This window comes from Hemitrygon akajei, chromosome 17 (genome assembly GCF_048418815.1).
Source record: "Hemitrygon akajei chromosome 17, sHemAka1.3, whole genome shotgun sequence".
In the NCBI taxonomy this organism is placed as follows: domain Eukaryota; kingdom Metazoa; phylum Chordata; class Chondrichthyes; order Myliobatiformes; family Dasyatidae; genus Hemitrygon; species Hemitrygon akajei.
Window position 1 is genome coordinate 41,419,226 of NC_133140.1, and position 72,089 is coordinate 41,491,314.

The following is a 72,089-nucleotide window of genomic DNA, read 5'->3' on the forward strand; positions in this document are numbered from 1 at the left end:
TAGAAGTGCTGGTTTAATTACTCATTGGTGTGATGAGCCCTCAGATCCTGCCAGGCTCAGGGAGAAGTCTGTATCTCGCTGGCTGTGTGCTACTATCCAGCATCACTGTGCACTGTTTGCTCCTCTTAATGAAACCAGGGTTGTTAAGGCTGTTGGCAGCATCCTGCTGCTCATGGCACTGTGGTTGATCGTGACAAACACATGCAGGAAAAAAAATTAGTTTCCCCCCCCCCCCCCCCCTCGGAAGCTTCCAGAGGCTCGGACGCTCTCCTGCAGGCTTTTCGCTTTTTTCTCACCCTTACTAAAGCCTCCATTTGTGACTTGATGAAAACATTTGTGATAGATAATCAGATGCTTGTGTCTTGCGGGGAACAACGTCCTGTTTGTTAAATATAAATTACCATTAACGCTGATAGCATTGCAGAAGGCAAAGGGTTTTGACACATTTTCAATGAAGCAGGCTGGGTTTCAATGAAGGGAGCCAAGTGCCTGTAAAGAAACTTGTCTGGGACCGTGATGTTCGGACAGTTTTTGTGTGACAAGATACATAGTTTCTATTCAGCTACATGGAGATTATTGGTTACTATAGTTTCACTAATGCTCAATTGAAGCTGATGGCTAAGCTGAACAGAATAGGTTAAAAGGTGCCGATGTTCAGACCCAAGAAACCACATGTTGAGAGTCAGGGACCAAACAAAACAAAGAGCACATCTCCGTGTTCTTTGATGTCTTCTCTGAGGGTTGTAGAATGAGAAAAAAAGAATATTTTGCCCTCAGATAGGATTGCTCGATGGGACCTATGACAATGCTTCAGTGTGAAGGCACAATCTAATGGCTCAAACATAATAGGGCAATAAAAAAACATTCACTGCATGCATATTTATTTTGAATTTATTTGTCATATCTTTTGAAGCTAATATATTTTTCTCCCTTTAACCTGTTTTACCAAAATGAAAAACATTACACCCACTAATGCAACTTGGCCTGTTAGGGTGTGTTTGCATTTATTGGACAAATTGTCTCCACCATAACACTGATCAGTTTAAAAAGTGGGAGAAATTTGTATTTATTTCTTTAACACTTACTGAGGTTCTTGTATCAAATACATGATATGCTATCTTGCCCATTGTTGACACCCAATGTCCAATAGGGATATTGTGTCATCGTGAGGCAGAATACACATCTGATGCCCTGCAACGTCATTTTATTTTTGGTACTGTTGTAAGGTGGAGGAGTGCCTATAGCATCTAATGTTTTTATACGTTGCTTCTGACATAAATCAACACTAGAGGTGACTTTGCATGCTCACTGCTGGAGAGAAGAAAAGCCAAAGCTATCACAGGTAAATACAGGAGCTGCTTAATAATTATAAACCATCCAATATTTTTAAAGTCAAATAGAAAACGTATAATACTCATGCACTTCATCCTAAATCGACTTTTTAAAAATATGCTGCGAGTAAGCGGTGAAGCCTCTGTCTGTTTCTTCAAATGTTTAATCGTTGGTCAGTATTAGGCCCTTCTATAGCAGAACCGAAATTTGTTTTTTTTTAATGACACTGGTATGTTACACTTCACAACAGGGATGAACCACAGGCTCCGAGATTCAGCATGAAATGAAAATGTTACATATACTCAAGATATTTTGGAAGGCAAACATTCATTTGGGTTGGAGCCTCAGGCAATGAGCAGCAACCACCAGTGCTAACATATATTAAATCATGCTCATTGTCTCTTAGTTCATGTTTAATTTATATCCAGCAAGCTCTAGCTCCTGGTTTTCATATAAGAATGTAATTTGTACTAACTGTGCTCACCAAGTAAACACTTTAAGAAAATTCAATCCTTATAGAAAAAAGTAATCAAACAATAGCTTTAGGATCACTGTCCTTGAATTTGAGTCTTTAGTGATGCATCAGTGGGTTTACAATATGCAGAATTACCAAGCATATTAATGACCAGATGCAGTACCAACCGATTCTCCTCACTGAAATCTTCTTATGCAAATACCCCATGAATCCAGTTCAAAGGGATGGTTTCAAAATGAGCTACTACGCACATTCAGATGAGTCCTTTCACTGCCTGGGAGAGGCCCTGTAAAGAAAGTGACGTGAGAGAAGTTTGGACACTTGTTTTTATACTGAACATGATCCTGTTGTTCTAATCTTATACTAGTTTCTTTTGCTCAGTTTGGTTTTTGATTTCTAAGTATTTAATAGAGGGGGATAATCCCACCCTTTGTACCACTATGTACTAAATTTGGCACTCAATGAGAAATTGTTGTGTTTGGTTGCATGTTTAAGCCATCTTTTCAGTTAAGAAGGGTTATGGTATTGAATAGTCTTTTGGATTTGATAATTGCCTGCATTTTGCATAAGAATGTAAAGATTTTATTAGCAAATTAATTAAATATGCTTTGAAGTTTTAATTTGTAAAAAATCATTAATATTTTCTGAACTAAGGATATAAAATGAGTAAATATTTTAGCATGATGTAATTTTGCATTTGGAACTGATAAAAGTATTTGCAAATGATAAAGAAAAAACCAAGTTAAGTTTGGTTCTTCAGCTAAGCTGTGTTATAATGTCAGATGTTCAGCATATAACGTATTGAACTGGTTGATAAAGATGCAGATATGAATTCTAGTTGATGATGCCAAGCCTATTTCTGATCAATTTTTAAGTGTTGGTTATCTAAGAATTAAGGTTAGTTCAAAATTAATATTAGGCTCCCTAAAGAAGAGGCTAAAATACATGTGGAGCTGTGTTGAAATATATATTGGTTAAAAGATAATTAATAGGGTATTGTTTATATGAATCTTTCTTTTGAGTGCTAGTTTTAGTACATAATTATGTCGATCTATTTTCTGCCTTAAACATTTTCGCACAGTTGTCTAAATGTATGAAGAAAAAATTAATCATCATTGATCATTTTTTTTTCTTTTGAAAATTCTGAAGTGAATGATCTAATTTTGGAAGTGCAGCAAAGAGCTTAAATGAAATTTATATTACATTGTATGTAATTACTGTTTTAAATCTCTTGCTCAAGTGAAAGTTAATGACTCAGTGGCCACCGGCGGCAGCACTTCACAAAGCATTTGAAGCCCATCTTTCATTAGATGCTTCATAGGCAAATGGTACTGTAATTATGCAGAGGTATGTAACATTACTTGACAGCCTAAATAAAAAGAAACATTTGACTGTTGCAAAATTGAATTTTTATACAATTAAAAGATCATTTGTGCCATAAGTGTCCAAGAAACTATAAACCCATAGACAGAGTTGAAAGCTTATGCATTGAAAACAGGAGTGAAGTATTCATCCTATTCTGAATATAAGGAAAGGATGCATAATGGAAAACTGCACAACAAAAGTTTGGACAACAAAAGTATAAAACTCATTTTCATTTGAATGCTAGAGATGTCACATCTTAGAGCGAGTGATTCTATGTAAAGAATAAACACACAATAAAACATTTATTAAAAATGAGACAATTAGATTGAATACATATCAAAATGCATGAAGGCTGAAGTATTAAGTATTTTTTTTAAAGCTAGGTGAAGTCTGAACTTAGCTTGTTTGCTAAAAGCATGCTTTTTGTAAATTGAGGTAGATATACAGACAGAACAATTCATAGAACTCCAAATAAATGACTTAAGGAGTTCATGGAAATGTCGTTAATCTGTCTCATTTAATCCTTCTCAATTGATTCCAGTGTGTGCGTAGATTTTGAGAATTGATTCTCAAGCAAGAATGTTAGTCCACTGCACTGCTTCTGGCTGATGGGTATAACACTGATCAAACTTTGTCTGCAGAGGAACATGCAACTTGATTTCACCATCTGTGCCCCATCACCCCTTTCTCCGATCTGGTCTGTCTTCTTCAATTAGTTTGCCACACTTGTTCTTAAAATGTCTATTAAAAAAAACAATCTGCCTACTTATATTTAAATTTTAAACTTTATATTTTTGCATTGTAGCAAGGAGCACTGTATAAAAGTAAAACTATAGACATATAGCTAATTATTCACAGAATGACTGAGCCAGAACTTGTAGTGAAAATCTAAAAGTGTAATGTCAGATTACTGGCACTTCATCACGTAAGTGTCACAAAATTCCGGATGCCCTCACAAGTGTAGAATTCCCAAGCTTGTTAACCATTCTTTGGGATTCTGACAGGTGCTTGCTGATGTTGGACTGCTCACAGAATCTGCCTTAAATGAACCTGTGCCAGGTTAAACTGAGGGATCTGGCTCTGCATAAGATAATATAATTTGATTAATTCAGCTTACTTAAATACTTTTTGTTATTCTCATACAATGGTAACCGCATTGTGTTGTATTTGTTGGAACAGTTCAACTTTCTTGCAGGTCAGGATGGCAAATAATTGCCTCCAGTAGCACTGGACAAGCAATGGTCCAATAGCTGGCAGATAATGATGGCCATTCTGGAAGAGGTAGTCACATAGTCTCACCTGTTTCTGCTTCTCCAGACATGGTAGATGATCCCTTCTGACTCACAGAGTGCAGCTAGTAAAAGCATGGATTATCCAGTTGCAAACCCTTCCCTCTTTGTAGTTGTAGAGGAGCTGGATGAAGACTTCAAGAGAGCAGCTTTCACCAAACACTAGTGGATAGGTTCTGTGAAATGCTTGATCAGCTGGCAGGTCTACTGAAAAGCCTACACGCAAAGGCAATGAACATGAGGAGACTTCATCAAGCTTTGGATCTGGCCTGGCATGAGTGTTGATTCCTTCCTTTCTGGTATGGAAGTGGAGTCATATACTTCACTTCTCTATGTCTTTTACGTTTGTCTTTCATCTTGAACATGTTCCTGGAACTTTGGAACCTGTGATTTGCAATTTGGAGATCATTTGGGTGTTTCAGCACACTGCAGTCTCTGAGAGGATTCGAGGAGATGGAGGCAGTGTGCACGAACCTTGTGGTGAGGAGACTGCGGGACGGGGCACAAACCGATGTTCAACTTCATATCGCCAATTAAAACTTCCATTGTTCACCGATTAAAGTGATGAGGGAGATTGAAGCATCGAGGCGAATGTGGAATGTGAGCACCAGTTATCTGCCTTTTGATCTCTGGTGGGATCTCTCTGCTAATGGAGAGGGGAGACTGCCTTTTGATTACTGGTGGGATCTCTCTGCTAATGGAGAGGGGAGACTGCCTTTTGATCACTGGTGGGATCTCTCTGCTAATGGAGAGAGGAGACTGCCTTTTGACCTCTGGTGGGATCGGTTGCTACTGGAGAGGGGGGAAGGCCAGCCACTGTGCCCAGAAAATGTTACCCAGGTTTTCTGCATTTTGGATATGGACTTGGACTATAGATTTTTTTCAGTCTTATAGTTCTTTATATTCTCTGTTTTTTTGCCTGACCTTTCTTGTTTTTTTTTGTGTACAGTTGAGGGGATTTAGGGGTTGATATGCCCGTTCTATTTTTGTTCATTTTTGTGCGGGGCAGAGATTTGGGGATTGATGATCTTGCTGTCGTTCATTTCTTTCTTGGTTTCGTGGCTATCTGGAGAAGAATTTCAGAGTTTTATACTTTGATAACAAATGAACCTTTGAGTATAGCTCAATTTTAACAGCTGCAGGCCGTTCTTCACAGAGTATGCCCCAGCTTAAGCAGAAGCCACCAAAGAAGAACAGTGAGACCTCCGTCTTTTGCCATCAGAACTGCGCATACCAGTGTTCCAAAGGACTTTGAGGATGTTCGAGCTGTTTAGCAATCTGACCTTTAATAGATTACGAGGACTGCTGAGTCAAAAACCTGAGGAATTAACAATGGAAAGCAAATTATCTGTTTTAGGGATGACAAAATTCATGCTCCCAGCACTGCCATTCCTCCAGTCCTATTGCTATTGTCTGACAGTCAGTCAGCCCAGATCTGGATTGACTGACTGTCAGACAATGGCCATGGTATTTCATTGTGGGCCCAAAAGTCTTGGGTTTGTCCTCCTGCACTATACTGCAGCTTCCCACAGCCAAGCTGCATCCATTGAGATCGGTAAGTGGGAACAGCAGAACAGGGAAAGGCACGGAGAAGACAGGTAGTAATGGGAAAAGTGATGAGCTGATGATTTTCTGGTTTTGGTAATGGTTGGAGGTGTAAAGATGAAATGCAGTGTTGAGTATTGCTCCATAATTTCAGTCAGGAAATAATGGGATGATTAGAAAGAGAGGCAAGGTAACACGGGCAGTGGTGGAGTGGAGAAACTGAGATTAAATGAAATTGCAGCCTGAGAATTCTGAGTTAACCCAATCAGAAAGGAGTTGTCACGGTTGTGCTCCTCCTTTCTCTTCATCCCATTCTACCACAGAACCAGGACAGAGCCCATATTACTTCCAATTTATGGAAAACACAAAAGGTGAACTCAGATGTATAGTTTTACTCTGCAGTGTACTACAGATTGTTTCCAGAATATTCCAAGCATTGGAATCACTTCAGAACATTGGTCCGTTCTTGGGCTTTGCGTGGCAGCAAGGCTATCACTGCGCCTTCACTTCCTGTGCATTGCCTTTGTAGTAGTTTAAGGAAGAGGGAATCAGAAGGGGGCTCATATCTTCTTATCTTTTTTTATGCTTCAGAAAGGATGCCATAATGAGCTGTTGTAATATGGAATGATTGTCACTGCACAATGGATACCAGACATTGTTCAGCATTGTCTTTCTGTATGTGGTTGCAGTTCAGCTAGGTCTTCAGGCAATGAAATTCCTTATGGTTATAAATCATCTCAGTATCCATCTCAAGACAGTAATTTGCTTCCAGCACGTTTAGGAAGCCTGCAGTCTAGGCACTTCCATGTTGCCATATTCTCCTTCAGGTAGAAGGGGGATCAAAATTGAACTCACTGGAGTAGAGAGCACCTTGTGAAGTCTCTATATTATGCTGCAAATTGGAAATGCAGTGGATTCCGGTTTATTGAGCCATTGATTAATTGGAGCAGCTGCTTATTTGGGGCAACTCTTAAAGAACAAAAATGAATTGAGAAAATAGCTGGGATTTTCTTTATTTATTTGGGACACTACACCATTTAATTGTGACTGAAGATTGTTGCCAACTAGCGTCAGTCACATTCACATTGTGTGGCCGTTAGACTCTGCACCGGTGCTTATAGTGAACATTTTAAAATATGTCACTTGCGTGTTTCTGTTCAAACAGTAGTGATTTTTGTCACGGGTAGTTGGTGAGTAATAAACAATATGATAATTCAGATCTGGTTTGCTCACTGCAGTTTCAAGCATTCAAGCTAGGCAAAGCCAGAAATGACTGGGAGTGAAATGAACCAATTTCACTACTTCATCAAGTTAGGAATGATGAAGAATTTGAAAGTATCAAGAATCGTCTTGAATGTTACAATTAAAATGAAGATTTAGAGGATGTAATTGTCAAAAGCACTGTCTGAAAGCAGTCTACTATTGGCACGAGGTGTCCGCACTGACTTTCTTCACTTACAGTCAATCTAAGGAACATGTGAACATATACTGAATGAATTCCTCCATTGATAACTATTAGGAGCTAATACACAGTTTATCATACTGTAGTACTTTTGGTAGTGTTCTAATTTGCTCTGTATTTTAGTTAAATACATAATTTGTTACTCAGTTAAATGGCAGTTTGTCTTTTTTTATACCTTTTAAACTATTTCCATGAAACTTCGGGTAATTGAGGTAGCCACTTAATTGGGCCAAACTGTACTGGTCCCACCGTGTCTCAATCAACCAGAATGCGCTGCATTCCCAGTAACTCTACAGTATGATGATAAAACCAAAGGTCTAGATGCTAGCATTATGTCAGTACCTCCAGTTGAATTCTATCTTTTTGTGTGTTTTCCCCCAGCTGTCAGTCTGTGGTTTTGTATTGCCATGTGCTCCTGTCCCCACTCCTGCTCTACTCCGGCCCCTGTATTACTGAGTACTCCATCTCTCACCTGTTTCTCATTATTACCTGTATTGCTGCCACCTGTGTCTCATTGTGCTCCACCTATCATCTGCCTCTCTGTTTATTGCTCAGTGAATTTCAGTCCTGTGTTTTCACCTGTCTGTTGTCAGATTGTGCCGATGAATTTTCTTGAGTCTTTGCAGTATTCGTATCTGTACTCTGTCGTTCTGAATATCAACTCTGCCTGTTTCCTGATTGTGGATTTTGGATTTCTCTGGATGCTTTGATCTCTGCATGAACTTTGATGCTGACTTTGTTTCCACATTGGGATTTGTTACTCAATTAATATCACTGTGTGCACAGTACTGGGCCTGCGATTGGATCCCTGCTCCAGCGTCCTGACTCCTTAACGTTCTGGTTCCATTGCTGCAGTGAGGAGTGGCAGATGCTGCAAAACATGATGGATTTATGATCTGATTATATATAACTAGTCTGAAAGTGGCCAGTGTTTGCCAACTAAGCAGGACCTCAGAGAGAAACTTTTGAGAGATGATAGGCTTGGACGGTTCTGTTGGAATAAATCTGAGAACGTGGTTGATTTGTACCTGAAATTGGCTCACCAAATTTTGATCTCTATACTCCCTTCCCCCCCAACTTCTTTCTGTTCCAGCCCTACACACTAACAATCTATTCATAAGATTATTAACAAAAACACCAGCTTTTACCCTTGCAAATAGGCTCTAGCCACAGATTATCATATTAATGACCGTCCTCAAATGTTTTAATCTGATAAATCAAACATGATCTGCCATTCACAATTCCCTTTGTTCAGCCATATTTATTTCTATACTCTGTTTGCCTCTTAGACTATAAAATATGGGATCATTATTTGGCCATTTATCCCATTGAATTTGCATTCAATTGCAACTGATTACTTTTCTAGCTACATATGTAGACCTGCCTTCTCCCTATGACTCTTGAGACTCCCCACCCCTTATCAATCAAGAACCCATCAATTGCTGCCTTAAATACCCCCAACAATTCTGCTTCCACTGACCTTTGTGGTAATAGATTCACTATCTTCTGGCTGAAGAAGTTTTTTCTCATCCCATTATCAAGGAGTCTGATGCTGGGCTGTGGATTCTTAGACTGTCCTACTTATGGAAACATCCTCTTCAATCTGTCTAGGCCTTTCAGCATCTGGCAGGTTTTGATGGGATACTCACTCCCTCTAATCTTTGTAGTATTCAATTAATTTTCATGCAACTAATGCCAAACTGACCATGTCCTGGTCTCTTCTTCCCAGCTTAATCAAAGTTCTCATTGTGGAAAACCTGAAGTGGGAATATTTTGAGGCAGAGATGGCCTTTCCGGTTTAGGGTCATGGAAGTCTTGGGATTATCTAGGTTTGTTGCGTTTGGGCACTGCAGATCTCGGACTGTGAAGTAATATATTGGAAATTGCAACAATGAAGCAAAGAAGAGGGTAGCGGCAAATATGACCAAAGTGGGTTTGAACTCTGGACTATAATGCAGAAGTATGGATATTGTGAATTGATTTAAACAACTGGCATCATAAGTCAAAATGAAGAAATTGGTTTCAATTTCCTGTTCTCTACAAGAACAGCAGCTGTGACCAATCATCAGGCTTGCACCTGGTTTCCCATGTTGCTCAGAGGCATGTCAGACTAAATCATCTAAACCTTTTATCTGTACGGAAAGATAAGCCCAGAAATTGCTGTTTCTCGAATAACCATGGCCTGCTGGAAGTCTTTATATGTTGGCTTGCTATTTTAATTCTCTAAAGATCCTCTTCCCCCCTCCCCTCCCCTCCCCACACCTTCTTGGCATTAGGGTGTGAAGTGAATAGGTGGATGCTGGCAGGCCCCCAACACAGCGCCACTGATTCAAACTGGCAATTTTACTGGCATGTCAACCAATAGGAAGAGAGGAGCAACAAATAAGCTGTGAGCCTCAATGAACAAGTAATTAAGCTCTAGCAAAAGTACAGAGATGACAAACCAGTCTGGAGGATGTCGATTGTGATTGAATTGAGAGAAATGCCAAGGGGACGCAAACTTGCTGGAAGGATGCAGAGGAAAGGCATGCACTGAAAAAGACTAACGGGTCTTCCTGCACTGTCACCACTGCCAGTAGCACCTGGTGCACCAGGCCTGGGAGATACATGCACTCATGAAAAAGGACAGAAGAAAGAATGGAATTTATATAGTCCCTATCATATCCCTTTCAGAATATCCTGAAGAATTTTATGGTTCATGAAGTATTTTTGAAGTGTAGTCTATATTATTGATTATAAATTGGGAAACAGAGCAACCAACCTGTCAAAAGTAGAAACAATGCAATAATGATAAGATAATCTCTATTAGAGGTATTAGTTATGGGATAAACATTGTTCAAATTACAGGGCTTAATTCACCAACTGACCTGTAACTGTAAAGGAATTCACCATTCCTTTTACATCAATGTAGGAAAACAGATGGACCTATGGTTAAGGATTCATCATAAAGATGCCACATCTGACACGGAAGCACTCCCTCTGTACTGAAGCTTGAGCCTAGGGTTTTATGTTTAAACCTCTAGGACCATTATAATCACCCAACTCAGACAGAAGAATTTTACTGAGTGAGCTACAGCTGATATCAACAAGATTAAATGCATCAACAATCACAACTTTTATAGAAATGGGAATAAAATTTACAGTATATCCTTGATTGATACTGTGGTGATAAAATGCACAGGAACCCAATATCTGGACACCTTTGGCAGCCAAGTGACTGATGTTACTTATGTTCCTTGAAATAACCTGGATAGTGTTCCTGGCACAAAATTTAAGTTATGGTTGCCTTGACAGTCTCTGTTTATGTTGTCCCGATGTGTGAGGTTGTCTTTGGTCTTTGTGAATAAGATGCTGGAGATGTGTAACTGACTCAGCCTCCAGCAACAGAAAGCTGTGTCTGGGGACGTGAAGTGAATAGGTGGATGCTGGCAGGCCCCAAACACAGTGCCACTTGGTTCAAACTGGCAATCTTTCCCCAATTCCCCTTGCCCTTATGGTACAATTGCCACCGGCATAATGCTGTATGCCAGCAGCAGTTTGCAAACTTTAATGATGACAAAGTCAGATAGGTTATCAATTGTTTGAAAGCAAAGTTGCCCCCAATCTGTTACAAGCCTTATCCTAAATTTATAATATGAATACATTTGAAAAAATTGTTTTAGTATTCAAAAATCAACAAATATTCTTAATGAGCTACCAGTACTTTGATAACCTTTGGACACTGGTTCTATTATATTGAAGGCTCTGCTGTCTTTTCTGCTCACCTGCAGTTTGGAATAATTTTCAGCTGTTATATAGTTTTTTTGTGCCAAAGCCATAAGTATCCGAGCCATAATTTTTCACCAATTCAACAGAGAGAGGCTGCATGGACTTCTGGCACATGATAGTACCTGATACCCATTCCACATAGGTAGCATGTGAACACTTCGAAGAATTTTCCCAAGCTGGCAAATTATTCTCCTTCTTGCCTTGATGATTAATGCCAGTTAGTGCCAATGATGATTAGATTTGCATTGCAGATATCTTAAGGACACAATATATACTTCAAGTCATAATGAGTGCTCCAAAGTTCTGTAACAGTTTGTAACCAGTGCTCAGTGTGCAAGAAGCTCACGGAAACTGTTGAATCCTCTCACTGACCTTATTTAAAATTCAATATAGTCACACCAGTTTTGCTCATTGTTAATACAATGATAGATGGTGATACAGACTTTTTGAGGCAAATGAGTGTGAGGAAGCAAATCAACATTACCTAAGTTGCTATGATGCTTTTGAACTGATTGGGCAATGACATTTCAAATGTTTGCGCTAACTTAACTTCCTTGCATTGTTGGCTTCTTAACTTCTGCAATCCTAGTAGTAAGTTGATTGTCTTGCATACCATCCATACAGGGCAGTTCATTTCAGTAGTGCTTTGAGGTCATACAAAATAAAACAATGATAGAGGGCAGAATAAAGTGTTCCAGTACAGGTAGACAGTAAGGTGTAAATTCATAATGAGGTAGATTGTGAGATCAGGAGTCTCATCTAGTTCTACTAATGAACCATTCAATGGTGTTATAATTGTAGGATAGAAGCTATCTTTGAGCCTGGTGGTACACGCTTTCAGGCTTTTGTATTTTCTGCCAGATGGGGATGGGTGGGAGAGAATGTCCTGGGTGGTGGGATCTTTGATCATGCTAACAGTGAGAAGGGCAGACAAAAGCCCATGGAAGAGAGGCTGGTTTCCATGAGGTGCTGAGCTGTGTCTAGAACACTCAAAACTTTCTTGCAGCTACAGGCAAAGCAGTTGCATTAACAAGCTACGATGCATCCAGATAGTATGCTTTCTATGATACATCAAAAAAAAAGTTGGTGGGGGGTCAAAGGAGACATACCAAATTTCTTTAGCCTTCTGAGAAAGTGGAGGTGGCTGTGAGCTTTCTTAGCTGTGGCATCCGAGTGGTTAGATCAGGACAGGCTGTTGGTGATGTTCCCTCTGAGGAACTTGAAACTCTCAACCTCCTCGACCTCAGCACCATCAAAGTGAACATGAACAAGTGCTCTGCCCCCCTTCTTGAAGTCAATGACCAGCCCTTTTGCTTTGCTGACCTTGAGGGAAAAGTCATGACATCATGTCCATAGGCTCTCCACCTTCCTGCACTCTGACTCATCCTTATTTGAGATAATGTATCAATCATCAAGTTGCCTCAAGATATCTTTGGAAAGGATTCATACAACTTACAGAAAAGGAGAAACTTCTGATTTATTTTATTCGATCTAAATTGTTATTGAAGTTTACATTTAAATGTAACCCACAAATGTAATAATAATACTTCTTGTGATTTGAACCAGATAGCCTTGTCTTAAGCACATCAAACACGCTAAAGTTGTTTATATTAACATTTGGCAGACCAAAGCTTCACATTATTAAGCTGCTTTATTTCATTGTGTGTGAATGGAAAGTGAGCAAAAACCACAGTTAGATTCACTTATTTGCAAACATCTTTCAAATTATCTTTGCTTAATAATAGAAAATAACTAGCAGGTGATGCTTCCCCACATCAGTGGGTTATCTTCCATAATAACTGTCCTGAGTTCTGGCCTTCAGTGAAGTGGATACACATTCTCTCACTGCCGTCTGAAACTACTGCTTCCTCTTCATCCCAAACAAATACACAGGGGCAGAACTAAGTAGCCTAACTTGGCAATGACTCCTGCTGTGTTCAAATAAATAGAGTTGTCGCAGCAGCAAAGACTGTGAGTGATTACTCGAATGCTAAGCTATCTTTCATTGTTTACACCACAGTGGTTCAGACATCCCATTGGAATTCAAATTTACATTTTCCAGTCCTGCTCTCCTGTGACATTGATAACCAATGATAAATATATACTCAGTCAAGTGATGGGGATTTATTTCTTTTATTATGTAGTGTGTAAACTTTGACTGCTTGAATTGGCATGGCGCTGGCCTTGGTGTTTGTGCTTTTTTTAACATTGTGGATTCCAACCTAAAACACCTGTAAGGTCTTCACAAATGCACTTACTTACAGTATATAGTATCAATGTCAATACAGTAGATGTGAAGAGGATGTTTCCTTTGGCGGGGGAGTCTAGGGCCAGAGGGAACAGCCTCAAAATAGAGGGACGTTCATTTGGAATTTCTTTAACCAGACGGTGGTGAACCTGTGGAATTCAGCTGAATGTGGAGGCCAGGCCACTGGGTGCATGTGAGGCAGAGGTTGATAAGTTCTTGATTTGTCAGGGCATGAAAGGTTACGTGGAGAAGGCAGGAGAATGGGGTTGAGAGGGAAATGGGTCAGCCATGATGAAATCTCAGAGCAGACTTAATAGGCCGAATGGCCTAATTCTGCTCCTGTGCCTTATAGTCTGATGATCTTATATGATCATGTGCAAAGTAGACCATTTCAACTGCATGCACATTGAACCTTAGCTCCCTTTCCATAGATTGTGTGTTTCATTCATTTTCTTTGTTGCATTGTAATGAAAAGGTATACAGCTTGTCCAATGGGATCACACTATGTCAACACAGAATCATAATCATGGGATAGTATTTTACAGATTATTGAAACTAGTTTGCTCCTAAAGAAAGTAATTTTGCCTGCACTCCAATTCCAAAGTCTAGAGTGTGGTACTAGTGGCTTATTAATATATACATTTCACTAAATATAAGTGGCATTTAAAAAAAATTAACAACTAAAAAATTTTGTCCACTCGCTGGTTTTAAGAGTCTTTCTGATCACCTACGGTTATTGATAAAGAAATGGACTGTTTATTATCTTTTAGTTATATTTGGGCTGTTTGGTTCTGCAGATGAACTCAGAGGAAGTTCCACTTCTTTGCTGAACTTGCCTGGGTTTAGAACTCCACTTCCTGGCATCATCACTGGATTCAGCTTGGACTCGGTTCATGATCAAGTGCCTCACCATCTGGACTTGGTTCATTCACAGCAGAGCGGTGGAATTTGTCACCAAATTCAACTAAATATCTCTTGGCTTTGTAAACCTCTACTGTGGGCCTCGCATCCCTCTTGAGTGCGCCCAATGGGAAGTGAGGGCTAAGACAACAAACACATTTTACTTGACTCTGCATGCTTCCCTATATCAAGAACTTCTGCAGCTGCACATACAGCAGTAATGAGTGGAGTGGTTGTGTACTTCAAAAACAAAATCAGCCAGCTTTATTTCACGCTGAGTTTTAAATCTTCCTGCAAAACTTGAAGAGTCTTTAACGTAGACCTCAACTCATCTACACTACACTCTGTACTAGTACACGAACCCATATTCTAACACTAGTGCAAGAATCTTGAACAAATGGATATAGCTACAAGGTAAGGGAGTGATTATTTAAAGCTGAGGTGCATAGGAACATTTCTTCACAGAGGGTGGTGAATCTCTACCTGGAGGTGGGGGGTTGTGAAAGTGGGATTTAAAGAGGAAGTGGAAACATTTTTGAAGGATCAGGGAATTACGGGCAATGGGGAACTGGCTCGGAAGAGGAGACAAGGTCTGTGGCTGACCAGCCATGATCATTTTGAATGGCAGAGAAGGCTTTAAGGATCCAATAGACCACTTCCACTCCTATTTTCTTTAGTTCACTTGAGGGACTCTCTGCCCAAAGCAACAACTTCTCATTTCATTATGCATGGAAACATTTGGTTACTCATGGCATGGCTTTGGATAGTTTGTTCCTACCATTTCGATGAATACTCCATTTGTTTATCAATATTTTGGCATAACACTATCCACATATTTCTTGTACTTGCTTTTATGTCAACTGTCCTTTAGTGTGAAGTTCAAAGCTATCAACCATAGTCATTTCTATCAAGTAGGGTCCACCACTCCAAGAACGTTATGTGATGCACCATTCTCACATGACAGCTCAGTGTGACAATTATGGAATGGCTTCAGTTCCCATTCAAACATTGGTTATCTTCTGTCTATGGATCATTTTCAATAGTGGATCTTGTCTGCAATTTCAGATGTAGCCGCTAGGATGTTCCTCAGGATGCACTTAATGTGTAAGTTGCCTTTCACGACCAGCTTCAGAGGTCTCCTGTTGTAACTGCAACACAACATTCATAATGGTGCTCTGCTTGGAAGTCTTGTACACACTTGCAAGGTTTCATTGCAATATAACAGATCCATTTTGGGTAAGTTGATGCCACAACAGTAGTATCATTGAAGGAGATCTTCACTTGCTGAGCTTTGCTTGCATTCATCATGTGCACTTTGTTGCTCTTTTATTCACCTCTGTTTCACATGTCTTTACACAATGATGCAATGATATGAGCAGCATCACATGGCCTTGAACAAATGGCATGATATAAGACATAAAAGCAAAATTATCCCATTCCGCCCATTGAGTCTGCTCTGGCATTCCATCATTGCTGATTTATTATCTCTCTCAACCCCATTGGCCTACCTTCTCATAACCTTTGAGTCCTTACAATCAAGAACATATCAACCTCTATTTTAAATATATCCAATGATTTGGCTTCCACAGTCATCTGTGGCAATGAATTGCACAGATGCACCAATCTGGCTAAAGAAATTCCTCTTCATCTCTTTCCTAAAGCACATCCTTCTATTCTGAGGATGTGCCCCCTGGTCTAGACCCATCCACTATAGGAAACATCTTCTCCACATCCAATCTATCCAGTTCTTTCAATATTCAATAGGTTTCAATAAGATTCCCCCTTCATTTTTCTATAATCCGGTGAGTACAGGTTCAGTTCCTGCACCGTCCCTAGGACCAACTAGATTAATATATCATATCGATCCAAGATTAAGATTGTACATTATTAGCCTATCAACTCTGTACCTCTGCTTAATGCATCAACTCTAGGCCTCTGCTTTCTTCTTTACCGATTGTGGGCCATTGACATCAACCTTCAAGGTACATTACTCATTTGAAAAGTCACATTTTCTTTACTTTAACTTCATGTTGTGTTTGTATCATCTCTTCAACTATCTCCAAAGTCAGAAGATTTTCTCCTTGTACTTATGGTAATTATCGGGTTATTTTGGTTACAAATGCAATGATTTATTCTTGTTAAGATTGTATTTATTATTGCCGGAGCAAAGGATTTGATCTCAAATAGTATCTTTTGAATATGTTGATAGCCAAGTATAGCTGATGATTCTTATTAACACTAATTTATGCATTAGAAGTTATGGGAAAGAAGTCCAAATTTTGTGAAGTTTTTATCTTTATCAATTGTGTACAATCCTTTTAAAGTGATAGCAGATATTATCAGCTACAGCATAATTTTGTTCGACATTGTATTTCCATTTGGCAGCGAATTTTGTTTACCTTGCTGTTATTGGTTTGGTCCTCTCTGGTAACACAAACACATAATTTTGTTCTGATTTACCCAATACATTCTCAACTTGACTCCTAAGAGCACATGGAATTGGTCTGGGCTTACAGTAGACCAACCTTACATCCTGTACCAGTGTGATTTTTTTTCCGGTATTGTCTTTGAACATATTAACAGTGCTTTATGTCAATATGTGACTTCAAAAAATCATCGTCAAAGTTCTTGGAACAGATCATGCCTGAACCTTGAATCTGCACTGGCCTTTTGTGACTGCTAGTTCCCAGCATCCTGCAGGTTCTGCTGTGGCGACCATTTTGCAAGGCAGAGCATGGATCTTGAGTTCTGCCTGGACCATCCTTCTGACAGGAAGCACAATCCTTTTTAATTGTTTCTAAATGTCTAAATAACAGAAATTAATTTAATAAATTAGAATCATGCATTTATTGAAAACACTTCCATCTTAAGTAAGTTGATTAAGAGCAATAGTATTAAAGTACGGAAATTAATGAAAATGAGGAAATTAAGATACTTAGCATAACTTACCCCTTTAACAAAGATGCTGATCTTGTTCTAATAATGGGATTGTGCAGGATGGCAGGCTTGTATCTGAGGAGCTAGACATAATTAAGAACAGCAGAACATAAGAAAGTAGGAAGAGGTGTACTGTATGTGGGTCACTCAGTCCCTCAAGCCTGCTTCGACATTTAATATGACAACAGCCGATCTATACTGGCTTCATCTCCTTTTCAGTTCCAATTCCCCATAGTCCTTAATTCCATGATCTTTCAAACATGCATATTTCTTCATCTTAAACATAAATAACAATCTGGCCTCCACCTCCCTGAGAGAACTCTAGAGATTCGCTAACTTCTGAGAGGGAATTTTTACGCACGTCAGTTTAAAATGACTGTCCCTTATTTTGTAACATTGTCCTCCCTTATATATTATTTTTATTTAGAGATACAGCATTGTAACAGGTGCTTGCAGACCAACCAGCCACACTGCCCAATTACCCCCATGTGACCAACTAACCTACTAACTCGTACTTCTAAGAAATGTAGGAGGAGACCGGAGTACCTGGAGGAAACTCACACAGTCACAGGGAGAACGTACAAGTGTCTTACAGAGAGCATCGGAATTGAACCCAGGTCACTGGCACCGTTGTAGAGCTATGCTAACTGCTACACTACCATGTGACTCTCTCACAAACATCTCAGCGTCCTCTACAGTGCAGAGAACATAATGAGCGTGCACTATGGTCATCAGTTCCCTACTGATCCGCCAACTGAAGATCAGTGTATTCTGGCCCTATCTCCCAGTCTATATCAGGCCAGCTCTATTTTCGACATCCACTAGATCTATGGGCAATTGTACTTACTTTTATGTTAATAGTGCACTCCGTTCACCCTCGCCAGATTACAGCAGTGGTTTGTATAATGGTAAATGACAGAGCTTGCTTTACAAGTATCTTGACTGATCATTGAACAACCCACACCAGTATCAATTCACGAATTGCCAATCGTGACATTTAATCATAAATCTCTAAGCACTGTCAATACAATTTGTCACATGAATAACAAATAATTCCAGTTTCCCTCTGTCTCAGCAAACTTTCAAAATATGAAGTTCTCATTTATTTTAATTTACAATGCTACCTGAATTGTTCCTCTTTGTTTTGGGTTTTGAAATGATACCATTGTTTTGCTAAGTGATACTCTTGGCTGTTCTAAACTCACCAGAGTGTGGTAAATGGTGATCACTGCTACTGACAGCATTGGTCTCTCCAATACATTTGTTAGTCAGTTCCACAGCTTTGGATTTTGCAACTGGTCTCTGATTTTGGAAAACAGCTAAACTGCTTGCCTATGATGGAGGCAATTCATGTACAGTCTTGGATGACTTTCTAATGACAAATCAATTTTACATGCAAGCTTGAATGTCAGATTTTGCTTTCTTAACTCATAAACACAAGATGATGGAAAGCCAGAGTAACACACACAAAATGTCGGAGGAACTCAGAAGGTCAGGTGGCATTTATGGAAAGGAATAAACAATCAACATTTCGAGCCGAGACCCTTCGCCAGTCCTGATGAAGTACAAACATTTGTATCTTGGCCTGAAATTTTGACTCTATTCCTTTCCGTAGATGCTACCTGACTTGCTGAGTTCTTCAAGCATATTGTGTGTGTTACTCTGGCTTTCCATCATTTGGATTAAACTAACTTTCAGTTTCTGCATATTAACTTTAATTAAGGTAACTTTTCTCTTTTATACCACAAGGAGTGTTGACAGCATTCCATCTGCTTCTGACCCATTCTCCATCAAGAATTTGCTTTTTCATGTATGCCTCTCACATTATTTTGCCCTTTCACTTATATCAGCTTCTCCTTTAGCCTCCACACTTTAAAGGACCTAACTGTTTGCTCTCAAGCATGGTCATATTTGGCAAGGCACCTGACTCCGTTGATACCTAGATAACAATGTGTCCATATGCATGGTAATATCACAACACTAAAGTACCGTAGTCATCTTGTGGCTGCATAGATATTTTCAACAACAGACATTGGGCTTTTGGTAACACTGGATTTCCTTGTGTTATATATTGGAAGGAAAACACATTCGAATCAACCACTTCTGAGACTGTGCTTACTGACTGAAAATGTTGCATCAAGCTACCTTCTCTTCTGCTGGTTCTGCAGATATTTCTATGGAGTAACCATCTGCTCTCACATGGATCTTTCTCTGCATCCAAGAAGAGTGTCTTAGAGTCCCTGACTTTAAATAGTAGTACAGACAATTTCAGCAGTGGTTTTGGAGCTTTGTATCCTTTATGTTGTCCCAAGCAGCAAAGTGATTCTGAATTCTGATTCAGGGTAGACTTGTTGTTTCCTTCCTTAACTAAGAAAATCTAAAGTTTTGCATATCAGTTGGAAACAGCAATTCCCTATGTAAACCAGCAGGAGGAAACTACTACAGAAAGCAGATGTAATGCACAACATTCTCTTAAACTGAGCATCAACCAAAATGTTTAGGTGTTTATGAAAAGTGTGTTTTATTCTGTTAGCTAATTAAAAATTGTTATAATCTTCTGTGGGAAGTTACATATATATTTACACATAAAATATTATATGTTTGCAGCACTCATTTGAATTGAAACTACAATTCAATCTACTTAGTATAAACAACTTTTTACTACTAGGTGCCATGCTGAAATAGTGGTTATCTTGAAACTATTACAGCTCAGAGCATTGAAGTTTGGAGTTCAATTCCAGTGTAAGGAGCTTGTATGTTCTCCCTGTGACCATGTGGATATCCTCAGGGTGCTCCAGTTTCTTCCCACTAGGTTACTTGGTCATTGCAAATTGTCCTGTCTTTAGGCTAGGGTTAAATAGCTGGACGTATCTCTAAATAAGATTTTTTAAACCATTTTAAGTCATAAGAGCTGGCACTTTAGAATGGAACTATTCCACCGATCAAGTATTTTACTAATATTTCAGTTCAAATTTTGTCTTTCAATTGTGAGAACCTGCTGACTTGATACCAACAACGAAAGAAGAGAAACCAAAAATATAACTGAACTGCTTCAGTATAATCTCAGTACATATCTATAATAAAGGGTAACACAACTTTGGGTGTATTTCAAGGCAGTAATGCTTCTGTAAATACCAAAGATTTTTGATTTCATCTAAATCCATCAATATGTTAGTGGCTTGTAACGTGATATGTATCGTCATGGTCCTTTAAAGACAGATTGTATATTCTAATGTTGACACTGACAGCTTCTCAATAATATGCTTTTATACATGTTGATCCACAGATTAGTTCTACATGTTATATTGAATGGTATCCAATGATTAAGGTTGTTTCTCTGAAATTGGATATTTTTGTTGTGGTCGTCATGGTGATGGATGCAGAGTGCCATAATATTCAAACATATATACTTGCACATGTCTGCAAGTTTTCTTTCCCCCTTTTTGTTCTGGGTGGTATGAAACTGGAGAAGAGGAATGGAGTGGAATGATCTTCCAGAAAGTAACCCATGTGTTTTAATGTTTTTCTTTTGCTGCAGAAGCAGCTAAGCTTCATGTCTTTGTGTTGACAATCCCCCTCAGGTGCTTCTCTGACACTTACAGTGAGACAGCTAGGTTATGAGCATGGTTAGGGAGATGCAATTTGCTGCACATAGTTTGGATTGAATATTGTTACTTCATTTCCTGTTCTCCAGGCTACGAGTGATGTTTGCAGAGAGGTTGCAGGATTAGACATACTTATTGTTGATTCCAGGGTCTTTGCTCAGAAGATCAAAGTTATGACCACAATAGGCTGTTTTGAGTGCTACTGGATATGTCTTTCTGAACATAATACATCCTGCAGACTAGCTCTAATTCGTGAACAGAACTTGGGTGAGTCAATGGAGAAAAAGATTGTGGTGGGTATGTAAAGCGTAACTTAGCCAACGGTGGGAACTTCATGCTCCTGTTGTGTGCATAGTATTTTGTTCTGAGAAAAGATCATCTTTATTTTATTTTTTTCTTCAATTTTCTCCTTTTAAAAATGGTCTAAGTCTAGTTCTCATAAGATACGTTGTACCTGGAGCTGTAAATGAAGCATGGGAAGAGCATATGTCTGATGGCTTTCTCTTCTTTCATGCACATAGAAACAGTATGGAGGAAAGTCAGAGGAAATATTTGATTAGGAGGAAGCTTATAAAGGGTCTACTTTACTTACTGTCACTGAATTGATGCAGTAAGCTTTATTGGTAAGATTGTTCCCTCAAGGTGAAGATAATGCATGATGTTCCACAATTGCTCTCCACTTGAAGCTCAGTTTGTATGCAGGGTCATTTGTTGGGGATGCTAGAGCTCTATGTCAAGCATTTTGTATTCAACCAGAAGATAGAAATAGTAGTAATACAGAATTGGAAGAAGCAGTGAAGGTCAGTTTCCTGGAAAATGGTGTTAACTGGGGAAAGTTTGAGGGAGCTTTTCTGGTTTAGGTAAGTGAGAAGGAGGACTGTGGCAGTAACTTTATGGTTTGGCATTTCCTTAAATTTTCACCTTTCTTGATCACAATTGTTCACAAATCTGTCAATTCATCGATATTTTCTTTCCCCCCACAGATACTGCTTGACCTGTTATGTTGCTCCAGTAGATTGTGCTTTACTTTGGATTCCAGCATCTGCAGTTTCTTATGTCTCCTGTTCACAAATTTTCCCCAATTCTGATTAAGACATAATGGTCATGTGATCTATTTGAGCAAGTTTCCAAGCAACAAAGAGGTGGTCATAGGAGGCAGAGGGGTGGCTACGGGATTGCTTCAACTTGGTGGACCGTGTTGCGTTCACGGATTCATTGGAGGATCTGTGCTGATCAGCTGGCTGGATTGTTCACCGGTATCTTTAACTTCACACATTGACAATCCAAGATACCCACCTGCTTCAGTTATACTGGTGCCTAAGAAGAACATGGTAACCTGTCTCAATGACTATCATCCAGTAGTACTTCATCCAATGTGATGAAGTGCTTTGAATAGTTGGTAATGAAACACATCAAGTCAAGTCAAGTCACTTTTTATTGTCATTTTGACCATAACTGCTGGTATTATACACAGTAAAAACGAGACAACGTTTTTCAGGACCATGGTGCTACATGAAACAATACAAAAACTACACTGAACTACATAAAACAACACAAAAACTACACTGGACTACAGACCCACCCAGGACTGCATAAAGTGCACAAAACAGTGCAGGCATTACAATAAATAATAAACAAGACAATAGGCACAGTAGAGAGCAGTAAGGTCTCAGTCCAAACTCTGGGTATTGAGGAGTCTGATGGCTTAGGGGAAGAAACTGTTACATAGTCTGGTCGTGAGAGCCCAAATGCTTCAGTACCTTTTCCCAGATGGCAGGAGGGAGAAGAGTTTGTATGAGGGGTGCGTGGGGTCCTTCACAATGCTGTTAGATGATCTTCTCAGCTGACCTCACTATCCGCTGCTGGGCTTTCTTTACAATGGAGCTGGTATTGAGGGACCAGGTGAGATTCTCCACCAGGTGAACACCAAGAAATTTAGTGCTCTTAACAATCTCTTGCCTGAGGAGTAACTTGGATTTGTTCTGGTTTGCCCACTGTCTTTCAACTCTGGAACACCTGGACAATGAAGATATCACTCAAGATACTCTTCATTGACTACAGTTCGACATTCAACACTATCATCCCCTCAAAACTAATCAATCAGCTTCAAAACCTAGGCCTCCATACCTCCTTTTGCAACTGGATCCTTGTTTTGCAACTGGGGACTTGCAGACCCCAGTCAGTTTGGATTGGCAACAACATCTCCACCACAATCTCCATCAGCACAGGTGCACCATAAAGATGTGTGCCTAAACCCTCTGCTCTACTCGCTTTATACTTATGACTGTAAAGTTAAGCACAGCTCCAATGCTACATTTAAGTTTGCTGATGACACCACTGTCATTGGCCAAATCAAAAGTGGTGATTAATCAGCATATAGAGGGAGACTGAAAATCTGGCTGAGTGGTGCCACAACAATAACCTCTCACTTAATGTCGGTAAGATTAAGACCGTGATTATTGATTTCAGGAGGAGGAAACTTGATGCACCATCAATAACTCACGCCGAGACTTAGGAAGTGAGATATCGGCTTTTATTGACTGAAGAACAACACTACATCCTGGGGAAAATGAGGGAGAGCAGCAGGCCACAGTCGCCTTTATACAGGGGTCTGTGGGAGGAGCCACAGGGGTAGTCAGCAGGGTCTTGGGAGGAGCCACAGGAGCAGTCAGACAGGTATATCTAGTTCACCACAAAACTGGAGGTCCATGGGCCAGTTCTCATTGGTGGATGAGAGGTGGAGAGAGTCAGCAAATTTAACTTCCTCAGTGTTATCATTTCAGAGCATCTATCCTGAGTCCAGCATGTAAGTGCCATTACGAAGAAAACACAGCAGCACCTCTTCTTTCTTAGAAGTTTACAAAGATTTGGAATATCATCTAAAACTTTGACAAACTTCTATGGATGTGGAGAGCACATTGACTGGTTTCATCATGGTCTGATATGGAAACACCAATGCACTTGTATGGAAAAGTTGACCAAATGTAGTGGATATGGCCCAATTCATCATGGGTAAAGCCCTCCCCAGCAGGTCTACATGGAGCACTGTTGCAGGTAAGCGGCATCAAGAAATCACACCATCCAGGCCATGCTGTCTTCTCACTGCTGCCTTCAGGAAGCAGGTACAGGAGCCTCATGACTCACACAACCAGATTCGGGGACAGTTATTGACCCTCATCCATCAGGCTGTTGAACCAGAGGGTATAATTTCATTCAACTTCACTCGCCCCATTACTGAATTGTTCCCGCAACTTATAGACTCACTTTCAGGGACTCTTCATTTCTCCACATTTATTGTTTATTTACTTATTTCTTTGTTCTCTTTTTGTATTTGAGCAGTTTTTTTTTGCACATTGGTTGGTTTGTCCATCCTTTTTGGGAGGGGGCGGTCTTTCATTGATTCTATTGTGTTTCTTGCATTAACTGTGAATGCCCACAAGAAAATAAATCTCAGGGTTATATATGGTGACATATATGTACTTTGATAATAAATTTACTTTGACTTTGAATATTCTAGATTTCTGGCTTCTTAAATAACATGACATTGTAGTAAATATTTTACTATTCCCAGCAATAATATATTAATATCTTTAAGTTAGAAGCTAACTGCAAAATATAATGAGCTCTAAAACTACTTTGGAACCAGTAAAACAAATTTTAACTTTATTAACTTCCTATTTAATTAATTAAGAGTAATACACTAAAACTGTGCAAAAACCCATCCACCAAAAAAGAACCTCTAGCCTCTCTTTGCTAGAAATAAAGGGGATGCACATTTACTTAAAGTTTTAATGTTATAGGTCTAAAAGTGAGCGAAAGATATTCTGAGGTTGTTATATCTCCCAATCCATTACTAGACATGTCTATGTCCCTTCTACACACCACAGAGTGAACTGCGTAGAATATTGCAGTGATTCTCTTATTCACTATCATATTTCTAGCCAGTTGTTAATGGTTATAAAAGGTTTGTCTCATAAAACGTATTTAGAAGAAAATCCAATTTCAGCAAAAAGAATGAAGAAGACAGATTTTCTTTAGCAAACACGAGGAAATCTGCAGATGCTGGAAATTCAAACAACACACACAAAATGCTGGTGGAACACAGCAGGCCAGGCAGCACCTATAAGGAGAAGCACTGTCAACGTTTTGGGCCCAGACCTTTCGTCAGGACTAACTGACGGGAAAGGTAGTAAGAGATTTGAAAGTAGTGGGGGAAGGGGGAAATGCAAAATGATAGGAGAAGACCGGAGGGGGTGGGATGAAGCTAAGAGCTGGAAAGGTGATTGGCGAAAGTGATACAGAGCTGGAGAAGGGAAAGGATCATGGGACGAGAGGCCTCAGGGGAAAGAAAGGTATTTAGTTGTTAAATTAGTTGTTTGCCTGTTCTCCATCTCCCTCTGGTGCTTCCAACCCCTCCCCCTTTCTTTCTCCCGAGGCCTCCCGTCCCATGATCCTTTCCCTTCTCCAGCTCTGTATCACTTTCGCCAATCACCTTTCCAGCTCTTAGCTTCATCCCACCCCTTCCGGTCTTCTCCTATCATTTTGCATTTCCCCCTCCCCCCACTACTTTCAAATCTCTTACTATCTTTCCTTTCAGTTAGTCCTGACGAGGGGTCTGGGCCCAAAACGTCGACAGTGCTTCTTCCTATAGATGCTGCCTGGCCTGCTGTGTTCCACCAGCATTTTGTGTGTGTTGTACAGATTTTCTTCATTTTTTTTCCTTCTTGGTCCTACTGAATTGCTAGTCAATGTGGTAACATATCGATGTTACAGCATCCTATGGTAAGCCTATGTCATCATTAATTTCTGCAAGTGGCACTAACGTCGGTCAAATATGAAACTCTATTGGTGTGTATTTTTACTTCAACCCTGCAACAATTATTTTATATTTTATTGTATGGTTATATTGAACATTTCCTTAAACCTCTAAATCTTTTATTCAGGAAATGCTGATAGGATTATTGGAAAATCATAATACTATTAGTAGGAGTTAACAGATGGGTTAAAAAGGGAAATTATGTTTCAATGTTCTTGTAAGAAATGAGGGGAATCAGTGTCTGCCGTATATCTTGACTTTTAAAAGATGTTTGATCAAGAGTTGCATAAAAAATTGTTGTTCATAACAAAGGCTCACACATTTAAGGAAATATATCAGCATGGACGGGGGATTAGTTAAATGGTCAAAAAAGCAGAGTTGAAACATGGGTTATTTTGCTTTTAGCAAGACGTTTCTAGGAAGGTGTCAGAAGAATCACTGTTGTGAGTTCAGCTGTTCATAGTTTATACTAATGATGAAGATAAAGGAATCATGTCTAAATTTGCTGATGAAACAAAGCTATATGAGAGACTGGGGGAGATGTGAAAAGTTGGAAAAGGCCAATAAATGAAAACATAAGTGGCAGTTGGAATGTCACGGTGGTAGTGGGGTGTGGATGCTGGTGAAGGTAAGATTATTCATTCTGATGGGCATGAGGTACAAAAGAACAGCATCTTTTAAAATATTGCTGTTTCAAGGGCCTTAATGTCCTTGTGTGTAAACAATCCAATGATTAATTTGTTAGCTCATACTACAAGGGAATTGGAGTGAAAGAATTTGGAATTATTTACTGCAGTTGTACAGTTTTGGTGTGTAACTCTAAAATCAGTACAGCTGGTGTTCCTTGGAATGATTACGCGGTCCAGAGAGTTGTCCTATGTGAAGAGAACAGTGCGCAAGAGGAGTCATAAGTATTGGGGGTGTTTAAAAAAACCCTTCACTACACGGGAGACTGGCAGCCTTGGCTAGCATTCTTATTTGTCTGCTCTTTGTGTGTGCTTAACTAGAAAACAAGTGATGAAATTAATCTTTAACTTTATTTTAGTGAACATTCCTGAAAAAACAAACCCAGGGGAAACTGCTTCCAGAATGATTATTTTCTTTAATAACAACGAGACTATTTTTTCCCCACATTTACAATTATAATGTTGTCAGTTCTCCTTAAATGTTGATGCATGTTTTCCAGTAATGCAAATAGAGCTGTAAATTTTTCCCATCAAAGGTCACAAGCTGTTCTTATTGGAACGGAATTGAGATGCAATTCCCTCATGGCAATGGAAGGAAATTGATAGCTGAACTGGCTTTGGTCTGTTCTGCACTTCCATGCAATATTGTATATGGACGTGGAATAGTTTTCTCTCAGTCCATGGGAACTGCATGATAATTCAACTGAAAGGTCATTTGATGTCTCAGCACATGGATGCTGCACCCTTCAATTCCACTTTAAACAAAAAAAATTGTAGTGTGCAATTGACCCAAATGTCAACCATCATGTTAGAGATACATTGGGGTAAACAAGTACATGGTTGGATGGGTGAAATGTTTATATATCTATAGACTTGAAACATGTTGATATTAATATTTTAATTTCAGCATTTATCCTTGTATATTTCATAGTTGTCTGGAAAGAAAGAGGGAGAAATGGAAGCTAAAAGGGAATCAGTAATAACATGAGCCAAAATGGATAACAATTGATAATTAATCCAGAGCATTTTCCCCTGAAAAACTTGAGTCATCATCTAAACTTAAATTATTTCACAAATTCTTCCCTAAAGAGTACTCTGTTTGAATTTCAGAATCAGAGTCATGCTTCGTATCACTGGCATATATGGTGAAATTTGCTAACTTAGTGGCAGATGTACAATGCAATAGATACATTTAACATCAGAGAAATGTATACAATATACATCCTGAAGTTCTTTTTCTTCACAAACATCCACGAGAACAGAGGAGTGCCCCAAAGAATGAATGACAGGTAAACGTTAGAACCCCAAAGCACCCCCAAGTTCCCCCTTCCACGCACAATTCATGATAATATAAAAAACTAAATCAATTTAGTGAGTACATGTATTTATATTAAATAGTTAAAATTAAAATAGTGCAAAAACAGAAATAATGTTTGTAAAAAGTGAGATGGTGTTCATGGGTTCAATGTCCATTTAGGAATTGGATGGCAGAGGGGAAGAAGCTGTTCCTGGATTGCTTAGTGTGTGCCTTCAGACTCCTGATGGTAATAATGAGAAGAAGGCATGTCTTGGGTGATGGGTGTCCTTATAATGGACGCGGACGTTCAGAGGCACTGCCTCTTGAAGATGTCGTGGGTACTGTAGGGGCTAGTACCCAAGATGGAGCTGACTAATTTTACAACTTTCCGTAGCTTTTTTTGATCCTATGCAGTAGACCCCCTCCCAATACCAGACAGTGATACAGCCTGCCAGAATACTCTCCACAGAATATATGATCTAAGGTGTGAAGAACCATGGAGATTACATCTGCCTTAGACCTATGGTGACATTGGGCAAATTGCAGTGGGTCTAGGTCCTTGCTGAAGCAGGAGTTGATTCTAGACATGACTAAACTCTCAAAGCATTTCATCACTGTAGATGTGAGTGCTACTGGATGATGCTCATTAAGGCAGCTCCCACTACTCTTCTTGGGCACTGGTATTATTGTTACCCTTTTGAAGCAGGTGGGAACTTCCAACCGTAGCAGTGAGAGGTTGAAAGTGTCCTTGAATACACCTGCTGGTTGGTTGGCACGTTTTCAGAGCCTTACCAGCTACTCCATTGGGACCTGCCACCTTGCAAGGGTTCGCCTTCCTGAAAGACAACCGGACATTAGCCTCCGAGGCAGAGATCACAGGGTCACCGGGTGCAGCAGGAATCTTCACAGCTGTAGTTATATTCTTCCTTTCAAAGTAGGCATAGAGGCATTGAGCTCATCTGGTACTGAGGCATCACTGCATTCATGCTATTGGGTTTCACTTTGTAAGATGTAATGTCCTACAAACCCTGCCAGAGTTGATGTGCATCCAATGTTGCCTCCAGCCTCACTCGGAATTGTTTCTTCACTCTTGAAATAGCCCTCCACAGGACATATCTGCTTTTCTTGTACTGGCTTGGGTCACCAGACTTAAATGCCATAGATCTAACTCTCAGCAGACAATGAACCTCCTAGTTCATCCATGGGTTTTGGTTTTGGGAATGTACAGTGAGTTTTTGTAGGCACACATTCATTTCTGAAGGTGGCAGCTAATATCTGTACTGAGCTTTCCTGTCAGTTTATAGCTGTGATAGATCATTGAACATGGGAGCTCGTTTCCTTTCACTATGCATAAATGCTATCTGTCATGTTGAGTATTTCTGGCATACTCTATTTTTATTTCTGGTTTCCAGCATCTACAGTATTTTACTTTTGGAAATCTCCCACAAACTTTTCAATCTGTATGTAACAAATGGTATAACATTACCAGAGTAACTAATTTTTGGCACGAAAATGTGGATACATTGAAAACAAAATGGTTGATGATCAAAATCAAAGCATGCCATTGCATGTAATAAACAGTACCAGTAGTCTGACAGATAAATTACTTCAAATCAGTATCTTACTATATTGCTGAAGGCGCTTTGCTTCCTTTTTTAATATAAAAGAAAATTATCAGTCTAGTGTTAAAGAATGAAACATACTTTTGTCTCTTTGATCAATATACTTTACTCCCTTTAATCATATTAAGTAGAATATACTCTTGTTTCATGTTAAATAATGAATTGTATAGAACACTTACAATAAGAATATCAAACCAACATTTTCCAGTATCATTTAATATCACTTGAACCACAAGACAAGAATAATCTTGAATTCATCCTCTTGCATCTGTTAATGTTCATAATTTATACTGTTTACTTTTCATGAAATTTGCATATGTTAGAGGTGTTTTAAGTGTTTTTCATCAAGTTTTCCAGAGGCAGTTGTTATAAGATCACTTCTCAGTGGTTTCTGCATGATGGTTGATTCATTTAAAAAGATAGTCTACTGTCCAGTGGCAGAAATCCTTTGCATTGTATTTTAAAAACAGAGTGATACTAATTGTGGATTGTCAGGGTGGAGTACAGTGAAACACTTCAAATGACAGTTAAACACTCAAAACAATTCAAGGTATTAGTGAATATTAAGTGAACTTTGGTGGTATTACTTCATGTCGAGACACAAATTATACTGTTAAGAGCAAAGGATATTAAAATATGGAAATGATTAAAATTTGCTGATTGAATTTGGAAAACTGGTTTACAAGAGTGCTGCTTTTCTCCTATATTTTGATCACTTTAGAGAAATCAATCAACATTGCTTTCCTAATTCTCAGCTTGGTACACTATAGTTACATAATCAAATTACTGAATATTTGACAAAAATAAATTTCTGAATTTCAATCAATTTCCAGAGTAGTTGCCTGAGTTTTGGTTCTGTAAGTTAAGTTATTTCAGCTGGTTTCACTAACCAATGATGTCTGATGCTGGAGTACCTGGTGGCACAGCATAAAAAGAATGATAAATATGTCCTTTTAATAACCATCAAACTTAAAATGTCATCAACAACAATAACTATATAACAGAGTATGTACTGTGTTCTATATATTTCAGTAATATTTGAGTAATATTATAAATTTATTGTTTGATTAAGCATTCTTGTTTGTTTACATAATTCACTATGGGCTGTATGTACAATATATGTAAATTGCATACGTCATTACACCACCACATCATATGTGAGCACCTCACAAAAAAGAAGAAAAACTAAAACAAAACTTCTCAGCTGTTTTGCTTACGATTAGTTTCTGGTGTTACAAAACAACAGTGGTGATGAGAAAGTCTTAAAATGAACCTGAGATGACTACCTATCTGTTGAAGTGCAGCAAGTTTTTCTTCGGAAGGGGAGAGAAATGTTCAAGTTAAAAAGAAAAGGCAGAAAACGGAGGAAATTAATAAGCAACCAGTACAGCCATGGGTTCATATACAATGAGTACTAGGTGATAATAATAATAATAATAATAATAATAATAATAATAATAATAATAATAATAATAATAATAATAATAATAAAAAAGCAGAAATGGTTGGCTGCATTGGAAAGATAGACGTGTGTTTGATTGCACAACAGATAACTGGATAATGTATACTGAATGAATTAAGCAGTATTTAAACAAATGAAATAACCGATGTAAAATGAATGCCAGTTCTGCTGAGTGCAAAAGATGGAAAACTATAGTTTGCTTAGAAGTCTAACTGCTCCAACCAAGCCAGCCAAAATGAGCTTTGCTAAGATTGTAAACATAATGCAGGAACATTTAGAACCAAAACCATTGTTGATTGATTGCGGAATGCTTTAGGTTTCATAAGCGGAATCAAACGGAAGGGAGTCTATTTCAGCTTTCGTGGCTGAATTGACGAAATTTTCCGAGCGTTGTCAATTCAGTGAAGGGCTTAATGATGCACTGAGAGATTGTTTATTTTCTGGAATCATACAAGAAAGCAGTCAAAAACAGCTCCTAACTGAAGCAACTCTCATTTAAAAGAGCAGTTGAAACTGCTGTATCAATGGAAACAGCAAACAAGAGATGCAGTTCTCTTGCAGTGAGGAATGAAAGTGAGCGTGAACAAAAATGCAGCATCTAGACACAAACCTGGCTGGCTGAAAAAAAAATGTATTGCCCTTCTGGCTGGGACTCACATACACCAGATCAATGCAAATTTAAAGGCTAAACTTGCAGAAAATGCAACAAAACAGGACACGTACAAAGAACATGCCAGGCAGACAAAAATAAATAGGTAGCATAGGGTAGAGAAAAGCTTAAAAAAAAAGTAAAGTTACAATTTCAAAAAGAGCACTAATCTGTATGCTATTGATAAAAATTTGATAATGATGAAAGTGACACAGGACTGAGTAGCCTTGGATTCACAATGTAAGAACTAACAAGAGACAAGCAATGGGGCTTATACCAGAAGTGAACGGCAAATTAATTAAAATGGAATTGGAGACTAGCTTGGCTGTCTGAATGGAGTTTGAATGGTATTTCAAAGATACTGAAGCCTGCAGATAACTAAGAAATTATACTGGAGAAAAGATAACCTGTGTGAATGACATTCATAACAGTGAAATGCAACAACCAACAAGTCACATTGGGCTTGTGTGTGGTTAAAAGCAGGAGGGCCTGTTTTGTGGGGCTGTGATTGGCTAAGGTAACCACAACTTGATTGGAGATCTATGTATAATATGCACGTCACATCCCCTGGATATAGTCAACTGAAAGCAAATTAAGAAATGTACTGGATGATGCCAGAGTGTTCAAGTTTGAGTTTTCCAATGACATCCAAATCAAGGGTAAAATAGCATTAAATGAAAATGCCACACACAAATTTTATCAAGCCTGTCCAGTTCCTTATACCATCTGTGATAAAGTAGCCAGTAAACTTGATCGCACGGAGGCTGAAGGAAGTCTTTCCAAAGTTGAGGGGAGCCCATTGGAAATGTCAGTGCAAATGTTGAGTGGAGTCCATGGTAATGTTATACCCCACTTGGAGTACTGTGTTCAGTTCTGGTCACCTCACTACAGGAAGGATGTGGATACTATAGAGGGAGTACAGAGGAGATTTACAAGGATGTTGTCTGGATTGGAGAATGTGCCTAATGAGAATAGGTTGAGTGAATTTGGTCTTTTCTCCTTGGAGTGATGGAGGATGAGGGGTGATCTCGTAGAGGTGTATAAGATGATGAGAGCCATAGATTGTGTGGATAGCCAAAGGCTTTTTCCCAGGGCTGAAATGGCTGACATGAGGAGGCATAGTTTTAAGGTGCTTGGAAGTAGGTACAAGGGGTATGTCAGAGGTAAGTTTTTCACATGGAGAGTGGTGGGTGCATGGAATGCATTGCCAGCGAAGGTGGTAGAGGTAGATACAATGGGGTCTTTTAATATTCTCTTGGATAGGTACATGAAACTTAGAGAATAGAGGGCTATGTGGTAGGGTAATTCTAGGCAGTTTCTAGAGTACGTTATATGGTTGCCACAACATTGTGGGCCGAAGAGCTTGTAACATGCTATAGATTTTTATGTTCTATGTCAGTTGGCCCAGTAGCCAAAAAGGATGGGTCTGTCAGGATCTGTGGCGATTTTAAGGACAAAATCAACTCAGCACTGAAAGTAGATCAAACCCCTCTCCTCAGGATAGATGATATCTTTGCAAATCCTTCTGGAGGGAAATGCTTCAGCAAAGAGGACTTAGTTGAGACCTACCCTACAGATAGAGATGCAAGCATCCAAAGTGTTTCTCACCATAAACACTCACAAAGGGCTTTATCGCTATAATGGGCTTATCTTTGGAGTCACATCTATGCCTGCATTCTGATGGAAAGCTATGGACCAATTGCCGCAAGGCTGCTTGGATGACATCATTGTTACCAGTGAAGAGAAGAAAGAACGTCTCCAAAATCTCAAGACAGTGTTAAGAAGATTACAAGATTATAGGTTCAGAGCACAATACAACAAGTGTGAATTCTTTAAACCAAGCATCACTTACTGCGGTCACACCATTGTTACACAAGCATTATACAAGTCTGTTGAGAAAATTCAAGCAGTGGTGGATGCTCCAAAGCCAAAGAATGTGTCACAGTTGTGGTCCTTTTTTGGATTTGTCAATTACTATAACAGGTTCCTGCCAAATCTGGCTACTGTGCTGCACCCACTTGAACTCATTACTACAGATTGGGAAGAAATTGTAATGGACAAAGTAGTGTGAGATGGCTTTCCAAAAGACAAAGGAAATGTGACATCAATCACTGTACTCACACATTATGATCCACATCGTCCAGTGAAGCTTGCCTGTGACATAGTGCAGTCATGTTACGAGTGATGGAAGTGAACACCCCACAGCCTTTGCATCGTGTTCCCTTACTGCTACAGAGAAATTATGCACAGATTGACAGAGAGGCCTTGTGTCTGGCTTAGAGTGCAAAACATTTCAACCACTACTTGAATGGGAGCAAGTTTACCCTCATTACTGATTATCAACCACTGGCGTCCATTTTCAGTCCACAGAGGGGTTTCACTAACAGTAGCAGCATGAATGCAGAGATGGGCTCTGTTTCTTAGAGGACTCAATTACAAGATTGGATTTGAGAGGAGAACTAATCATGGAAATGCTGATGGATTGTCCCATTTACTGTTGAGAAAGAAAGTCCCTGAAAAGTTTATAAAAGCAGGCACTCCTCTTGACGTATTCTACCTAATGCACATCAAAAGTCTCCCTAGAAAAGGCCCCACACTGTCTCAGGTCTATATGGCCACCAAAATAGCTGGAATGTGCAGCAGAAACTCCATTTCCCTCATTTTTGCCAGCACTGAGATGAACTTGCCCTTGACAGAGGTTGCTTTATGTGGGGATTGAGAGTTGTTGTACCATCCAAAACTAGAGTATTGGAGGAGCTACATGCTGGTCATCTAGACATGGTCGAAATAAAAGCATTGGCTCAAAGTTTTATCTGGTGGCCTGGGATAGATCAGCAGATTGAGCATCTTGGTCTGCACTGTTCAGAATGCCAATATGTCCAGAAGATGCCAAGAGCAGTACCTCTCCATCCCCGGGAATGGCTGTATTGGTCTGACAGAGGATTCATGTGGATTTTGCCAGACCAGTCATGGGGACAAATTTCTTGGTAGTAGTGGATGCAGCTACAAAGTGGCCAGAAGTGTTCCCAATGGCCTCCATTACAGCCCCACACACTGTTGACATGTTGTGACGCCTCTTCTCAAGGACTGGTGTTTCAGAACACTAAGTCAGTGACAATGAACCACCGTTTGTTGGGGAACAGTTTCATTGATTCATGAAAATCATCCACAGCAATTAAATCTTCAGTCCTGAATGCCAACAATTCAAACTGTACTATGTTTTGGATGTCTACATAGTAGTTCTATCATACAGTATACTGTGCAAGATGACTGGAGAGCAATATATTAAATATTTGAGTTGAGATGCATTCTATATTGAGTTGGAGTTTATAGCTAAGCAGGGAGGAGCATAGTGTATTTCAGTATTAATATAATATTGTAAATATATTTGATGAAGTTTTCTTTCATAATTCATTATGAGTTATATGTACAAAGTACATGAATGGTATACATGATTGTGCCACCACGTCATATGTGAACGCCTCATTAAAAACAGAAAAACAAAAGTAGACAAAGCACATCCCAACTGCTGTGGGTTTTTTTTTAATTAGTTTCTGGAGTTACAAAACTTAACAGTTAATAGTAAATGATAAGATTCTATAAATAATGTCAACTGTACCCATCATAACCTGAAGAACAAATGTCATTCTGGTCTATGAACAGCATCTTACTAATACTTGTGATAAATTCTGCACACTGCACATGCTCAGATGGTAGAATATTTAGAAGTGCTGGAAATGAGCAGCTAAAATTCCAGTCAGCTGACAGAATAACTGTTAAAGGAGAATATAAAGGCTAGATTCTTACGACACACACAAAATGCTGGTGGAACACAGCAGGCCAGGCAGCATCTATAAGGAGAAGCACTGTCGACATTTTGGGCCGAGACCCTTCATCAGGACTAACTGAAGGGAAAGATAGTAAGAGATTTGAAAGTAGGAGGAGGGGGAAATGTGATTTCAAATCTCTTTGTATCTTTCCCTTCAGTTAGTCCTGACGAAGGGTCTTGACCCAAAATGTCGACAGTGCTTCTTCTTATAGATGCTGCCTGGCCTGCTGTGTTCCACCAGCATTTTGTGTGTGTTGTTTGAATTTCCAGCATCTGCAGATTTCCTCGTGGAGGCTAGATTCTTGGTCTCTTGCCTGCATTAGGTGCACCTTCACATTTTGAGAAATGGTAGGCACCTTGTAACTTCTGTGCAACAGTAAATCCAACAATTTGGGTTAACCAAGGAGACTTGGCACACAGCAATGGATTATGGTGGAGAACTGGACTGACTGGTTATAGGAAATGAATTCAGTGCCTCACAGTCTGCACATGGTGTCAACATCTTCTTTTACCTTTATCCTCTCTCTTCATCTCAATGAACCTTTTTCACTTCAGATATTCAAGAAACGAAACCCTGCAAACAGCTGGAGAGAGAGAAGATGATTCAGCAAAAGATGATTATGCTGAAACAACTTTAAATGATCTCAGACTTGGCCATCAGCCCAGAGACTGATACATGTGATTCTATCTGCATAGCTGCATATGATGGGATACCAGACACTTACCAGAGACAGCAGGAAGGAAGGTGAGATGATGGTCATACCTCCAACAGCATCCTGGAAGAAATTATTTCCATACAATTTAAGTCCTCATCGGCTTGGCAGCTGCAAACAATATATAACTATTCAACCTACGTTGTCTCCATAATCAGAAGGAAGATCACCACAAGTGCAGTCGTCAAGCTGCAGTAATCAGACAATACTTGTGTCTGAATGCATTTGGAGACCAAATTCTAAGTAACTATCGTCTTGTTTACCTAAACATACAAGAGAATAGAGTTTACCATGCACATCTGCAAAACATGGTCCTCTACTTGTCCTTAAGATTTAAGGTTGATTAATATCATTTCCAGTATACAAGTGTAAAGGAGAACAAAATAATTGTTACTCTAGATCTGATACAACATATAAAAATACTCCCCAAGATAAAAAACATAATTAATTTATCATTGGTCTGTGAAACCAGCTGAAGTAACATAAGTTATAGAAACAATACTGTAATATAAATACACGAAGTAGCTTATATACATAGATTGATTATATGTATATAAAGTGACACTAGGTACAGGAGTGTCTGTTCATGAGGTGACTGACAGGAAGTGATACAGTAGTGGTGGTGCTGGGGTGGGTTACTGGGTGGACATATTAATCAGCCTTGCTCTTTGGGGAAAATAACTGTTTTTGAATCTGATGGTCCTGTGTAGATGCTACGCTCTCCCTGTTGAGAGTCATTGACCAAGGGTGAGTGGGATCCTTCATGATATTGCTAGCCTTTTTCCAGTCACTTTCTGTACACATACCCTTGATGGTGAGTAAGCTGGTGCTGGTGATGTGTTGGACAGTTCTGACTGCCCATTGTAAAGCCTTCTTGTCTGCTGCAGTGTAGTTTCTGTATCATGCAGTGATACAGTGTGTTAGGATGCTGTATACTCTGCATCTGTAGAAGGTCATTAAGTTTTGATGTGCATAATCGAGATTTCTTCAGCCTCTCAGAAAGCAGAGGCGTTGATGAGCTCTTGATTATGTAGGATGCATTTTGAGAGCACAAGAGGTCGAGACCCAGGGGTTTGAAACTGCTGACAGTTTCCACTGCTGTGCTGCTGGTGTAAAGAGTGGTGAGAGTACTCCTGGATTTGATAACCACCTCCTTTGTCTTGTTGACAGGTTATTTACCTGGCACCAGGCTTCGGGTTCTTCCACTTTCTCTCTGCTGTTGATGATGAGCCTCACCACTGCCGTGTCATTGGTGAACTTGACAGTGCGGTTTCTCGGGTGTTTGACCGTACAGCCGTATATGAACACGATATACAGCAGTGGGCTCATCTGCGGGCACCCATGTTGAGGCTGATGGGGAGGGAGAAGTGGTTGTGCATCCTGGCTCTCTGAGGTCTGCTGGTTAGGAAGTCCAACACCCAGTAATTAATTAATTAGTACAACACTGCTCACCAAGATTCAAGAAAGCACTGGGAAAATGTGGACAATTCCCACAAATTGGGAGTTACCTCTCAATGACAGCAGACGTGGGTGATAAAATCTGTCATCATCTTCAATGCACCAACACAGTCTGAGAAAAATCAGATGTTTCACAATCCTGGCACACTCTCTTGGGAAGAGATCTCTAGTTGACAGATTGAATGATTCAAGGATTTTCTCTAAAAATACAACATGACCATTGACTTTTGAGAATCCCTGGCCCATGACTGATCAAGATGGAGAAAGGACTTTTGAAGTGACATTGAGAAATTGAAATCCATGTATCAAAAGTGCATAGAACCCATGTTAGAGGGAACATAGAAGGAGTGCATCTCTTCTAAAACTACTCAGGCACTATCTGACATCATGTGCCAAACCAGTATAGTCTGCAGTTCCCAGGTTAGTCTCAACAATCACTTCAGAGCCCAGAGAACTGGAAAAGTTATTTGTGTCCTGTTATAAAAAATATTTGTGTCCTGTTTTGAGAATGTGTTGACAACAGTTGGAAATTTCAGACACTTCCTCCCTTTGAAAAAACAGTGGCACCTCAAGCATGGGTATTTCACTCAAACTGAGGTAAGAGATCTGCTTCATAGTGACCATTGCTGAATATGATCGCCTGAGAACCTCCCTCTTCCCTCTTCCAAAATTTACCATATGCCCAGTCATGTTAAATTTGTGGAAGACCAAACTGGCTGACCATATTGGGAAGCAATTTTATGACAAGCCTTTGAACCAAAATATGTAGCACCTTAGTATCAGTCAAATTACCCATAATTGACAACGTAGTCTGTATCCAATTATAAGGTTCCAAATGTTCACATGATTGCCTCAGTAGTTAGAATAATTAATCCAAAAACTAATATGTTGATTATCACAGGAAGCAGGACTGGCAGGAACTTTAATTTACTAAGTTAAAGATCAGAGCTCTTGTGCGATAAAGAATGACTATTGGCCTCAGTCTACCTCAATGATCTTGCACTTTATCACTTAACTGCACTGTATGTTTCCAGTAGCTTTTATACTTTATTCTGCATTGTTATCCCAGTTCAGTGCACTGTAATGGTTTGTCTTTATAAACAATATGCAAAACAAGTTGGTACATGTGACAATAACAAGCTAATAGTCCACGTTAGATAAGGCATAGGCTGGTACAAGGTATCTGGAAATAGCAGCTTTTAATTGGATCAGAATTTCATATCTAGCCTACCTGCTGGTGGAGGTTAGTAGATGCAAATACAAAACCAACAAAGTCCCATTACAAGTGAACCCCAGTTGCACATTGTAGGAGGCATTGTAATGACTAAAATGCAAATACTTCAATGTTTGATTGTTGCTCATAATAATTAAACTCAAACTTTTGATGTTAACCTTCTCGAGTACAAATAAAACAAATAATGAATGATACAGAGAACCATTCTAAGAGAGGAGTTAAGCCATTGAGATAAAAACTTCTTAAGATTTGATGACTTTTACACCTCCATTTTGAACTCTTAATTATGTGATCAGCTCCACACATTCACCTGTGAGTTGTAAAGTTCCAATGTGTAGTCCCACTCCAGAGACATGAGGAGATTGACATTGGCACAGTACTGAGGGAGTGCTGAATGATTAGAAGTGCAGTCCTTTGGTCTCTTATGAGAATGTGAAAGATTTCATGGTACAGTTAAAAATTTGACTGTGGAGTGTTATTTTTGGTGCCCTGATCAATATTTATCTCCAAGTTATTTTTCTTATATATAGAGAGAGTGATTGGATGAGACTTTCTCATGCATGGTACTATTTTTTTCTTGTGAATTGTGAATAGATGCTGTCCAAAACTGGATAGCAGACTGCAACAAAGTTCTTTGTAGATGTACAATGAACTTGCAAGAATGTAGTCAAGTGCTTTCGTACATAGGTAGTGTATGTGCAACACTCTGCTGGACATGCACAGTGACACCAAATGGTATCTTAAAGCCAGGCACAACATCCTCAAGAGTATTTATTTAGAGATAGAGTGTGGAATAGGCCCTTCCATCTGCATCATCCAGCAACCTCTGAAAACTCTAATTTAACTCTAATCTAATCACAGTGACTAATGAATCTAGCCAGTACTTTGGACTGTGGGGGGAAATGGAAGGACCCAGAGAAAACCCAGGCATTCCATGGGGAGGAAGTACAGAGAATGCCGGGATTGAAATCTGAATTCTAACATCTTAAGACCATAAGACATAGGAGTAGAATTAGGCCATTTGGCCCATCGAGTCTGCTCCACATTTAAACATGGCTGAACCATTTTATTCCCCTCCTCAGGCCCAATCTCCAGCCTTCTTCCTGTAACCTGTGATGCTGTGTCCAGTCAAGACCTACCAAGCTCTGCCTTAAATACACCCAGCGACCTGGCCTCCACAGCTGCCTGTGGTAATAAATTCCAGAAATTCACCACCCTCTGGCTAAAGAAATTTCTCCACATCTCTGTTTTAATGGATGCCCTTCTATCCTGAGGCCATGCCCCCTTTTCCTAGATTCCCCCAACATGGGAATCATCCTTTCCACATATTCTCTGTCTTGGCCTTTCAACAATCGAAAGGTTTCAATGAGATTTACCTCTCATCCTTCTAAATTCCAGTGAGTACAGAGCCAGAGCTGTCAATTCTTCCTCATATGATAACCCTTTCATTCTCAAAATCATCCTTGTGAACCTCTTCTGAACCCACTCCAATGCCTGCACATCTTTACTTAGATGAGGAGCCCAAAACTGTTCACAATACTCGAGGTGAGTGCTCACCATTGCTTTATAAAGCCTCAGCATCATATCCCTGCTCTTATATTCTAGACCTCTTGAAATGAATGCTAACATTGCATTTGCCTTCCTCACCACTGACTCAACCTGCAGATTAACCTTTAGGGTGTTCTGCACAAGGATTCCCAAGTTCCTTTGCTTCTCAAATTTTTGGATTTTCTCCCTGTTTAGAGAATAGTCTGCACATTTATTTCTTCTACCAAAGTGCATGACCATGCATTTTCCAAAATTGTATTTCATTTGCCACTTCCTTGCCAATTTTTCTAATTTGTCTAAGTCCTTCTGCAGCCAACCTGTTTCCTCAACACTACCTGCCCCTCTGCCAATCTTCGTATCATCTGCAAACTTGGTAACAAAGCCATCTATTCCATCATCTAAATCATTGATACGCAGCATAAAAAGAAGAGGCCCTAACACCGACCCCTGCGGAACACCACTACTCCTTGGCAGTCAACCAGAAAAGAGTCCTTTTATTCCCACTAACTGCCTCCTACCAATCAGCCAATATTCTAACCACACCAGTAACTTTCCTGTAATGCCATGGTCTCTTAACTTGGTAAGCAGCCTCATGTGTGGCACCTTGTCAAAGTCCTTCTGAAAGTCCAATATACAATATCCGCTGCACCTCCTTTATCTATCCTATTTGTAATCTCCTCACAGAATTCCAACAGGCAAGATTTTCTGTTAAGAAAACCATGCTGACTTTGCCCAATCTTGTATTGTGTCACCAAGTACTCCATAACCTCATCCTTAACGAATGTCTGCACCATCTTCCCAAACACTGAGGTCAGGCTAACTGGTCTATAATTTCCTTTCTAGTTCTCCAATACAGTGCCTTCTCCTGCAAGTTTAGGCACTGAGAAATTTCACAAGGATGGCTCATCCAACCTGCTGTTAACACTTGGCAGCAAATGAAAGGAAATTGAATGAAAAAAATGCAAAACTTATTTTTTTTAATGAATACCAAATGAATTGGGTTGCTGCTTGTACTCTAGCCATGACTGTTGTAAAGCCAAACAACCAGATGTGGAACATCTGGATGCTTGGCTTAGAAGAAACTGAAGCTACCATTGCACTCAATGGCAAGCACAACAGCAGAGCGAGAAGTCAGATGCACCAGCTTGTCTCTAATTCCAGAGGGAACCACTGGCTACATCTTAGCCCAGTCTAGCCCATGACCTTTTCACTATTATTTTGGTCTTTATGGAAACCTGCTCACTATGTGTTAGGTGTTGATATTACTGAACTGTCCACACTGTAAGACGTGATCTATTGGAAATGCTGTGAGGCACGCCGCAAGGAAGAAGGACACCATACAAATACAAATCTTTGACATGAGATTCTGCAGATGCTGAAAATCTTGAGCAACACACACAAAATACTGGAGGAACTCAGAAGGTCAGGCAGCATTGATGGAGGGAAGTAAATTGTCAATGTTTCAGGCTGAGACTCTTCATCTGGACTGGAAGAGAGCTCAGCCAGAATAAAAAGGTGGAGGAGCACAAGCTGGCAGGTAGTGGCTATTTCCAGGTGACAAGGGGAATGTAGGTGGATGATGAAGGGGGATGAAAGGGACTGATACCATTTCATGACAGTAGACCATGGAATAAAGGAAAGAAGATTGAGAATAAAAGTGAAGTGATGGGAAGATTTTGAAGGCGGAGAAGGGGAAAAGAAGAGATGAAAGGGCCACAGAAACGAGGGAATACAAAGGGAGAGGGAAGGAAAACAGAGGGGAGAAGTTACCAGAAGTTAGAGAAGTCAATGTTGTTCGGCTGGAGGCTCCTCTGGTCCCATTGTGGCTCTAGCAGAAGCTGTGCACAAACATGTCGGCGTGAGAATGGAAGTGGAATTAAAATGGATAGCCACTGGTTGTTGCAGTGGACAGAATGAAGGAGATTGACAAAACAGTCTCCCACTTTGCAACAGGTCTCACTGATGTAGCGGAATCTGCACCGGGGGTAATGGATGCAAAAGATGATTGTAACAGACTCACAGGTGATGCGCTGCTTCACCCATAAGGACTGTTTAGGACCCTGAATGGTGGTGAGAGAGCTAGTGTAGGGGCAGGTGCAGCATTTAGTAAAGTAAACAGGGATAGATGCCAGCAAGGAGATCAGTAGGGAGGGATGAGTGGATAAGGGAGTCAGAAAGAGCACTCACTGTAGAAAGCAGAGAGAGGGATTGAAAAGATGTGCCTGCAAGTGGGACCCTATTGATGACGACAGAAGTTATGGAGAATAATCTGTTGGATGTGAAGGCTCATGTGGTGGTAGGGGAGGACAAGGGGAACCCTATCCCTGTTATGTTGGCAAGAATGGGGTGATGCCAGACATGTGGGATATGGAGAAGGTACAGGAGAGGGTAGCGTTGATAGTGGTTGAAAGTAAAACTCATTTTCTGAAAAATCGTGGATGTTCTGGAACGGATGTTCTCATCCTGAGAACAGATGTGACACAGGTAGAGGAACAGAGAGGAGGGATTCATATTTTTACAAGTGACTGTGTGGGGAAAAGTTTAGTCGATGTAAATGAGTGAGTTTGTAGATTTGTAAAAGATGTTGGTGGATTATCTGTTTCCAAAGATGGAGACATAGTGATCAAGAATAGAGAGAGAAGTGTTAGATTGACCAGGTGTATTTAAGAGCAAGATGGAACTCGGAAACAAAGTTGATAAAATAAATAAATAATCGAGAAACCAGCCAGGATTCCCTTCATTCATTTGGGACACTCTACCACTTAATTGGGACACAAGACTGTTGCCGAACAATCAGTCGTATGCACTTGTGTGGCCTTTAGATACTACACCGTGCTTAGAGCGAACTGTTTATAAATAGCGTCAGTTGCATGTGCTTGTGTTATGTTCTCTATACGAGCCAATGGATGCCTATTCAAAAAGCAGTGATTTTTTGATTTTTTTTTAATTGACTTGAAAAAATTTCGGACCCTTGCCAAGATGCCAAGAAAAGATTTGACACTAGCCGAAAAAATTACCTTACTGGACGAAGGAAAAACCATCCACCTAACACCACACGCTGCCAGCTGGCAGAGATAACTGGAGTGTTGAAGTCTACAATGTACAATATGAAGGTCGTCTATTATCTGCACTAAGTGTCTGTGCTGATTTTGTTCATTTACAGTCAAAAGAACATGGCAGTGAATTCCTCCATTGATAACTATTAAGAACTAATACAAATTAATAATACTGTAGCAATGGTGGTACTGTTTTAATTTGTTTTGTACTTCATTGAAATATATAATTCGTTACTCAGTTAAGCAGTAGTTCGTCTTTTTTAAAATACTTTTTTAAACTACTCTAATGAAACTTCAACTAACTGGAGCACCTGCTTAATCAGATCAAAATATATTGGTCCCAATGTGTGCCAATTAACCGGAATCCACTGTACAGGTCCTTGCTTTCTTTATAATACATATTTTGAGTAAATTGTAGCTTATTTGGCCCTTTTATTCTCTTTTCTAAAGCTTAAGCCTATCAATTTTTGATACAGTGATGCTAGAAAGTTTCTCCATTTCTGCACAAATATGAAGTAAAATATAATCAGATCTTCACGCAAGTCCTAAAACTAGATAAACAGAACCCAATTAAATATCTAACACAACAAAAATTAATTTTGTTCATTATACTTGTTCATTTATTTACTGATCATTTGAAGTTCAAAGTAAGTTTATTATCGATGTATTTGTCACTATATACTACCATCAGATTCATTTTCTTGCAGGCATTCACAGTAGAACCAACTATATAAATGCCCCTAGGGATTTTATAAATCTCTGCTACATCACTCCTCTCTCCTTCATTCCACAGAAAACAGCCCGGGTCTATCTAATCTCTCCCTAACTCAGTCTCAAAGCCTCCAGTCGTAGTAACATCCTTGCAAATCTTTTCTAGATCTTTTAGCTTAATCACTTCTTTCCTATACCATAACAACCAGAACTGCACTTAATACTCTAAGTGCAAATTTCACCAACACCCTGAACAATTGTACCATGCCATCATACCCCTTGTACACCATGTCACTGCAGATGATGGCAAGTGGATCAGATGCTTTCCTCACCACCCTGTCTACTGCCACTTATAGCGTTTTGGCAGAGCTCTACAATTTGATCAAGAAAATATGCACCACGCTCAACTTTTGACATATAAACATATTGGAAGTTAGTTCTGTTTATGACAGCCAATGATTTCAGATGTTATGCCTGTGATTCGAACCACAGCTCCATATTTTGGAATTTCCAATCCTTACAGCTATTTGTCAGTTTGAAACACATATCACTAATTACTGAAGTTATATAGAACATAAATATTTTAAAATAAGTATCACATAGAACCTTAGTTATCACTGTACATGATCCATGAAAATATGTTTGAGTGAAAAATGCATACCTGCTCACAATGAAGTTTTCTATCTCCATCTGCTCAGCTTTTCAAAGAGGTCAGTTCTAGGTTATGTATTCAGGGTGCTGACTTTTACCCTGTCTTTCTTGACTTCTGCCAATCACAAAGGCAAATAGTGTAGGTCATCAGTGTAGCACATCAGCTGTACCATATTGAAATTGAGTTTCACCTCAAATATGTGAATACCATTATAATCCAAGCCTCAACTACAACGTGGTGCATCTTAAGGCAGAAGTGCCATTTAATTAAAATAAATATCTATTTTGTTTCTGTTCCTGTTTATAGCTTTCTCTCAGTATTTGGACATAACTTCCATACATGTGTCTTCCTTCATTAAGGTGACAGAAAGATAGCTGCTAATCACTGAAGGAGTTGTTGCAAGTTGACTCACAATAGTCAAACAATAACCAAGTGTATGTCAAACAATAGTAACGTTCCATGAAGCTATGAAGATTGGTGCATCAATGGAGTCTGAGATCAAAGTAGAGAAGCTTGAGGATTATTCCTAAAACACCCACGATCTTATTGAATGGCAGGCTTGTTTAATGAGCCTTTTTGCTTACATCTGCTCTTAGTTCCTTATGTTCTTGTACATGAGAAGAAAAGAACAGTGGGTGATACAGTGATGCAACTCATAGAGCTGGTATCTCACAATCCTTACAACTTGGATTTCTGATCTTGGGTGTTGCCTGCATGAAATTTGCATGTTTTCTCTTATTGCATGAGTTTCCTCCGGATGCTTTGTCCTGTTGCACATCTCAAGGACGTGCAGTTCGGTGTGTTAAATTGGCCACTTTACACTGCCCTGAGTGAGTAGGTAAATGGTCGAATTGTCAGGAATTGTGGAGGAGGCTTGACCCAAAAAAACTGAGAAGCGTATATGATACTTTACTAATAAACTGCAGAATAACAAGCAATAAGAGGCCACAAAACTAGAGAGAACAGATACTTAACATGACAAGGCAGCAAGTTAACTGAAAGCTAGGAGCAACAGGTTGAGGCTGGCAGGTTCTATAGGTGAACAAGGATAGTGGATGCGAGCTAGGTTTAAATAGGCTGCAGGTGATGAGTTGTAAACGAGTGGCAGGTGACTCCTGTTAGCTGGGTGGAGACTGGGAGGTGCCTATCTGTGTGAGCCTAACAGGAGCTCCCTCCTACGGCCGGCACCCAACAGCCCAAGGGGATCCAGATGGGTCTGGTGGAACTTCTTGAAGAGCAATAGATCCAAGATGAAACAGGATGGCACCCAAGACCTCTCCTCTGGGTCATACTCTTCCCAGGATGGTGTGAATCGATCAACCAAAGAACCCTGTTCACTGGACCACTTCCACCATCCTAGGTCCTGCAGGTATAGAATCAGGTGGGCTGAGTTGTCCTTGAACTTTGTGTTTGAAGCAGGACACGTGGAAGTTAGCTGTAATCCTGAGGAATAGTGACAACTGGAGACAGTAAATGACTGGATTGATGTAATGGGCAACCTTGAAGGTAACGATGAACCAGGATAAGAGCTTGTGGGAGTTAGTCTGCAGGGGCAGATCTCAGGTGGACAGCCAGATGAAGTAGCCTGGCTGGGCACTGCTGGCAGTTGGCCTGGCAACAGTATGTATGGTTGGCAGCTAGGATCTCTGTCTGTGCCCCCTTCTAAGCATTCTACTGGTGAATACTTGATGAAACAGCAATAGAAGTTGGAGAAGCCCAAGAAGCTCTGTAGCTGTTTGAGGGAAAGTGGCCGGGGTCATTCAATGATGGTGCACACTTTCTCTAGGTCTATAGTTTTGTCTTGGTGTGAGAGGACATAACCCTGGAAGGAAATGACTGGGGCATGGAATGGAATTTCTCTCATTTGCAGTACAGTTGTTTTTTTTTAGCAGAACTAATTGCATGGTCTGTGAGGTAGCAGGGTGCTAGCTTCCCTTTTACTGAAGGCAATGGCCAAGTCATGGTTTTCCTTTGGGGGTTTGTAAGGTCAAGGGTTTTTCCATCTCCACGGGTTTACAGGGTGACGTCAACTGAGGTTGCAGGCAGGTGGATCCCCAACTCAGCAGTGAACTGGATGACCAGGTGAAGTGAGAGTCGTGAGTGGAAAGCCAGAGGTAACCCAGGATGAGGGGAGCGTTGGGTGAAATTGGATGGACTCATGGTGCTCTCAGATACTCATGTACGCAGGCTGTGTGTGCAATCTGACCATCCCAGGCCCTCTGGGACATCCATCAATGGCTTTGATGCGGAAGGGGTGAGAGTTAGGCTTGGTAGTGAGTCCAAGCTGAGCACACTGAGGCCAGTCCAGAAAGTTGCCTACTGCACTGGAATCTACCAGAGCCTCCAGTGCACGTAGACCCTTCAGGGTGTGGAGGAGGACAGAGAGAGTGAGCTGGGCTATGGAGCTGGAATTAGGGGTGGGGGGGAGCTTCCCAGATAGGAGACACATCGTCTCTACCTGGTGGTGCAGTTTCTTGGATGCAGTGGGCATTTGGTACGTGAGTGATCAACTGCTCCGCAGTAAGCACATTATATGTTCTTCACCAACACACTCACTCTTGGATTTAAGAGAGCTCTCCTTAACTGCGTGGGTTCCGGCGGTGTTGCGGATGCTGGGAATAGCACTGGGGTTCTGGCTGATGATCTAGAGGATTATTCCATAAGTTACTTCTCAATATGGAGGGACAAAGTGATGAGGCTTTCAGGATGGGCGGGCATCTCCTGGGTAGAGAAGCCGTGATGTTACTGGGCCAGCAACTCTTCTGTATTCCAGCCACACTCCACTGCGAGGGTCCTGAATTCCACCACGTAGTCCAGCACTAAACATGAGCCTTCATGCAGGTGAAGTATCTAATCTGCTGCTTCCCTTCTACTTTCTGGATGGATGAAAAACCAGATCAGTGATGAAATGCCTATATCTGTTGCAAATAGGGTTATTATTGTTCCACTCAGTGGTGGCACAGGTCAGAGCTCGACCGGTCAAGAGAGAGATGATGAAGGCAATCTTGGCTCAATCCATAAAAAAACAGATATGTCTGGAGCTTGAATTGTAAGCTGCATTGGGACAGGAAGTTGTGGCATTGGGTTAGGGAATCTGTCAGTGTTCGGGCACCAGAATCTGCGACTCCAAGGGAGGAGGTTGACTGGCACAGGGTTGCTATGTTGAGACAGAGATATGGTTGAGAGCGGTGAGCAGATCTTCAATGGTTTTCTGCAGCTTCTCAATCATATGCTCATGTTGATGAACAACTACCTTTCGGCAAGTTAACTCTACTGGGTCAATCACAGGTTCATCAATGCTGTCAGGAATCATAGAAGAGGCTTCACCCAAAACCAGAGCAGCAGAGATGATTTAGCAGTAAACAATACTTTACTAATAAACAGCAAAATAACAAGCTATGAGGGGCACAAAACAAGAGAGAACAGACACTAAACGCAGCAGCAACAAGGTAACTGATGGATAAGAACAACTGGGTGAGGCTGGCTGGTTTGATGAAAGAACAAGGACTGTGGATGAGAGCTGGGTTTAAATAGGCTGCAGGTGATTAGTCGGAAATCAGTGACAGGTGACTCCTGTTTATTGGGTGGAGGCAGGGAAGTGCTTACCTGTGCAGGTCTAAGTAGAATTTGGGGAGAGATGGTGGGAATATGGGCAAAATAAGATTAGTGTGAATGGTTGGTTGATGGCTGACATCAACTTAATAGACTAAATGGCCTGTTTATTTGATGTATCTCTCTCTGCTGTGTGGTTTGACATTTGTTTCTTGATGTCTGTGATTATTCTTTATACAACAATATGGTTACTCCACTTCTCCCCCCTTTTCCTCCTGGTCTGGAAAGCTTTTTTGAGTAACCCTGATTAGTACTTTTGCTACCTCCCTTACAGGCAATGAGTTCCAGATCATCACACCGTGCAACTCAGATAAATGAGCTTTTTTCCCCCTGTATCTTTTGCTATTCATATTTAATCTGTGATCGCCAATTCTTCAATTCTGTGGTATTGAGACTTTTGTCTATTTGTCCTATCTAAATCAGTTAGAATCTTGTTCATTGCTACCAGTCCTCCTTTCATTTCCACCTTCTCTAGCCAAACTTTGTAGTTGAAATCCCACTGGCCAGGAGAGAAAAGCGACTACAGTTGCTCAAATCTTCCACAGAAACAGAACACTGGAGAACTCAGTGGGTCAGGCTGTATCTGCAGAGGAAAGCAGATAAAACTGGTAAGGTATAAGTCAATGTGTCATGTTAAGGCCCTGCATCAGAACTGAGGAGCATCAGGAAAGATGTGGGGAGGTGGAGTGGGATGAAGGCAGGACCAGAAGGAGAGGGTACGATGGGTTGACGGACCCAGGTGGGGGAGAGTGAAGGTGGCACTGTGACTGATGGGAGACAGGTGGAGCTGGATTAGGAAGGGATGTTTATATTTCATCCCCTCTCTGACATGGAAATGTTTTGGTATTCATGTACTGCACTCTCTCCAGTACTTCAACGTTTTTTCAGGAAGTGTTGGGTCCATAACTGAACACAGTTCTCAAATCCTGGACTAACAAATGTTTTATACAGATTCAACATTATTTATTGTACGTATTTATTTTATTGAGTGATACAGCACAGAGTTGACCCTTTGAGCCACGATGCCCCAGTAGCTCCACAACCCTATTTAACCTTAACCTAATCATACCACAATTTGCAATGACCAATTAATTTACCTTTGGACTATGAGAGGAAACCGGAACACCCGGGGAATATCCATGCATTCAATGGGGAGGATGAACAGAAAGTCCTTACAGAACAATCCTGAACTGAACTCCGGACTCTGAAATACCTCCCCCCACCCCGCTGTAATTGCGCTGTGCTAACCACTACGCTACTGCACTTTGTAATCTGTTCTATAGCTAGAGTAGGTTTGCTTGGTTTGGGCAATTTTCAGGACAGCAAACCTTATCAGAACTCTCATCTTTTACACCATCAGATCAATGATGTCTTAGGCTCCCAACAAGAAGTTCCAAAGATAAAGTCAGCTACTGGTCCCTCCTAGGTGCACATTACCATTAGAAGAGATTCACTTTTTGGTACACCGGAGCAGATAACTGACTCCTTTGATATTGATTGAGTTTGTAACCAGGAGAAATAAAAGAATAGAGGAAGCATGTTTGAATATTGAGGACAGCTATAAGATTAGGAAAGAGTCAACAAGCTTATACCCTCTTGGAATTTGTTATATTAAAGAAGAATTTACACTTTTGTTAATTCTTTTATTAAAAGGGTTCAAAGTTATGCAGGAAGGGCATGTTTATTTCACACTGAAATAGAGTCAGCTAATTATAATTGGCATGGTTATGTAAAGACAGAGACTTAATGTATTATGAAGGGTTTTGAAGGATACAGACTGAAAGATTAGTATTGATGGTTGGTACTTTAATTGAAGGTGGTAAGAATGAGTTATGATAACGGTGACAAAGTCAGACCATGTTAATCGAAAGGAAAGTCTGCGTTGATGCCCCTTGATACAGAGTTCTCTGGTGATGGTTGTCTTGATGTTCTTCACTATGTACATGTGCCTCCAGAACAGCTTGAGGCTCTTTCCCCAGACAAACTCATACCCCAGGTCTCTTCGAATGGGAAACCTTTGCAGCAAAGGACAGATGAGCTGGAACTTACTTCAATAGAGAGAATTGCATGACATAGTCACATTCTTCTCTCATTTTACAAACAAGGACACAAAGGATAATACAAGGAAATGTGCAGATTTCTTCTGTAATCCGAAAGCTTCTTGAAAATAATATTCAGTATTAAATTACTGTTACATTGCAACAGTGATTATAGTGACTTCAAAGATGTAATTGGGTTCTTGATGGTCACATTAGACTCAATGGGCTGAAGGTTCTATGTCTGCGGAGTATGATTCTACAATTCAATGAATTGGAGAGCTTTAATTCTTTTGGATTAAGGATTTGTTTTACAGACTAGACACAGCCCCGTGATAAATATTAATTTGTTTGCAGATTGGCTGTCAGTTTTCTGAACTTTTCTTGAAAACAGTGTAACACATACAAACTGCTGGAGGAACTCAGCAAGTCAGTCGGCAGCTTTGGAAAGGGATGAACAGTCAACATTTCAGACATGACCCTCCATCAGGACTGGAAAGGAAGGAGAAAGAGCCTCTCTTCAGATGCTGCCTGACCTGTTGCGTTCCTCCAGTATACATTACTCTGGATTTCCAGCATCTGCAGAATGTTTTTTAAATGTTTTTGTTTCTACTTGAAAACAGTGATTAGATGAAGTTTGAGCTCAATCTTCTCCATCGTCAAGATCTAAGTGAATATTTTGACATCAGCACTGTCAAAAGTTCTAGTTTTAGCTTTCACTAGTGGTGATCATCTTTACATACTCTTGATCCTAGTTCTATACAACAGATCAGTGCCATTTACCCTAGTGTCTTCCTCTCGTCAAGCGCTTTCAGTAACAGTGGCCTAGCTGATTATTAATTGAATGATGGTCTGCAGTGGACGAGGCTGCAGTTTGCAGTGCAGGGCCCAGCTTCAGGTTTCACTGTTTGGTAATGCATGGGTGAGCCAGCCTGCAGGCAACAGGAAATGTAAAGCAGAGTGGCAGCACTGAGATCGCAAATACTCTCATTTGTTCTCCACTGACTCACCCGTCGCTTCTTCAGCAATTCGTCGAACTTGCTGGAGGACAGGTTTCCAGGGCACTGTGACACTCTCAAAGCCCCTACTGAGAGAACCAGGAGAGCCATGGCCTGAGCTCGCATGGCAGACGTTTAGGCCTCTGCTCCAATATTTGAGAAAATAAGTGGCTTACACCTGTATTGTAATGGAGATTGAGATCTCAGCTATTATACACCACAGGATGCTTGTGTTTATATCAAATAAATCAGCCATGATCAAATGGAGGAGCAGAATTGACTGACTGAAAACCCTATTCCTGCTCTTATGGTCTTTCAGTGTTGGAATTGTTTGGCTTCAGGCTCCATGAAGCTGGATTCACCCATGGTCCTTGACTTTTTTGTATGGACTGCTATAACATTTCATTGTGCATTCCCATAAGTGGTATCTGTACGCTATCCAGCAAACTTCTCACCTGAGTGCCCTGCAGCAAAAATCGTTGGCTGCAGAGCTAACACTTTGGCTATCCTTGCCTCCAAACTCAATGCAGGATATTCATGCTTGGTGATCCATCGCATGCTATCCCTACTAGGTTGATTGACAAAACAGAGCTCAGTACTCAAGGCATCTGCTGGGCTATCTGATAGAAGAAAGTCATAAGGATTGAATGATTTTAGGGGAGGGAAAAAGCCTAGTGATGCTTATACTACCTGCATTTGCAAATCAGATAAACTCATGGGATGGGAGGGAGGTGGAGTAAGACTAATTAAAGTAAATCATCAGTAATGGCCTTTCCACCTCCACTGGCCATGATTCTTTTGCAACCATTAACCTTATAGTCATGGTGTAGACTTCACCATTTCTAGCATGGCTGGTGGCAATTATGTCTCATTATATACAGCAACAGAGTGTGTGAGTGTTTGTGGTGAGTTTGGTGACATGTCTGGTATGTGGAACAGCTGGAAGTCTGTGTCATCCATTAAGAGATGTAAGTATTAGTGTAATGATTAGTGTGAGGGTGTAACTGAACCTGTGAATGCTGGTTCATAGGGACTGATATCAATTAAATGACCTTACTGTACGGTATGGAACGGCACAGGAGGTTTATAGGACAATAGTTGCGAGTAACCCTTTCTCTATATTGAATACATTGCACTGTAGTGGTATTGGTTTAATTTTATCACGTAATGAAATGCAGTGAAAAGCTTGTTTTGCATATTGCTCATACAGATCAAATCATTACATAATGTATTGAGGCAGAACAGGTAAAACAATAGCAGAATGCAGAATAAAGTTTAACAGCTACAGAGAAAGTGCAGTGCAGATAAACAATAAAGTGTAAGATCATAATGAAGTAGATTGCAAGGTCAAGGGTCCACCTTATCATACTAGGAAACCATTCCATAGTCCTATTGCAGCAAGGTAGAAGCTGTCCTTGAGCCTGGTGGTACGTACTTTCAGGTTTTTGTATCTCCTGCCTGATGGGAGAGGGGGGAAGAAGAAATGTCTAGGGTGGGTTTGGTCTTTGATCTGGTTGCTTTACTGAAGCAGTGAGAAATGTCCATGTCCTTAGAGCTTCACTCTTCACGTTAACTCCTAGACTTCTGTGACTGGTACTTCATGATGGATCCTGTTGGCTTCCTAGGTTCCTGAATATCAATGACCTCTCTTTCCCTTACCATCTCATTTAGTAAGGCACCCAGAGCCTTGTCGGAGTAGGCCCAGATCCAACATGGCTGGGACCAATCTTCCTAAATTTTTTAAATCACTTCTAGTGAAAGTGGCAGGTGGTGATTAATTCCAGATCAACACGTGCCAGTTAGCCCCGGTTATTTTTCAACATATGCATCAGTGCTAATGAAATAAACAAGAACACAAGAAAGTTTGCAGAATCTGGAAATTCAAAGCAACACACGCAAAATGCTGGAGGAACTCAGCAGGTCAGGCAGCATCAATGGAAATGAATAAACAGTTGACGTTTTGGGCCAAGACCCTTCTTCAGGACTGGAAATGTTGGGGAAGATGGCAGAATAAAAAAAATGGGGGGAGGGGAAGGAGGCTAGCTAGGTGATAGGTGAGGGCTAGGGTAGGAAGTGCTGGAGAGAAAGGAATCTGATAGGAGAGAAGAGTGAACCTTAGGAGAATGGAAAGGAGGAAGGGATAGGTAGGTGAAAAGAGGTAAAGGGGTAAAGTGAGGAATAGAAGAAGAGGGGAGTGGGAGAATGTTTTTTACCAGAAGGAAGAATCGATATTCATGCCATTGTGTTGGAGGGTACCTAGATGAAATATTAGGCCTGGTGGCCTCATCATGGTGCAATAGGAGGCCATGGACAAACACGTTGTAATGGGAATAGGAATTAAAGCGTCTGGCCACCAGGAAGTTCCACTTTTGGCGGAAGGAGCAGAGGTGCTTAACGAAGTGGTCCCCTAATTAAAGACGGGTCTCACCAATATAGAGGAGGCTGCATCAGTAGCACCAGACACAATAGATGACAACAACAGATTTGCAGGTAAAATGTTGCCTCACCTGGAATGACCATTTGGGTCCCTAATTGGAGGTGAATGGGCAAGTGTTGGACTTAGGCCTCCTGCAGGGTTGTGCTGGGAGGGAGATTAGTGGGAAGGGACAAAAGGACAAGGGAGTCATGGAAGGAGTGATCTCTGTGGAAGATGGAGAGGGGGCGGTGAGGCATGGTTGCATTGGCTTAGATCTTCAGCTGTAATAATGAAGAGGGGGCATGAATTTTAGGTGTGACTTCCACAGGTGTGGGCTACTGGCACATTGTGATTCCAGCACCTCTTTCAGCATGATCCAATTTCATCCCCAGTGTACTTCATTTACTTGAGGTTAAACTAATGTCAGTGAGTTTTTCTTGTCCTGTAACAACCACACACAAGTGTTCTATAATTTCCAGGTTATTAACCGTGTTGTGCTCCACAGAAGCCCAGATATGTTTTTGATTATGAAAACAATAAGAAGAACAAATACTAAAGACAATGCCAGCTAACTGGAACCATGCAGAAGTGCTTGTGCCACCAGTTAATTCCTCTTTCTGCCTGTCCCTGACCCATACACCAAAAGGAATATTTTCTTGATTGTAACATTCTTTGAAAATGGTAAAAAAGAAGACCTTGAAGTGTTTATAAAGAAAATTTCATTGTTTCACAATGCGAGCATTCCAATTGCCCTGTTGCGATTTTTCTCTAATGGTCTTTAGACTCAACGAGCGCTATTTTCACACAGATGAACAATACTATATAATTGGTCATGGGAAAATGCTTAAAAGCTTTGTGCTATTTTTCTGGAACTAACTTGTGTTATTATCTAAGCCTTTTAACATTAAATGACCACGTTTTAAAGTATCCAGCTCTAACCCACTTCATGCCGCCAAATTTCTAGGGAGAACACTGATACAGTATTTATCCAACTCCAAAATCTATACAAACATAATTAAACTCACCAGTTTCAGTTGTGCTCTGTTAGTTTTACGCATCATCATTTAATCTGTAAAAGGAATTTATAAGAGGCAGCAAAAACAATTTAGTCCCCAATTGGCACAATGCAGAATTGATTGAAGTGAGTATTTATTTTCTGGAAGGGCATAAGCTTACTATTGTTCAAATATTGTAATGCAGCATCCAAGACAGTTTAGTCTTTTTTATTCCTTGGATACGCTTATATTTACCAGTACAATGTGGGGAAGTAATCTGTATTGATGAATCTCATTAAAATTAAATTTAGAGAAATTACTGACTTTATTAGTAGTTACATTTTATAAAAAGCTATTTTTAAAAAAATTACATGTATGATATATGGATAGACCAAATTGCACTGATAAATAAAGTGATTTTATTGCACTTACTTTGAATACATTTATGTATCTCTAATAAATTAGACTTTTTTTTTATCTTTACAGAGGGGTTCAGTTAATTTACTTTAATGTTGTATCCAATGCAGGTTTATTAATAGTTCCATGCAATCTGGAGTAGAACAATTTTAACAAAGGAGTTGATTATATGTGCACTGTTTGCTGGTGTAAAACAGGTTGATCAATGTATTGTCGCGAGTGTCGGTAAACAGATAAGAGTTCTAAATGGGTTTAATGCACGTCATACATTTCCGCAAACATGAAATTTGCCCATTAGGCTCAGTCACAAAAACAAGCATACTACGTGTCTCTTCTAAGTAAAAAATTGTCCCCAACATCTCCCATTTTTGCAGGCTGCTTGATACTCCAGGGCCTCCCAGCAACTCTCTCCAGCAGGAGCTGTCTCTGAGAAGCTCTTAGCATCAACAAATAATTGAGGTTGTCACATCTCTTGTTCATTGTTTTCGTAGCCTGAAAAAATGCAAATATTTCATTGTAGTCATTAATTTTGCCATCCTTTTCTTAAAGCATTTTGTTAGTTTGATCAGATGAAAAGGGCTGAAGGCATTATTGCAAACATGCTGGTATCCAGGTCTGCCTGTAGTGGAGAGAATCTCATCAGATAAAGTCTCAGGGAGGTCATCAATCATTGGTGCTGACAACCATTTTGCCTTCGTTTGTTACAGATGTGAACATGCTTAATTATTTGTAGTGTAATTAGTTCATGAAATGTCAGGAAATGTCAAACTGTGTTCACAGTGCAGATTTCTTCAGCAAAGTGGAATGAGAGCAAGTGTCAATAGGAGACATGCAGGACTGATGAGCAAACCCACGTCTGCAGGCAAATGAGGAAATGGCATAGAACTGATGAGAGAGGGTCAAGAACTACTTAGCTCCAGCCTTCTGAGTGACATTTTTGTAGTACAAATAAAAAGTATGTAACAGAAAAATGTGAAAAACTACCTAGAATTTAAAATGCTTTTGGAAGTAGATACCAGTGACATTTTAAACATTTCTAAATCTATTTAATCAATTTTCTGCCTTTTTTTTAGTATTCTTCCAAATGTGGAAGGTATCTTTCTGTTTTTAATGGCTTGTTCTGAGTTGTGTTCAATTAAATAGTTTAACAATAATATTGAAAAATATTGCAAAGACTGAATGCATGTCTTTGAGCTTTCTGCTGTCTCTGGAACTTCACAAAAAATTCACCTTGGAGAGATGGGCAAAAAATGTTTGCACCCTAATGGCAGTAAAGTGTCTTAAATATAATGATTTTTGGCACTCTCAACTCAGTTTCCAATGAGCAGAAGATCGCTACTCCAGACCTTCCCATAATTCAACATTAATTAGATACTTTACTCAGGTACCATTAGGAAAGAATGGAAATGAAACAGTCTTGTTGGTTTAGGTAGGAAATTCATGTGCTGGTTCAATCATAGTGCTAGAGGTTTATGGAAATAAACCTACATTAGGCTTTACCTATTTTAATAGATATATACATTCTTTTTTCCTTGTGTTTGAATAGCACAAGGTTTCACACAATTGTTAATTCTTTGCAGTTTTTAATTAAATACAAGAAATTCTCTTCACATAAAAAGACCTGAAAGTCAAGCAATTTCATATAATAAAGGTTTTCACAGATAAATGGCTAATCAAGAGTTTTTGTATGTATATTAGGAAATCATAATGGATACATACTAATTAATCCCTTGTTGCTAAAACCCCAATTAGTACTATTTTGTTGTCACCAGGTTATCAAGTTAGTGTGGAATAATAAAACAGTTGTGACCATTTTTCTGGGAAATGTCATTTCTTTGTGGAATTATTAGAGAAAATGAGGCCACAGCCATTAGGAGACTCTTTATTGTGCAAGAAAAACCTTTTATTTAAGATGCAATGACAATTAAACGAGCTTTATACTACAGATTGTATTTAGCTGGCCTATTTATGAATTTCTTAGAAGGCACTCCACTGAGCAACCGAGCAAGGAAAGGAAAAAATGGCAGAGCTGGTCGTCAGAGCTGGCATTGATGTCAATGACTGAGATGTTAAGTGATGTTTGATTGGTCTCTTTAAGTCTTAAGGCATATTTTCTTTCCTTTTCTCCATCTTTCTTTGTACTTTCACCCCCTGCTGGCCTACTTTATATAAAGCACCTTTCTTCTATTAAATAGACAAGGGCCCTTTATAGTGGTCTTGCTATACTGTCACTCAGACCTGTCAAATCTGCCATCTTAGCATACTATTTTAAATCTAAGCAAGGCACTACTGTCAATTTATTTTAAAAAATGTATTTAAAATATTTTAAAGATACAAATGTAGCTCAAATATGATTGAGGATTCTGTAAATATCTAGTAAATATTTTTTGTTTAAGAAGTTGAAGTCTGTCCTTGATATATACCACATTCAATTCATTGGGTGCAATTTATATGTAAGTTAATTCTCAACCTTTTTCTGAAATTGCTTTTTTTTGTGTGGTGAGAATTATACTAACTAAAATGTTTTATATTATACTGACAATATAATCAGATACGCTGTCCAGTAAGAGTTCAAAGCAATGTTGATTTTTTTTGTTTGTTTATTTTTCATCACCATAAACTTCAAATTAAGATACAGCTTTAAACAAAATTGATCATATCAATTCAATCGGATAGAGCTCTTTCTAACCTAAGGGTATGGAGTTTATTTGTGTAAACAAATGAATTTGGACCCTGGACAAAACAAAAAGAAAAGACTTGAGCATAAAACTTGAATTTTAGATTTGTCTCTTATGGAAACAGCCGAAGAAATTTTCATTATGTTCAATGAGAATAAAAAATGTGTGGTTTCTATAACAGACTATAATTTTGTAATATTCCTCAACCTCTGAAGCTTGTCCCTCAGACTTTCAGTTTTCAAACTTAAAGGCACAGAAAGAAAGCCCATGCAATGAACAATACAGTTTCAACATTATTTGTATTGCCACATGGCTTAACGTAAAGCCCGAACTGTAGTTAAGCACAGAGATGAAGTTTAAAATTCCTAAGAGAGCACAATCCTAAAGCAATCAGATTGTGATAGTTATTGCAGAGCAAGAAGGTTGATGGCATTGATTGAAAGAGACCACTACATTTCACAAACTTAAAGTTATTATGTTCTGCAATTTACAATCCATGCATATTTTCTCTTTAAGGATGATTTTTAGGTATGGGTATTTTTATCAAATATAACATTTTTACAAAAGGTCAATTGTTTTGAATGGAATGTTGATTAATTAAAATAATGTGAATTATTCAGGGAAGAGTAGCCAATTGTTTTGCTTGCATTTCTCTATTAATAAAATATAGTGAATTATTGAGCAGTGTAGTAAGAAATAGAATCACCCTGTCATTCAGATATTATATATTATTTTTGTATTTCACTAATTACCCTGATCTCCTTGCCAAGTGTTCATTCTACAGGGCAGTGGTTTGTTCCTCACTTAAATGTAACAGACGCATTTCTCCTTTGTTTTGCACTAATTCTGTGCACATGTATTAACTTAGAATGATTAATATATACTGCATTTGAAACAAGTGGCCTGCAAATTGGAATATAGCTTATTTAATTCATCTGTACTTTGAGCTTTGCCTAAGTTCACTTAAAATCACTGAATATTTTCTGAATTGAAATTTGCTGGGAGTCTATAATGGTGCCTCAATTATTGAGAGCCTATGCATCCTAGGTTCAATTACCAATAAAATTGATATCATCATATAATTTGCTGGAGAAAAAATATAATGCCAGTAACAATGAGAAATATCCATCTTAATATTCACAAGATAAATTGCAGTATTTGAAATCTTACAAAACTGCAATTGTATTCCTTTTTTTTTACAGCAAAACCTTACATTTGCTTATTTTTAACACCATATTTATTCTCCAAGGTGAAGGCTGTCCCTTGGTTTATCTTAGTTATTCCATCCAGGCTTTAATTTCTTTTCTCCAACCATTTCATTTTCAAATAAATTGAGGCATCCCATTTAAGAGCTTTTTTTTTACCATAGTATGCCCGAGGCTTGGTTTACGTTCAAGTCAAATAAAATTGGAATGCTCCATTGCACCTTTTTTCCACTTTTCCACCTTTTGTGTGTGAAGTGGCAGACGTGAATTTAATAGAGGAAGAATGCTGTGATTACTTAATGGTTTCCCAGACAGCAATGGCCTGGAGAATTAAATTTCACATCTGCTTTGATTGTGTTAATCTCTCTCTTCACATCCAGGCTGTTATGATGTGCACATGAGAGATAATGTTTAAACTGACTAAAGCAAAGTAAACCAGACAAGTCTGTTATTGGCTTTATAATTACATAATTAACTTTTTGTCTCTAATCGTTATGGAGGTAATGGTGCTGTTAAAATGGGTTTCTGGTGAGCAGAAACTAAATCAAAAATCAATAATCCATAGAATGCCATTAAGGGCTGTAACAGTGCTTGTTTGATTCACTCAAGTTTTTGTACTGCAAATGAATTTCATTATAGTGCAGAATGTTATCTGGCAAGCTGACTTTCAACTGATAGAAGTGAGCAAGAGCATTGTAATCAGCAGTGTGCAGGAAAATGGACAAACGTTGCCATAAATTACACTCTGCTTGAAATGCAGTTATTGTAGAGTGATTGACCTACCTGAAATTAATTCTATTTTCCATGAACCCTCCTTTATTTCTAATTTACATTACGATCATATAGGTCTGAAAAATGATATCATAAAAAAGATTAATGTACTAATTACTTGTCTCCTTATCTCCCCCTCCCTCGGTCCCAACACCTTTGGACCAACTCGCTCAGTATGTAAGTATGTCACTTATTTCATTGTGACAGGGGTAATGTATTTGCAAACTGTGCTATAAATATCGGAATTCAGGGTAGCTATCTCATATTCAGACACCAGTCTTTTGAGCTATGCTTTTCCAAATGAGTTTAGAATTGACAAAGATTTTCAAAGCCAAATTACCTGTATGTCACTGTGAAATTAGGTTCTTGACCCTGCCTCTGATGTATGCTTATTTTCTACATATTTTCTCCCTCAATTTTATGCATCACTATTCACTGTTGGAACTGGTGACATGTCTATCCTGAAAGGGGGTAAGTAATACTTTAATACACCTGTGAAATGAGTCTGCGTTTGTCATGAATATGCTGAATGCCACCAGCGGCTGCACTCAAATTGTTATTCCAGTAGCTCAGTGTGACCTGAGCTTTCCTACAATTGAGCATCTGTAAAGATCCTGTAGTCTTAACACTGCTTCAAATTTTTAAAAAGCATGGAAATATTTTCTCCACTTCTAATTTTAATAACATTTTCTAACCCCTCCATCTCCATCATTTTTTTTGGAAAATACAGATTTCAAAATGAAGAACAGAACCAATTTTATAATATAAAATGTATTCCTGTAAATACTTATTCACAAAGTTGTATTGTTCCACATTATCCTGATGTTGTCTTGATAATGAAAAGGTTAGATTTTAATTTTTTGTTATGTATTGCAGAAAAATACTCGCTGATTAAATTGGTTAACATATAAATTGAATCTCTAGTATGAAAAAAGAGGCTAAGTTTAAAGTTCCTGAAATCATGTGTTGTATAGTATGAGTACATAGAAGGCTAATTATCTAAGTTTTCAAATATTTGTTCTTACAGACCAATTTTACTTTCTGCTAAATAATCCAAGTTCATCTATAAAATACACCTTTATTTTAATAAAATATTCTAGTTATGTCCTCTGTAGGAATGCAGGAGAAGCTGTTGCATGATGCACATCACTTTTCCGCTAGATTGCCTTATACTCATTTATATTCCAGCCTATATACATATATTGACTCACTTGCATTGCAGCCATCCTTTCTGTCACACCAACTAAGTCATAATCACCTGTTCACAAATACAGATGCTATACCAACCGTCACTGCTGTCAAAAAGATTTAACAACACTTATCTGCAGAAAGCAGTTAAGTCTTGGATGAAAAAAAAAACAAGGATGTAACCTGTTTGCAGTTTGAATTCACTAGTACGTCGAAAATAATCCTCCATGTTGTTTTTGTCAAAAATCAAGAAAAAATTAAATAAAGTACTTGGAAATTATCACTCAAAAATAAAACAATGCGTCTTTTAAAATAAAATTGTTTTAAGAAGTTTGGCCTACCCCCTTGTAGGATTTGACTCTTTTCATATATATTATAAACTTGCCTTGGTTGACATTTTTTCTCCTTTAATAACATCATTCATTTCCAAAGAAATATTTAGTACTTGACAGTCTTGTATATCTACAAATTAACTTGACACATCATTCTCTTAAATTTGGATCTACTAGTCTTCGTAGCTTTTTTAGATTTCAGTGAGTTTTCTACATGGACAAGATTGCCTTTATTTCTGGAGGCAAGACACCTGGTTCAACTGGAGCAGTAATTATTTTTTAGTGTTTGAGGTGTGATCATCATTCAGATAGGACTCAGTCTTTGGATGATGGATGGTGGGTAAACTGGAGGCTGATAGGACATAGCCCATGAATCTGTTCTACATCATCAGTTCCTTTGATCACTGGCAGAAGTTCAGAGATGCCTGTATGCATCTGTCCAAATAAACAAAGTACCAGTTATATCCTCTGGAGCTGCGTTCACAAATACAGAACCTAGCTCTGTTTCACACTCTCCTTCTTCACCAAAATGCACCCAGTATAAAATAAATGCATGGTTCTGTTTTGGATGGAACTATTTGAAAAAGACCAAGATAATGACAGATTCTGTAGATAATAGATGACCCATGAAAGATGATAGCTGTGCTGACAGCAGGAGCTGGTTTCTGCATAGCTGCCATGCAACATTAAGGCCTACAGCTGTCATGACAAGAAACTCAAAAGTTACAGCAATGCTATAGCGATTACATCATTTATCTTTTGAAGGCTGTTCCCTGATTAGTGTCTTGCATTCATTTTACTCACTGTCGGTACTCAGCTTGAAGTAACTTGTCAGTTCACTTTCCAAGAATAAATCAAAGGATGTTTACTTCAGAGTCAGGTTCGGTTTAGTCTATATGGTGGTTGATTCTACTTAGCTGGACTGTTTAACAAATATTGATCATGTATTATAACGAACTTCCTCTTTAAATGCCACCTTTTTCTTTGTTTAAAATCTTTGACCTTTCTTTGCTTCATTAAATTTACACACGGCAAAAAAAAATGTGGAAAAGGTTGAAGAGTCTGTGGCCTTTATATATTACACAATGTACATGACTCTGCCTGTCACCCAGCTCCAATTTCCCCTTATTGGGATAATGAGGCAATTCTTGAATTTAATATTTATCATGTAATCAAGTGCCTTTTAAATTTAAGATTTATTTTATTATGCTAATGAAGAACATCTTCCCCTTGGGCTTAATTTGTTTATGCCATTAAAGTAATATAACATTTCTCAGTGCTGTTCATCAGTTGTGTGGGAGCTACACTATCAGTTAATTATTAACTTTATTCCAGAAGCTTAGAAGACATATATGCCGAGTGAAGTCTTTCCCACAAATAAAATACTCAAATTGTGCCGATATGACGTTCTGATTTAATGTAAATGTTAATAAAGTTAATGTTTTTAATACACAAACTAACTAAGTTATGATAGCAAGATTACTGTCCCAAGGACAGTATGTCATTACATCATTTTTTAGGAAAACTGGGTTGCCCTTTGTTCAGAATTGACTCTTTTTTATAATTAACACTGTTGGCTGATAGTTTCAAAGGTTTCAAAGGTACACTTAATGTCAGAGAAATGTATTCAATATACTTCGCAGCCATCCACGAAAAACACTGAATGACAGTTAAATGTTAGAACCCCAAAGCTCCCCCCACTCTGCCGGTCCCCTCCCTCCCGCGCGTAAGCGGCAGCAATCAACGATCCCCCTCCCCCCACCAGCAAAAGAAAGCATCAGCACCCACCACCGAGCACTCGTGTGCAACAAAGACACAGACTTGCCATACTCCAAAGACTACTCGTTCACCTGGTATTCAACATACCACAGGATCCCTCTCTCCCTAATTAGGGAGAAAGTGGGGTCTCTGTTTCACAGTGAGAGGGGAGATCTAACAAACAACTCGCTGGTTTACGATGTTAAAAGTCCATTGCGTCGCTTTTTCCGAGCTCCGTGCCCAAGGATCTCAGGTCTCCGGTCACACAGCCTTAGATCTTCCAACTCCCAAGACACACCGATCTCCTGCCCAGACACCAACCTCTATTCCCCAGGTCTCCAGAACCACGAAATCTCAGACCTCTGAAGGCAAGCGAAGCTCTTACACCGCGCTCTTGGTGTGCAGAATAATGGCCAGTCGTGGAACCCCAAGAGCGGGTCCCATTCCTGCAAAGAACCGTTAGCTCACATCTTGTTGGCTCTCTCACTTTTTTGTGATAATGTTATTTTCATCGGTGTACTATCATACCAAAGCAGAGTGAATAACACTTTTCCTTCCTTTCCCCTTTCAGTATGTATTCTAATCCACTCTTTCATCTACATCAGTTTTCACTGCCCTCCTTTCGGTGTCTTCTGCTGTAATCCCTGGAACTACTGCCCATTTTTTCTTCCCACTTCGCACCTTCCAGAATCTAAATATGCCTTCCAGATGAACCAAAAATTTACTTGAACTTTTTCCAACTGCATTCTTTTACAAAGACAAGAAAATCTGCAGATGTTGGAAATCCAAGCAGCCCACACAAAATGCTGGAGGAACACAACAGGCCAGGCAGCATCTATGGAAAAGAGTAAACTGTTGATGTTTCGGGCTGAGAAAGTAGACAATAGGTGCAGGAGTAGGCCATTTGGCCCTTCGAGCCAGCATCTCCATTCAATGTGATCATGGCTGATCATCCACAATCAGCACCCCGTTCCTGCCTTCTCCCCATATCCCTTGACTCCGCTATCTTTAAGAGCTCTATCTAATTCTTTCTTGAAAGCATCCAGAGAATTGGCCTCCACTGCCTTCTGAGGCAGAGCATTCCATAGGTCCACAACTCTCTGGGTGAAAAAGTTTTTCCTCAACTCCGTTCTGAATGGCCTACCCCTTATTCTTAAACTGTGTCCTCTGGTTCTGGACTCCCTCAACATCGGGAACATGTTTCCTGCCTCTAGCGTGTCCAATCCCTTAATAATCTTATATGTTTCAATCAGATTCCCTCTCATCCTTCTAAATGCCAGTGTATACAAGCCCAGTCGCTCCAATCTTTCAACATATGACAGTCCCACCATCCCGGGAATTAACTTCGTGAACCTACACTGCACTCCCTCAATAGCAAGAATGTCCTTCCTCAAATTTAGAGACCTTTCATCCGGTCTTGATGAAGGGGCTCAGCCCAAAGTGCTGACTGTTTACCCTTTTCCATAGATGCTGCCTGGCCTGCTCAGTTCTTCGAGCACTTTGTGTGTGTTACTGCATTCTTCTTCTTTTGTAGCTTTTTGGTTAATTAAAATTGCCTTCATTTCTACTTATTTATTCCTCCTCCTCTAGGTGCACTTTTATCATTCTCTTTCAATTGGTATCATGTTGTTCAGTCTCTCCCAATCTCCATCCTTTTATAGAGGGTCTCTTCTATTCTGGCACCACCTTTGTTTTTCTCTGCGACATAAAACTTCTGTCATTTCTAATTTTCCCTGCTCTGATGAGTTCTTAGTGATCAGAAACCCCAACACCATTTCTCCCGCCACAGATGATCTGTGACCTGCTAAGTACTCTCAGTCCTGACGAAGGGTCTCGGCCCGAAACGTCGACAGTGCTTCTCCTAAGAGATGCTGCCTGACCTGCTGTGTTCCACCAGCATTTTGTGTCTGTTGCAAGTACTCTCAGTGGCCACTTTATTAGATACACTTGTACACCTGCTCATTAATGCAAATATTTAATCAGCCAATCATGTGGCAGTATTCCGTGCATAAAACCATACAGACATGGTCGAGGGGGTCAGTTGTTGTTCAGACCAAACATCAGAATGGGGAAGAAATGTGATCTAAGTGACTTTACTGGGAATGATTGTGGGACCAAGATGAGATGGTTTGAGTATCTCAGAAACTGCTGATCTCCTGGAATTTTCACACACAACAGTCTAACGTTTACAGAGAATGGTGTGAAAAACAAAAAAAAACCAGTGAGTGGCAGTTCAGTGGGCAAAAACGCCTTGTTAAGGAGAGAGGTCAGAGGAGAATGGCCAGACTGGTTCAAGCTAACAGGAAGGTGACAGTAACTTAAATAACCACACGTTACAACAGCAGTGTGCAAAAGAACGCGTAACATGTCAAACCTTGAAGTGGATGGGCTACAGCAGAAGAGGACCCTGACCATACACTCAGTCGTCACTTTATTAGTTACCTTCTGTATCTAATAAAGTGGCCACTGAGTGTATTTCCATTGAATATGTTCATTAGCCCTATTCAGAACAGGGAATCCTGTCCCTATTCAACTCCTACCAGACCTCTAGAATAAAACAACAAAAGCTGGATACACTCAACAGGTCAGGTGGCATCTGTGGAAGAAAAAATATAGAGTTAATATATCAGGTTTAAAACCCTTCGTCAGAACTCCATTTCACTAGAATACTATTCAGCCTAGCTGGCAACCGGATAAAGAAGATATTTATAATCAGTGCCCATATAATTCCATATTATATTTGCTTCCTCCCTAATTACAGAGTATTGGAAACTTACAGCATAATAGGATTGCCATGAGGTCAATCATGTCCATTTGAGCAACAAGTGAACCATTTAAGTTCCTCACATTTCATTGCCCTTGGTCTTTAGGCTTCTACATGAGCATGACATTAAGATAGTGTAGCTTACTAAATCTTACTGTATGAAACAGATCTATCTATTTTTTCTGATAACTTTGCCTGTACAGTTTTTCCAATTGACCTTGAGAAAATTTAATATAAAATAGTGTAGGCTCAAATATAAGCTGAAAATATTTTCACACAGATCATAAGGCTAAAGCTAAAAAAAATTGAAATATCTTCTGAAGTCTCTATTTGCATATACATGACTTTATATTGTCTAGGGCAGTGGGGCAGACTATATTTGCTCTTCATGGTGAAAAATGCCAATTGTACTTTTGTTATTATGTACAATCAACACTTTGGGTTTCCATCACCTGAGTCTTTCTCACAATTAATGGTAGCTTCCACTAGTTGATCACACAGGACAGAGCGAGTGGTTCCACTCTCTTGGTGTGGGAAAAGGTGAGGAGTTATGAGATTTGAAACTTACTTTAACCAGTCCTGCCAAGGATAGACTAGAGCTTCAGCTTTGATGTCTATGTAGACATTCAAAGGTATAGCTACATCATGTGTGCATCGTTCAGATCACCACAGTAGCGTGGCGGTTAGCACAACACTATTACAGCTTGGGGTGCCGGAGTTAGGAGTTCAAATCTGACGTTGTCTGTTTGAAGTTTGTACGTTCTTCCTGTAAGCGTGTGAGTTTCGACCGGGTGCTTCGGTTTCCTCCTACATTCCAAAGATGTACCAATTTGTAGGTTGTAGATTGTAGATTGTCCAGTGATTAGGCTAGGGGTGGGTTGGCGGTAGAGCAGCTCATTGGTCAGAAGATAAAATAAATAAGTATCTGCATTTTGTGGATTGTGGAGAGCCATGAAATGCTCTCACTGTTTGTTGGTTGGCACAATAAGATGATTACCACCATGAAAAGAATAGTCATGAAACAATCTGCCTTGAATCCTTCTAATATGTCAACTGCAAGGAGTAAACAAAAGCATTTTCCCTTTGCATAAGGCAGAAATTTGATAGAACTTAGCCGAATTTTGACAAACCTCTTATCTATTTGTGAACGTTGTCATGTTTAACCAGAAATTTTGTGAATTTCATTAGAAGTCATATATAGGAAAACATTTATTCTGTAAGCCATTGCAATGTCAATTCAGTGTAAATGTGAACAATAAATTGCTGTGTTAAAGATGCCTAGTTTTACCAAAAGCTCATTTGATTTTCATTTCAGTGAGGAGCCAATTGGATTTGAGATGCAAAGGTTCGACGGTTGCATATTTATGATTCAAGCTGGAGTTTCCCACCCAAAAAGATATATTTAGGGTGAATGGGACATCAGCAAACTGTATGGAATTCGATGCATAAAATTATCTCATAATTCTGAGATCTGTAGTTAAAGGGGCAATTGTAAACAATACAATAATTTCCTGTTTTCCTCACCACTGTGCAAAATTCTGCAAATTGTTCAGATTGGCTGAATCATACACGTTAATTAAATAAATTTCCATCAGCCCTCGTCTACTGCAATGGCCCTTGAATGCAAGCAGTACTTTGTGGCTGCTTGGCTCCCAACAAGTTCAAGGCCTCAGTTTTGTGACTCTTCTACAGTTGGTGACCAGGACTCTGAACGTGATTTCATGGGGTCGTTTCACTGTTTTTAAGTCTACTTGAGATTCAGACGGATGAAATGATCTAAACAAATTTTTAAAAGTTAGAAAGTGTAAAAATATTTAAAATACATAAACTGCTATTAATTAGTCAAAAATATGAATGTACAGGAAAATAAAAATATATTTTAAAATTGAGCTATCCAAAGCTGGTGACATCATTCAAATGAATGGGGCTGCATTGTATGTACCGACTCGGCCAAAGCGGGGATGTGAAATTTTGCCAGCCTCTCTACTGAGAACATGATGGACTCTTTGATACCTGAGCAGAACCAGAAGTCTAATGCAGGTGCCTCTGACAAGACCACCATAAGACGTGGCAGAATTAGGCCACTCAGCCCATCACGTCTGCTCTCCCATTCCATCATGGCTGATTTATTATTCTCTCAACCCCATTCTCCTGTCTTCTCCCCGTAACCGTTGATGCCCTGACTAACCAAGAACCTATCAACTTCTACTTTAAATATACTTAATGACTTGGCCTCCACAGCCATCTATGCCAATGAATTCCACAGATTCAATAGGTAGGTCAATCGGTACATTTAATGTCAGAGAAATGTATGCTATATACATCCTGAGGTTCTTTTTCTTCTCAAACATTCATGAAAATAGAGGAGTGCCCCAAAGAATGAATGACAGTTAAATGTTTGAACCCCAAAGCCCCCCAGCTCCCCCTCCCATGCACAAGCAGGAGCAAGCAATGACCCCCCACTGGGAAAAAAGCATTGGCGCCCCCCCCCCCACCAAGCACTCAAGCGTGAAGCAAAGCACCTATAAAGACACAGACTTGCAGTACCCCAAAGACTACTCGTTCACCCAGTATTCGACATGCCACAGACTCTTTTGCTCCCTAATAAGGGAAAAATAGGTGTCCCCATTTCACCTCCCTCTGGCTAAAAAAATTCCTTCTTGTCTCTGTTCTAATTTAACATCCCTTTAATCAGAGGATGTACCCTCTGTCCCTAAACTCTGCACTTTGAAGCACCCTCTCCTCATCCACTCTATCTAGGCCTTTCAATATTCAATGTCTCCATGAGTTCCCCCCCACCCCCCCATACTTTTAAACTCCAGGGAGTACAGGACCAGAGCATCAAATGCTCCTCCTACGTTAACCTTTCTTTCCCGAAATCATTCTTGTACCCCTCCTCTGGACCCTCCCCAATGCCAGCACCTCTTTTAGATAAGAGGCCTGAAACAGCTCACAATACTTCAAATACAGCCTGACCAATACCTTATAAAGCCTCAGTATCATATCCTTGCTCTTATATTCTCGTCCTCTTGAAATGAATGCTAACATTACATTTACCTTCCTCATTACTGACTCAAACTGCAAGTTAACCTTTATGGAATCTTGTCCCAGAACTCCTAACTTTGCACTTTTGATTTCTGAATTGTCCTCCTGTTGAGAAAATAGTCTAAACCATTACTCATTCTACCAAAGTGCATGGCTATACACTTCCCGCACTGAATTCCATCTGCTACTTCTTTGCCCTTTCTCTCAATATGTCCAAATCCTTCTGCAAACACCCTGCTTTCCCAAAACTATCTTCGCAGAGTCTGAAAACTTGGTCACAAAGCCATCCATTCCATCATCCAAATCATTGACATATAATGTGAAAAGAAGCATTCCCAACACCAACTCCTGTGGAACACTACTAGTCACTGGCAAGCAACCAGAATAGGCCTCCATCATTCCCACTGTTTGCCTCCTGCCAGTCAGCCAATCTTATATCCATGCTAGTATCTTGAAATACCATGGATTCTTATCTTGTTAACTAGCCTCATTTGTGGCACCTTGTTAATGACCTTCTGAAAATTCAAGTAAACAACATTCACTGGCTTTCCTTCGTCTATCCTGCCTGTTATTTCCTCAAAGAATTCCAACAGACTTGTCAGGCAAGATTTCCCTTCAAGGACTTTGGCCTTCCCACCACCAGCTCTTGGATCCTCAGAGACTCCATCTTCCTCTCATCCCACCATCCCTGCACACCCCAAATCTCCCTTCTCCTTAGACACTACCTTCACTCTTCCAATCCCAGCTTTCCAATCCCAGTGTTAGGGCTTCACTATTCCCTCTGACTTTCCCCTCTGAGGCAAAACGTTCTGTCCTCAAAGGGCTTCAGCTTTGTCACCGTGCACCCATACCTCAGTGAGTTCCGTGCACACCATCACACTGAGCTCTTCTTCTGTTGCCTCTGTCTTCATGCCTACTTCTTTGGCAATGACTCTGCTGCTTGCACTGATGACTCCTTCTCCCGTCTTCAACCCTCCTCCTCTTCCTGAACTTCCCGCCCTGGTCTTCTGCCTGCTCCGGACCTTTCCATTGCCAACTGCCATCAGCCATCTCGACTTCAAAACTCCTCTCTCCAATTTCAACCTCACTCCTTCCAAATGCTCTGCTCTCCACTCCCTCTGTACTAATTCTAACCTCACTATCAAACCCGCTGATGAAGGGGGTGCTGTAGTAGTCTGGCGTACTGACCTCTACCTTGCTGAGGCCCAGTGACAACTCTCAGACACCTCCTCTTACTTGCCCCTTGAACAGGACCCCAGTAAGGAACACCAGGCCATGCTCTCTCATACCATCACCAACCTTATTAACTCATCCACTGCCACCAGCCTCATAGTTCCCACACCCTACACCTCCCGCTTCTACCTCCTACCCAAGGTCCACAAACCTGCTTGTCCAGGTAGACTCATTGTTTCAGCTTGTTCCTGAACGCATATCTGCAAACCTCAACTCTGTTTTATCTCTGCCTACCTACATTCATGACACTTCACACGCTCTGCATCTTTTCAATGATTTCAAGTTCCCTGACCCCAATCATCTTATTTTTAGCATGGATATCCTGTCCTTCTACACCTCCAACCCCCCCCCCCCCCCACACCAGGAAGGCCTCAATGCACTCTGTTTCTTTCTGGACACCAGACCCAACCAGTTCCCCTCCACCACCTCTCTCCTCCGTCTAGCAGAACTTGAACATCCGCCTGTGCAGTTTCTTAACTACCCACAAGGATTCTACATCTTCTGACCCTATGTCACCTCTTTCTAAGGATCTGATTTCATTTTTTACCAACAGTGCCACCCAACCCCCTCTGTCTACCTGCCCGTCCTTTTGATACAAGATGTATCCTTGGATGTTAAATTTCCACCTGTTACCTTCTTTCAGCCACGACTCTGTGGTGCCCTCAATGTCACACTCGCCAATCTCTAACCATGCTACAAAATCATCCACCTTATTCTGTATACTGCATGCATTTAAATATAACACATTTCGTCCTGTATTCGTCTTCCTTAATGATTTTGCCCCCATGCTATACTTCAGTTCATCCCACTGACTGCACTTTTGCCCTATCATCTGCCTGTCCTTCCTCACAGTCTCGCTGCAGACTGCATCTACTGGTATACCAAATGCCCCGTCCTCATCCTATCACTCCGCTTCCCAACCCCCGCCAGATTACTTTAAACCTTCCCCCTCAGCTCTGGCAAATTTGTCCGAAAGCTTGTTGGTCCCCCTCGGGTCCAGGTATAGCCTGTCCTTTTTGTACAGGTCAGAACCTCGCCTGAAGAGATCCAAAAGATCCAGAAATCTGAAACCAGGACCCCTGTACCACTTCTTCAGCTGCACATTCTTTTGCTAAATCATCCTATTCTTACCCTCGCCGGCACATGGTACAGGCAGCAATCCAGAGATTACTACCCTGGAGGTCTTACTTTTCAGCTTTCTGCCTAACTCCCTATATTCTCTCTTCAGGACCTCCTCCCTTTCCTACCTATATTGCTGGTGCCAATATGTACCAAGACTTCTGGCTGGATATCCTCTCCCTTAGAATCCCATGGACCTGATCTGAAACCATGCCCCCTCTATCAGTTCCTCAGCCACTTTCTTTTCTGTACTATTGTTCTATTTCTGTCCTGACTAGCTCGCGGCACTGGGAGTAATCGAGAGATTACTACCTTTTGGACATCTTGCTCTTCAGCCTCTTCGCTAAGTCCCTATACTCATTGTGCAGGACATCTTCCCCCTTTCTATTTGTGCCATTGGTGCCAATATGCAGCACAACCTCTGGCTGCTCACCGTCCCTCTTGAGAACCCTCTGCAGTCCCTCTGAGACATCCTGGACACCAGCACCTGGGAGCCAACACACTATTCTGGCTTCTCTTTCACGGCCACAGAACCTGCAGTCTGAATCGGTAATTATCGGGTTTCCTATCACTATCGCTCTGGCTGGCTTTACCCTTCCCAGCTGATCCTCAGAGCGGGCAACAGTGGCACTGGCCTGGCTGCTGCTGCTGTGCCCTGATGCGTCATCCTCCCCCCACAGCAGTATCCAAAGAGGTATACTTGTTGCTGAGGGGAACGGTCACAGGGGAAGCCTGCACTGACTGCTTACTCCCCTTACTTCCCCTGATGATCACCCATTTACAGACTGAAGCCTGTACTCTGGATGTGACTGCCCTCGTGAAAGTCTCACCTATGAAGTTTTGATCCTCACGGATGGTCCCGA